Raw genomic sequence first — 72,089 nt, 5'->3', positions numbered from 1 at the left:
ACACAGAACTGTGTCTAGTGGTAGGGGCCAGTATTCTGCCTATTGTTCAACCACCTTATTTTCTCTCTTCTCTCTATTGCTGGTTTCACTCTATTGATCTGTGTGACATGATTACAGTATTGTTGATGCACTTTTCATGAGATCTAATACAAAGGGTGGTACCACTTTAGAAATGTATATATTTGCCATTGTTGATTTTCCTAAGTACAAAGTGAGTTATTATGATAAGTGTACATAACCTTGAATATTGATTATATAAAGACTGTGTTCTAACCAATACAGTGTGTGGACATTCCTTTGTGGGGGCTTGGGGACTACACTGTACTTAAGAACCAGCCTGCATCACCTCCTGAGAAGCTAGGCCTTGATTGCTCGTCCATTGCTACCGTAATAGAGAATCTTGGCTGGGGTCTTCTGTGCCTCTCCTCTACCATATAGAGAGCAGAAGTACAGACACCCCCTACCAGTCTTTACAGCTGGTGGCAGCGGTGGGATGCTTATGGTTTTAAGAATCAGTGTATAACCGTGCCACTTACAAAGAATATCTGCACTTTATTAAATTAAGGTTTAGTTGTGTACAAGATAACTGCATTACAAACAATGGAGTCTATTGCAAATGGCAAATTGACTTGGATGAGCTTGGAGGCTCTCCAGAGTGCTTGTGAAGCTAGGGAGTTAGACTTTGTGGATAAGTCTAGGGCTGAGCTGATAGCTGCCCTGGTGGACTACCAGACGGATAGTGAAACTCTTGATGAGGGGGGGAATGCAACCAATGAGGACTCTGCCCCTGGGGTTTCTACTGAATCTGTTTCTGGGAATGCCACCATTCCTGCTGCCTCTGTTCCAAACCCCAGCAATTCCTTGGAGCTTGAGTTATTAAGGATGAAATTGGCCATTGAATACCGCAAGTTGGAAATAGATGCTGAGCTTAAGAAAGAGGAGTTGGCGCAACAAGTGGAGCTCAAGAATAGGGATCTTGAACTCAAGAGCCAGGACACTGAATGTCAGAGAATCCAGCTAGAAAAAGCTAGAGTGGAGACTTCAGCTAAAACCAGTGAGAGTGTCAGGTCCCCAGCCACCAAGTTTATGAAAGATTTGGTTGGTGTATTTGTGGAGGGTTCAGATATCCTCCAATGGATTGAAGCGTTTGAAATGGCTTGTGCGATTCATGATGTTGATAAAAGAGATTGGGCTAAGTGTTTGTTAAGCAGAGTGCCTCAAACTGGATATGACTGTATTCTGAAGCTGAGTGTGGAAGAAAGGGGTCAGTATGAGTGTATGAAGTCTTCTTTGATTGCCAAGTTTGGCAAGACACCTACCCAATACCTTAGAAGGTTCAGGGATTTTAAGAAAAGAGAGAATGTGTCTTGGGTTGACTGGGTGAGTGCTGCGCACATGAACATGATGGGGTGGATCGATGGGTACAAGGTTAAGACTTTTGTTGAATTGTCCCACCTCTTGTTTTTTGAGCAATTTTCTGAAGCCTGTTCACCAGAGCTGCGTCAGTATGTGGCTGACCAGAACATTTTGAACCCCTTTAAGCTGGCTAGGTTGGCTGACAAGTGGGTCTCCCACCGGGTGTCCCCTAAGGACTCCAGTGGGAAGGACAAGGACAAAGAAAAGGGGGCCTCTCAGAAGGCTGAGGAGTCCCAGAAGCATTCACAGTCGGGTAAACCAAAACCTTCCTCTCCTAAGACCCATAAATCTAGTGGGGATAAGTCCTCTGTGGGTGGGAATAAGAGTAGTGGTCCACCTGTTGCAAAGCAGGCTCCCAGTGGTTCCAGTACCGTACCCCGCACTCCTGGCGCTTGTTGGGACTGTGGGGCTCTGGATCACAAAAGGGGTGACTCCAAGTGTAAAGGTAAGGCACTTGGAGTACAGGCTGTCAGCCTGACCTACCCTTACCCCGTGTCTGAGGTGGAGGCCACTGTCCTCCCCTCCTCTACTGGGATCACATTTGGTGCTCCGGTAGAGATTTCCTTAGTGTCCCTTGGGGCCTGGGACCAGTATGCAGAAGTACTGGCGACTATCCCACAGAACACCCGTAGGTTTTTGAGAAGTGTCCTCTTGAATGGCCAGCCTTCTACTGGTTTGAGAGACACTGGGGCAAGCATGACAGTGGTGGACAGGACCCTGCTCAAGCCAGAGGACTATGTAGGTGCTCCTCTGAGAACCACCAGGTTATCTGGTGGGCCTCCCAAATTATCGCCTGTAGCCTTAGTCACACTCATGATTGGAGACAAGACAGCAAAGCTTCCTGTCCTGGTTCAGGACAATGTCCCTGCTAACATTCTGTTAGGAAATGATCTAGTAGAGTTAGGGTTGATCTCGGATGGTCTTCCCATGACTGCTGCTGCAGTCACTAGGTCACAGGTGACACCGGGTCTGGCTGTGGGTCAGGTACCCGAGCCAAAGGCGAGGCCTAAGGCAAGAAGAAGGAAGACCAAGAAGGCTACCTCTGTGGAGGGAACACCTTCTCTTCCTGCTGTTCCGACAGCACCCATCGGGATCCATGCTCCGGACGGGCTGGGTCCAGTGGAAAACCCAAACTCAACTCCTGTGGGAGAAGAGACAGAAGACTCTCCTGTGGGAGAGGTTCTCAACCCGGAGGATCATCCCGACCTTCAATGCTTGTTAGCTGAAGGGGGACCCTCCCGGGCAGACTTCTGTAAGGGACAGAGAGAGTGCCACTCTCTCGAGGGACTGAGGAAACAGGCCCTGTCCCAGGCACAAGGAGAAGTGCCTAGGACATTCCGGATTTATTGGGAGGGTGAGCTCCTTGTTAGTGAGCCCACTAAGCCTGAACCTGGTGCCCTCAAGAGGTTGGTGGTACCCCAGGTTTACAGGCCCTTCCTACTGCAGTTGGCGCATGAGGTGCCCTTGGCTGGTCATCTTGGGACCAAGAAGACTAAGCAGAGGCTCTCTGCCCATTTCTACTGGCCACGGTTGGGAGTAGAGGTGGAGTCCCACTGCAGGACCTGCCCAACTTGTCAGTTGTCTGGCAAGACTGGAGGCAAGGTCATTGCCCCACTGCAGCCATTGCCAGTGGTTGGCACACCATTTGAGAGGGTGGGCATCGACATCGTCGGTCCCCTTGACCCTCCCACTTCAGGTGGACATCGGTTCATCCTGGTCTTGGTAGATCATGCCACCAGGTACCCTGAGGCAATACCCCTTCGGACTGTTACTGCCAAGGTGGTTGCCAGGGCTCTCCTGGGCATTTTCACCCGTGTTGGATTCCCCAAGGAGGTTGTCTCTGACAGAGGATCCAACTTCATGTCTAGTTACATGAAAACCATGTGGAAAGAGTGCGGGGTAACCTACAAGTTCTCCACCTCTTACCACCCCCAGACCAATGGTCTGGTTAAGAGATTTAATAAAACTCTCAAGGACATGCTAGGGGCTTTGGAAGAACCCCTAAGGAGGAAATGGGATCTCCTCCTGCCATGCCTGCTGTTTGCTTACAGTGAGGTACCTCAAGAGGGTGTCGGTTTCAGCCCCTTTGAGTTACTCTTTGGACATCCCGTGAGGGGGCCCCTCGCCTTGATCCGAGAAGGCTTGGAAGCCACCCCTCCCGGTCCCGCCAAGCAAGTGGGGGACTATGTGTTAGGCCTCAGACGGAGGATGACACAGATGATGGGTCAGGCGACAGCAAATCTCAAGGCCAGCCAGGAATTGAATAAGTACTGGCATGACCTTAAAGCCTCGCAAGTGGATTGGACTCCGGGACAGGAAATCCTTGTGATGGAGCCTACCAAGCCTAGAGCTTTGGCAGACAAATGGACTGGACCCTTCAGGATCATCTCCAAGATGGGCGAAGTCAATTATCTGGTTGACATGGGAGCCTCTGGGGTAGCCCCTCAGGTATTCCATGTCAACAGGCTCAAGCCTTTCCACCGGCGAGCAGAAGTCTCATGTCTCTTGCTAGCTTCAGGGCAAGAAGAGGATGAGAGTGAGCCCCTTTCTGATTTGCTGCACAGCGACCCTCAGGATGGCTCAGTGGAGGGAGTACATCTCTCTCCGGATTTGACAACAGAGCAACAGAGGGCCTGCAGGGCTTTGCTCCAACAGTATGCCTCTCTGTTTTCACTGACGCCAGGCCTTACACCGTGGTGTAGGCATGAAATTGACACTGGTGACAGTGTGCCTGTCAAAAGCAGGTGCTACCGTATGTCAGATACCGTCAAGAACCACATCAAGGCTGAGGTCGCCAAGATGTTGGATCTGGGTGTTATTGAACCCTCAACCAGTCCCTGGTCCAGTCCAGTGGTCCTTGTCCCCAAGGCAAGTTCCCAGGCGGGTACCAAGGATTGGAGGTTCTGTGTGGACTACCGAGGAGTCAATGCCGTCACCAAAACTGACGCGCACCCATTGCCCAGGGCTGATGAGCTCGTGGACACCATAGGTGCTGCCAAATTTGTGAGCACCTTTGACTTTACCTCAGGCTATTGGCAAATAGCTCTGACGGACCATGCCAAGGAAAAGACGGCCTTCTCAACACCCGAGGGACTCTACCAGTTTAGGGTCATGCCTTTTGGGTTGAAGAATGCCCCTGCCACCTTCCAGAGATTGGTCAACCATGCGCTCAGTGGGCTGGAAGCCTTTTGTGTGGCTTACTTAGACGACATTGCCGTCTACAGTTCCACCTGGGAAGAGCATTTGACACATCTGGATAAGGTGTTGCAGGCCTTGAAAAGGGCTAACCTCACTATCAAGGCCACCAAGTGCCAGATAGCTCAGGGGAAAGTTACCTATCTTGGTCATGAGGTAGGAGGGGGTCAAATCCAACCTCTCTCCAGTAAAGTACAGGATGTACAGAACTGGGAGACTCCCACTACTCAAACCCAGGTGAGAGCCTTTTTGGGCCTCACTGGGTACTATCGCAATTTCATGGCAGACTATGGAACCATAGCTGCACCCCTGACAGCTCTAACTTCACCCAAACAGCCTAGGAAGGTTAATTGGACCGAAGACTGTCAGAGGGCCTTTGATGGCTTGAAAGAAAGTCTGTGTAGGGCACCTGTGTTGTGTGCGCCTGACTACAGCCGACCCTTTATCGTCCAGACGGATGCCTGCGACACCGGAATTGGAGCTGTCTTGTCCCAGTTAGATGACAAAGGGAGAGAACATCCTATCATATTCATCAGTAGACAACTCAAGGGTAGAGAACTCAGGTGGGCTACTGTTGAAAAGGAGTGTTTTAGTATAGTTTGGAGCCTTAGGCGTTTTAGGCCCTACCTTACGGGGTCTACCTTCAAGGTCCAAACAGATCATAAGCCCCTGAAGTGGCTTATGCAGATGAAGGGGGAGAATCCGAAATTGCTCAGGTGGTCCATTAGCCTGCAAGGGCTAGACTTCACCATAGAGCACAGACCAGGGAAGAGTCACGATAATGCAGATGGCCTTTCCAGAAGGTATGTTGACCGTCTGGATGAGGGTGTCTATCCCGTGGGAGATTAGCCACCCTCCACCTCAGTCTGGGGGGGGCGACTGTGATGCTGGAAATGCATCAGAGGGACAGGGCCTCTGAATCCTTGTCCCTTACTGCTTTTTATCGTGTGTTCTGTCATGTTTTCTGCCCAGGAGTCCATGTGGGACTCCTGGCAGTGCAGCTCTCTCTTTTGGTTTGGTGAACAGACCCATGGGATACCCTTACGGCACCCATGGGTAGGGGTACAACCTTGTGCCCCTAGTGTATGTTTTTGGGCACCTGTGGGTGGCCCACAGAGCAGGGTATGGGCTGGTGGCAGCTCCATGCTGAATTTGACAGGTGCTCTGGGTGTCCTCCATTTTGGGATACCCAGGCCCTGCCATTGGAATCAGTTGATTCCTGATAGGAAACAAGATGGCCCCTGTGGCCTCTTGCTTTCTATTGCCTGTTACCTTGTTTTCCCAAAGTCCTGGGAAGCCCTGACTCTGTCCCTTCCCCCTGACTGGCTGTTGGGTGGAAGTTCCATATATGGTGTTGTTGTGAAGGCCCAGCTAGACTGACTGGAGCCTTCCCAGTGACTGTATGTTGTGGGTACCTCCTGTGGGTGGGACCTGGGTGAATGGAGTGTGTGACCAATATACACTCCTTGTTGTGGTTGTCTGGTTTCTAGCATGAGAGACAAAGACTGAGACAGCCCTGCCCGGAACTGGCCTGAATGCAGTGTGTAGTGTTGAATGGCTGGGTACTTGTCCCAATCCACATTCCTTGTTGTGAGTGTCTGAAAGGGAGGAGTGTGGCCTGAATGCACTGTGTGCCTGATTGGCTGACTGACTGCATGAATGCATGAATGCCCCTCTGTATGATTGGCTGCTGAGTGTATGCCAGCAGTGTGGATGAGAGACAGAATAGTATATCTGGGGACCTCTCACCACTGGTAATTGTTCAGGAAGGTTCAGGAACGTTCAGGAACGTTCAGGAACGTTCAGGAACGTTCAGAAGCGTTCAGAAGCTCCACTCAAGAGTAACTGGAATTGGTGATTCTCGACGTCCAGCTGGAAGAAGAAGACTTGCTGTTGCATTTGCTTCGACAGATCTGAAGGTTGCCGAATTCGTCGAGGACTGACCCGAGAGAGGACCTGGTAAGGCGCCCTCTTCCCGTGCTCCGAGGGACCATCGAGCACCGCTCCATCTTCGCCGAAGCGCCCTGGAAGACAGACCCTCGAAAGGCTGCCGACCCGAGACAGGACCGCCGAGGAGATCGAAGTGAAGCACCCGGACATCGACGCCGTCGAAGTCCATTGCCGTCGACCAGGGTTCGCAGGTTTGTGTAACCGCTGGAGGCCCGTCGAAGTTGTGTTGCCCGGCCGTGGGAACCACTTGACGCCGTGCCGCCGACGACCGGAGCCGTCCGCTCCTTGCCTAAGAACATTTGAATCGAAGGACTCCCTCGTCCGCACCGTCGACCGCTTTATCCTGCCGGAGAAAGTCGAGGACGACCAACGCGCCGAGGAGAAACCTGCCGGTGGGTTTCCCGCCACCCGAAGACCCCAAAGACTCGAACGACTCGACGCCCTTGCTGGGCCTCCGTCTCCACAATCTTTGCGGTCCAGAACTATTGTCACCGAGGTGCCCTGCACGCCTCTGCCTTGCAGGACGCCGACGCTCCGACGCCGCCGAGCACCGCTCGGAGGAAGCTGCCGCCTCATCGACGCCGTTCTACCCTGTTTGTCGACGGACGTTCGACGCCCTGTGTCTCCCGCTTGAAAGGGAAGGCATTCAAGAAGGGCTGTCGATTCCCCGCCGCCGAACGCCGAGTTCCTAGACGCCTCTCGACGATCCGTGACTCCCGCTTGAAAGGGGGTCGCTCAAGAAGGATCTGTCGACGCCTCTTCGAAGAACTCGACTCCACCAGGTACATTGGGGGGGTAAAAACATTATAGGAGGGAATAAGACTTGCAGAACAATATATGGACTGGGCTTGTGCTATATCTTTATTTTACAGGTTGCCCAGGTGGGGGGATCTCCACACAGAACTGTGTCTAGTGGTAGGGGCCAGTATTCTGCCTATTGTTCAACCACCTTATTTTCTCTCTTCTCTCTATTGCTGGTTTCACTATATTGATCTGTGTGACATGATTACAGTATTGTTGATGCACTTTTCATGAGATCTAATACAAAGGGTGGTACCACTTTAGAACTGTATATATTTGCCATTGTTGATTTTCCTAAGTACAAAGTGAGTTATTATGATAAGTGTACATAACCTTGAATATTGATTATATAAAGACTGTGTTCTAACCAATACAGTGTGTGGACATTCCTTTGTGGGGGCTTGGGGACTACACTGTACTTAGGAACCAGCCTGCATCACCTCCTGAGAAGCTAGGCCTTGATTGCTCGTCCATTGCTACCGTAATAGAGAATCTTGGCTGGGGTCTTCTGTGCCTCTCCTCTACCATATAGAGAGCAGAAGTACAGACACCCCCCTACCAGTCTTTACAGCAATGAAGTTAGGAGAGGGGAGGGAGTTGCTGATTTTTCTGCTGTGTGCTGTATCCTGAGAAGAATTAAAGAGATGTTTTTGAAATTCAGCTTGAGTCTCTTGATACCTACCTTTTTGGTCCCAGCATGCCTTCCCTGATCCAGGGTTGCCAGAAGCCCAGAGAGGGTGTTGGGACCCTCTACTCACCATCTTTCTCTTGCAGGTGGACCCGACATCATCTCCTCTGTGTACAGCACTACAAACCAGGGCTTGCCTCTTGACTAGGCCCTTGCAGTTGACATCTATCCAACTCTCCCATCGGAGCACCACATGGGGCAGTGTGTTGTCACCCTTTTTGCTCTCCTGGGCAGTTGGTTCACAGCACAATCTCTGCATCCATCTTTCTCTTGCAGGTAGACCTGGGCATTGTCTCTTCTACGACCAACACTGCAGACCCGGGCTGACCACTAGAATAGGGCCATGCAGTTTGCATCTATCCATTCCGCCCATCAGAGCGCTTGACAGGGCTGTAAATTTCCCTCTGTGTGCTCCCGTTGGCAGCTGGTTGACAGCAAAATCTCTGCATCTGTTTTTCTCTTGCAGGTGGACACGGGCATCATCCTCTCTGCATTCAACACCACAGACCATTGGTCACCACTAGACTAGGCCTCAACTGTTTGGAAATAAATGCATTTCTAAATATTTCAGTCAAGTACTGGTTGCCCCCAATAATCTTAGTTTGATTTTCAGCCTCTATGTTTCCATTTTTAATTTGTCAAAATAGTTTGGTGTTGGGGAGTGAGGGAAGTGGGAAGGCATGGGTGAGGTGGGAGCATATGCGTGTTGGGAATTACGGGAAGTGGCGGTATAGGTGTGGGGATTGATCGATGTGTGAGGGCTAATTACTCTGTTTCTCACTTGTTTTACCATGCCCAGTGACTAGAACAACATATGCAGGCACCCACTAGATTGCCAATGTGCTGTGGTTAAGGTTCAAAAAAGGATTGTGCACATTTTCCACCTCCATTTGGAGAGTATGGTGGAAAGAGGGGGGTGGTCTTCTGTAGAGAGTGTGTGTTGTTATTTCATATAAGCTAGGGTAATTGGGTATGGTGTGTAGATCACGTTTGCGATCACCAAGCACTCAATAGACCACTATGAATTTGTGTGCAACATTTTGTGCACCTTAGAATGTTGTTTATGTGTAGTGTAAAAATGATGCCTCTTTTCAAAGCTGAATTTAGCCCTTGTCCAAGTTGACCCAAATTTCAGTTGGTAATGTGGTGGGTCAGAAGAAGGACAGAGACTGATATCTACCATTATCAAGTATTTTATTGATTAAATGAAAAAGGTGCAAACTCCTAACTTTCCCAAAACGATGGTTTTTCCATGCCTTACACAAAACTAACTATGTTGCTTGTCAGTCGTCGGTCAGTCCAAAAGGAAGATCTGTCCTCCATCCACAACTATCCTCTGTCCCCCTAATTTATTCTGTACCACTATCACCGGCCCTACATTCAGGATGGGAAGCATTTCTGCATCATCAGGTTGGCTTCAGGCTTCTCTTTCTCTCACTTTGTGTCCGCTCTGTTATGCAAGCAGGTCTGTGGTCTTGGCATTTTTTCCTGGACTTAACAGTCCACCAACGCTCTGTCACACTACCGCCTAAGGTTTGGTATCTTCATTGGAGTTCCCTTCCTGCAGCTTCTCCTGCTTCCCCCTTCACTTGTCTGACATTCACATGCCAGCTTTCTTCCCGGTTTGAACGCTGCATGTCCCGGTCTCTCTGAGCTCTCCCTGCACAGCTACTTGAAAACTCCTGGGCTTCTCTCTCCAATGGGACACTTTCTGTTTTTATGATGTGTTGCTGGGTTTTACCCAGCGAAGCCTCATATTCCTTACTATCTGTTTCCTGAGCATTCTCAATTAACCAGGGACTCTTCTTCTCAGTATTAAAAGAAAACATCTCCTTATGGTGAAACAATAGTTTTATACCACAGAAACAAACAGTAACTTGTTCTTCTTGTCTTTTTTGGATTGTAGGTGTAAATGGTGGGTTTTAGGGGGAGTCTCTCCCGTTGAGGTCCCACTTGCCTCCACCCTTGGAGAAAACCTATTGTAAGGGATGTGCGAAAGACCATTTTTTTTAATAGACAAAATTCCGGCTGTTTTCCTATATGTCTTAAATAAGACATTAATGCTAAATGGATAGTCATGCATTTTACTGGCTCTACCATTTTCATGAAATAGCCATTGGCAAATACAAGAGGTTAAAGTGAATGTTCAAAGAGCAAAGCATTCTGAAAGCATTAAGGCTGCTTCTCCGATCCACCATTGCACTCCCATGCTCCTCTGTCCTCTGGTCATTGTTTACTCCCCTCCACACCCTCTTACCCGACTCAGCTTATTCTTTTAACTGCAGCACAAGTGCTGCTGCCACTCCATCCTCCATCGTTGGCCACCGTGGAAATGGAAGAGGGACTCAGCATGAAACCCCACCTTCCGTCTCCGCGACCACCATTTTAAGTCAATATTTTGTTTGAATTAACTGTGTCCTGTTTATTCCACAAACATAATTGCTATTAGCACACCTGTTTTCCAGATTAGAAACCTGAGACGTTACTTCTAATAACACCAGATCCGGCAGGCAAGATCTGGTGTTTATTGCGCTCGGGCCCATCATTAAGGCCCTTGATGTGCTTGGGCCTATAACTTAGGCTCAGGGCCATTGCCACACAATCCAGCACGTGGGATTGGTTGTTATTGACAAATTACAGTGACGCCTCTGCAATGTATGTCTTGTCCGTGGCTTTTAAACAAAACAAGGAAAGCACTTTCGGTGAGGGATTTTCAGGTCAAAGGACAAATGGCAAAGCATCTCAACATAGCTGTACCCTTAGTAGGAAAGTATGTACCATGGCTTTGAGATGACACCACACTCTAAGGTCAAAGGTCAACAATAATTGCAACTTGATTTAGATATCCAATTCCTGAGATAGTACATACCAATCCATTACTCATGGCTTCACAGATTTTATAAATCTGTTCAAGAGTTGGGCAAATATAACAACAAATCATATTTTGAATCTCTATTCTGAGATCAAATGTCAAATGAAATTGCCACTATGGCTATCTACAACATTTATGAGGTAGCACATACCATATTCTTTACAGTGATATCCCACTCATCTAAATCAAATCAATGGTTGCTGATAAATTACAAAAAACTTTGTGTATGCTAATTTTAAGGTCAAAGGACACATTTCCTAACCACTATACCCTACTTGATGGATAGAAGACAAAGTACATGACATGACCAGTCCAACGACACCTCTCTTGTGTAAATGTTCTACATGGTAGCAGAACAGAACCAAAAACACGTTTAGGTGAATGATTTAGAGGTCAAAGGTCAAATCCCAAAGCACCTCAACCTACCTCTACCTTTTAATACAAAAGAATGTACCATGTGTTTGAGATGACACCACATTTGTCTACACCAAACCCACAGTTACAAAGCAATTGCAAAACACACATAGAGAATGATTGTTCTGAAGGTCAAAGGTCAATGATAATTTCCACTTGACTTATATATCCAATTAATGTGATAATACATACCAATACATTAGTGATTTTTGACCTGTTTTCCAGATTAGAAACCTGAGACGTTACTTCTAATAACACCAGATCCGGCAGGCAAAATCAAGTGGTAATTGCGCCTGGGCCCATCATTAAGGCCCTTGATGTGCTTGGGCCTATAACTTAGGCTCAGGGCTGTTGCCACACAATCCAGCACGCGGGATGGGTAGTTATTGCCAAATTACAGTGACGTCTCTGTAATGTATGTCTGGTCTGTGGCTTTTAAACAAAACAAAGAAAGCACTTCCGGTGAGTGATTTTCAGGTCAAAGGTCAAATGGCAAAGCATCTCAACATAGCTATACCCTTATTAGGAAAGTATGCTCCATGGCTTTGAGATGACACCACACTCTACCAAACCCACAGTTACAAAGCAATTGCAAAACTCACATAGTGAATGATTGTTCTTAAGGTCAAAGGTCAATGATAATTTCCACTTGATTTATATATCCAATTAATTTGATAATACATACCAATACATTAGTGATGGTTTCACAATTTCTAAAACTGTTCAAGTTGCCATAATATAACAAAAATCATATTTACGATCCCTTTTCTGAGGTCAAAGATCAAAGGAAAAGGCCACTTTGACTATCTTCCCCATTGATGAGTAGCACATACCATGGCCATTATGTTGGTAAACCACACATCTATGGGACTCCATGGGAATCAGAATTTAGCGTCCCAACGCCGCCTGTAATTTCCCAGAATTACTGGGATATCGGGTGGCAGAAACGATAAGCCGAGGTTGCCGGTAGGCAGCTGGTACTACCGGAAACCTCGTAACGAGGCCCATAAAGTTGCTAGTTTGTTTTCAAACAGGAGGCGGAACATGTATTCAACATTTCTTCTGAATCTTGGGTCTTCAGAATACATTTGTAAAGAGTAATATTCTGATGCACTAATTTGTGTGGATCTTTCATCATATCTTCCTCCTTTTCGTTTATGAAAGTAGAGGGAAACAACGTGCTTCTACACTTTTCTCCCATATGCTCATTGGGAATCCTTTGGCATGATGCATTTGATATGCTTCTAATGCATCTTATATGGTGTCTTTGGAATGTAGTGGGTGAATTGTATACTGCTCTAAAAGGTTGGCTGCAGTAACAGGATCCACATGTTTAAATTGGCCAGTTTGTGGTGAAGCTTCATTTATTTGGGTGGTTTCTCTTAGGTTTTCCTCTATGTGTATATCTCTGTAGTATTCATTTATTTCTTTAAGATATTATAAGGGTTGTCTAACTTTCTTTAAGTCGACTAGATGTTGCCAAATGGCTTTGTCTTTTGTTGGTACAACATTAACTAGGACAATCAAAACGGGTTCTATTGGCCGTCGTACTCGTAGAGTTGCTACATGTTCTTTAAGATCTAATGGCAAATATACTACTTTGCCACAAATGCCCTTTATTAACTTGGATAGAGGCAATTTGGAAGTTTTGTGTTGAAGAGGTATCATGGCTTGAAATGGGTGTACTGTTTGGATTATAGTGCTCACATACAAGTTAGGTTTTTAGAGAGCTTTTGGAAGTGAGAAGATGTATAACTTATTAGTGTAGCCCACAATGGCATTTAGTTATTTCCAAGCTTTGCATTGCAGTACATGCAAACTATTGAGGGGTCAGTTATTTTGTATTTATTTTCTCATGTTAGAAATAAAGCTAATTGGAACCATTAGGAACCATCATTGTCCTCTTTTTTGTAAGCCATATCTACTATTTTTGTAGTATTTTTATTTAAAAAAAAACAGTGTGATAACAGACCCATATTTTTACTGGTATTTCAGCAGATGTGTTTTGAAACTTTACTATTTCGTTTTCATATGTATTTGTAAGGAGGTTGGTGTTCGTGAGGTTTTTGATAATGTTTTCTAAAGTTAATGAACTTTCGAAGTCAACTTCAGTTCCAAAATATTTACTTTGGACATGTTCCATTTCTCAAAGAAGTTCTTTTGCTGTTCCATATTGACAGTGTGCATGTTTAGAAGTACTTTTTGTAATCTATTGATTAATTTAGTTAATGGTTTTATTTTGTTTAGAATTAATATAAACAACTTTTTCTTTAGTAGAAATGCACTGTCAATTAGAGCTTTGAGGATTAGTTTTCTGCAGTCGTTTTTAACCGTAGAATGTGCCTTTTTACATTTTTCTATGAGATTGTTAAGAACTCTACAGTGGATTTCTTTTGTAAAATTGATTTTCTGGAATGTTTAACTGTGGCTATGTTAACATTGGTACATATAGTGTCAGGTTCATTTTTACGTCTTCTTTCATTTCTACATCTTTTTTTTATTTTAATTTTTTGCAAGTGGGGGCTTACTTTTTTTAGTGCTGGCTGGTTTACTTTCCTTGAGTGCAGGTATTTGATGTTCTGTTTTAATGTTTTCGATAAATTGTTTTAGAGGCGGATGACCACATGGTTTGTTCTTATTATTAATTGCTCTATATTTTCTTTGTTTTCTATGGAGTTGGTTTTTAGAAGCATTCTGTTCTGTCTGCTAGGAAAAAAGAAAGTGTGTGTTTCAAAGTTGTGAAGGGTTTATGCATGTATTATACATGGGTTTGTGGGTGTTATTGTATAGATGAATAGAGTGATGTACGATTGTGTATTGGGATGAGAGGTGTGGTTGGGAAGGTTGTAAGAGTAGGAAGCTGTATAAGTGTGATGTGCTTTGGTACATATGACATTGACATTGGGTGGTATTGTATAAAATAAGTATATTCGCGTGATGGGGAATGGGTACTAATGTATTGATAGTAGAATGTGTTAAGCAGTACTGGTGTTAGTGAGTATGGGAGTGGTGGTTTCATTTAATACCTAGGAATATCTCCAGTTAATTTCGTTATTTTTTCTCTTATTTTCCAAAGCAACGTCTCGAACTAACGGCACTGCTCTAGAGGGCTCTACAGCACTAGCTTGTTCACTGTCATGAACTACTTTGTTACAGGCATGGTTAAACAGAAAGATATCATATCCAAACCTTTGTAGATATTCTGTTTCACTCACTAGTAAATCATATACCAATCTAGAGGGTATCACCAATCTCACATAATCATATTGTGTGTTATGTATAAAGTCCACAAGCATGATGTCTTTAGATGAAATAAACCTTAGTCCAAGAATCTCATTAAATAGGCTCAATATTCTATAATGATTAAGAGACAGAGTACCACCCCCTTCAAACATATAGGTCAGAATTAGGCTATAATCCTCCACAAAGAATGGTTCTCTCAGGTTCATAATTTCACTCCCGTATGCCCTTGATGAAGTTGGTCGTGGACTTTGCCCTGTGTCATCTCTTCTGGGCTCTGGGAATAAATTGTCATGTCAATTGGCTTTTATATCATTCGCTCCACTTCCCCCCCCCATGTTAGGGCAATTGACATTTCTTGTTATGCCGCAAAATATTTTTCTGGGGCTCATATCCTTTTCCTTAATCCTAAGTGAGTCCTTTTTGTTCTAATGGACCCTCAACACTTACCCCAACCTTGGAACGTGACTCCCGTGGATCCTGCACCAGTCCCAGTCCCCCACCCTGGGTTTGCTCCATATCGGTCTCAATAGTTTTACTCACTCTACTACCTTCCCCTGCCATCAAGGTGCCCTGGTATTCATGGTTTATGATATGTCTGACTAAGTCATTAATTTCCCTTTTAGACATATTTTCTGAGGGGTTATGCTCCACCTTTATTTCAAAGTTCATTTATGGAAAACATCCTTTATGAGAGGTGGGAATACTGGCTATCTCTACATTATAGATCGCCTTGCATGTATTTGTGTTCAATTTCATAATAGAGTTACTCTTAGTACCAAACTCTTTCTTGCTAGATTTAGCCTTAAATATGTTATATGTGGTGTTTTCGCTGACTTGTGAATTTTGCCATTAGGGATGTTATTAGGATCTCTATGACGTCGGTTTTGTTTTAGGGAGTCCTTCAAAGAAATATTTGATTCTCCATTTATTTCTTCATTACACAGATCATCATCAATCACACAAACGTCTAGGTTCCCCCTCGCCCTCCCTGTTTCTGTCAAATCCACCTCTTGTGGTTCGGTCAAATCCTGTTCATGTAATGCAGTCATATTCGGCCCAACGATTTTTATCTAGATCTCTCCCTGCCAGTCTGAAAATCATCCATGTCGTGTCATGCCAAAGTTCACAAATATTTGCTGGAAGATTATTTTGGGGATTTTTTTTGAAAACCGCAACTCAGCCAGGGGGTCCTGAGCAAGTTGTGTTTGATTATCAATTTTTTTTTTCCTGTTTCTATTTTTTGTTGTTTTTAATTCCGAGTTTCCGCTGCCCTTCCTACACCATCTAATACGGTCATGTCACTTTCAAATGTGCTCTGCTCTCTTATCAACGGGGAGCCTGTCCCCCCATTTCCCACAGGCATCTCCGGTGGTAACTTGCAGGGAGAAGTCTGAAGCAGATTCTCTTTTATCCTATCTGTGACCATTAGGATCAATACATGCTCCTTAAATTGTGAAGTTTGTATTTTTAATCCATTGTAAATAGAATCCTGAAGATTATTAATTGCCCTGATGAGGGCTTGGAGAATAACTTCAGGAATCACAATAGAGGATGATCCAAGTCTGGGGATTTTTTATTACTTTCCACCGCATAGGAGTGTTCAGACAAGGCCAGTAGAGAGATCTCACCCATATTTAATACTGGGGGTGTGTCGAGCATAGATTTGTCACCTTATCATCTTATTGGATGCCAACCCGCTATGTTCGCCTAGTATACTTTTGAAGGCTTCCAGGGCCTGCAAATCCACTTCCTCCAGAAACATAGACTGAGATTAGTCTATCTGTATCTGAGCATTACTTATGCCCTACTCACATTCATCCCCCAATACTCCCTCTAGTTGTTCATCTGAGGACTCTTTAGGTGGAGAGTCCCGCATGGGCAGGGCTAGTGAATGCAGGAAACTATCCAGTCTTCTTGTACAAACAAATGGACCAAGCAGAGGAGGGAGAGAATCCTTCTGGAGTGGCATAGTTCTTTCCTTCCCCTTCATATAGTAGGCTTACTTTCCACTGCAGACAAATGTTTAATTAAATCACCTTTACCAGAATCTAGCACTAAAAGTAAGTTGATATTCGCCTACTTTCTACGCCCTTCTGTTACTGACAGCTTTTCGAATGGAAAAACTAGAATAGCCCCAAGCCATGAGCCAGCGAGTCAGTGGACAGCTGACAGCAGATACCAGGGCACTCTCGAATGCACACGCGCGGATGCGTGTGCCACCGCAGTTATATTGATGTTCACGGGGATAGTGGGAGGAGCCTCAGTGCAAACACAGTAATCTATATTATAAACAAAATACAAAGTAAGTGATCATTGTGATCATAATCCAAAGAGTCTTTTCAGATGTGGAGCAGTCTCTTGTCAAGTCAATTACAGGAACACATACACCTTCCAGTAAAATAGAACAAGGCATGTAAATCCAACGGCGTCTCCACGCCGACACAGCTGACAGCATTCACAAGGGAACACCCAAATGCGCGTGCACGGATGCATGCGCCCCCACTTATATATAGATATTCACATGGATAGTGGGCGGAGCCTCACTGCAAATGCTGTAATTTTCCAGTATAATAGAAAACGGCACAAAAATCCGATGGCGTCTCCAAGCCGACACAGCTGACAGCCCTCACGTGGACACTCCCGAATGTGCACCTTCCCAAATCCAAGGTAAGATCTCTCCCAGGTATTCTTTTAACACAAAGCTAATCATGGTAGCTCTCTAGTCCTTATTGAGACTCTTCGGTTTTCCCTTCACACTTACTTCCTAACTCAAAATGCCAAACAAAATACCCAAAACAAACAAAAGTATAATAATTAAAAATATTAAAAAAGACTTTCCATCCTCCAGGACACAACACAGATTCTGGGATAAGGGATACAGTGTTCCTTTTCCATCCCAATGCATTCTTGGAGGTGTAGGTCTCATATGTCTCCAACACACTTTCAAACTCATGTCTTATTCATTTCTTGGTTTTTCATTTTTTTACAGAGACTTTGAAAAGTTCCCTGCAAAATATAGAAAACAAGGTGCTGGCCATCAAACGGAAGTATAATATAAAGTGGAAAAGAAAATGGAATAGACCCAGTTAAACAGGAAAGAGAGGGATAGGTGATACTCAACTTTCCAACATTCCCCTTAAGCTCACTTAACAGATATGGGGGTAATTCATAGATTTTAGCGCACAAGTGGTGCACGCAGCTGGCGCACAGAGTGCGCATGCGGCAGTCTGCGCCAGCTGTGTGCGTCAAAACCCATTTTAGCGCACCGCGTATTCATGGATACTTACATCCATAACCAGCCGTGGCGCAGAGTGGCGCAGTGACCCTGCAGCAGCGCCAGTTATGCCTCCAACCCCGCCCCGTGCTCAAAAACATTGCCCAAATCCAGTACATGGCACAAAGGACAGTGGACCAGCATACAGTCCCCCAACCATGAAAATGCGTGGAAAACTCCCCGCGCACCCCTCAGAATACACGTTCCCAAATCGCGGTAGCAAAATCTCTGTAAAACTCCCCGTGCACCCCTCCGAATACGAGTACCCCGCTCGCGCTAGTGAAATCGCATCTAAAACTCCCCGCGCACCCCTCGGAATGCGTGTACTCTGCTCACGCCAGCGAAATCGCATGTAAAACTCCCCGCGCACCTCTCTAAATATTCGTACCCCACTTGCGCTAGCAAAATCGTGTGTAAAACTCCCTGCACACCCCTCGGAATACGTGTACCCTGCTTGCGCCAGCGAAATTGCGTGTAAAACTCCCCATGCACCCCTCCGAATACCTGTACCCCGTTGCGTCAGGTAAAATACGTGGAAAAAATCCCCCCTGTGGTGTGGGCTGACTGTGGGGCATGTACTGGGGTGATGGGCTGCCTGTGGGGCATGCCCAGGGGTGATGGGCTTCCTGCAGCCATGGACTGGGGTGATGGGCTGTCTGCGGGGCATGCCCAGGGGAGATGGGCTGCCTGTGGGCCAATGACTGGGGTGATGGGCTGCCTGCGGGGCATGGTATGGGGTGATGGGCTGCCTGCGAGCCATGGACTGGGGTGATGGGCTGCCTGCGAGCCATGGACTGGGGTGATGGGTACACCCTTGAATGAAGAATAAAGACATGAGGCCTGATTACGAGTTTGGAGGTAAGTTACTGCCCTTACCGGCATGGAGCAAATACTGTGTCCGTGTTGCCACAAGGCCGCTATTAGAGGCCGATTACGAGTACGCGGGCACAAGCTTTGGGCCATGCCGGTAACGACCTTACTGCCCTGCCGTTAAAGGGCAAAACATCGCCCTTACCGGCATTGCGTGGAGCGCAGATAGCTCCACCGCCATCCAAGCCATCGGCATTAGCGGTGACCGCTATTAGTGGTCACCGCTAATAAGCGGAACCGGAAGTAGCGTCATCGCACAGGAACGGGAAAGAGCATGGCGGCCATCCATAAAAACACAATCCATTGCCATCCTCTGTAACCAGGAGCCATATCACCACCACACCTCTACCACACCTCTACGTCTACCTGCAGCATATCACAATGCCCAAGGTACTCAAAAAAAGTGCAGAGCGCTTGCGCAAGGAGTGCTTCTCACCAGAGGAGTTGAACATGCTGGCCGAGATGCTGGCAGAAAATGGGGATGTCGTCTTCTCCACCAACATGTCTCGACCTGCAGTGCAGCAGAAGAAGGAGATATTGGCAGAGGTGGCATGGAAAGTGAGCGCCGTTTGCACCACCCCGCGCACACCGAAAGGTGTCTGGAAGCGCTGGGACGACCTGCGCTTACGCGTCTGCAACATCCTCACGGCCAACCGTAACCAGGGGATGACATCAGGTGGTGGTGCGGACTCCCCCATAAAGATGCAACCCTGGGAGGAGATCTGTGGAAGCACCATTAGGATGGAGGCTATCGAGGGAGTGGGGGACATGGAGCGAGGAGCCCTGTCATCGGCTGATGCAGGTAGGTGTCCCAAATGAAACACTGTAAAGAACAACACGATGATGTCCCCCTGAACTGACAGTGCAATGATGAAAAGCAGGGTCAACCAGACACATTTTTACAAGACTGCCTGCAGGCAGTGCACAGCTCCATCTTGTCAACATGCATGATGCACCCCATATATGTTTCATCCCAGACGCATCCCTGCATCACCCATCCAAAAGCCAAGCAACCCGAATGTCACTACCCCAATGCCAATCACCTGCCATTCCAGAGAAATGCACTCTACCCCAATGCATACCAGATGCATGTAGACCCAGCACTAATGCTCTCCCTCTCTTGGTCCCCCACAGGCACGCAATCAGACAGTGATGACCAGGACCCCAGGGAGGATGCTGCGACACCACACAAGAAGCCCAGGGGCATGGAGGGATCAAACTGGCCCTCAACATCAGGGGAAGAGGGCAACCTGTACTACCACGCAAGGGCAAGACAGCCCGAGAACCTACAGTACCAATGTGCACTACGGCCACCGCCACAGCACCCACACCAGCCACCAACACACAGGAGCCAGTGGCTGAAGGCATTGTATCGGCTGCCAGCAGGAGACAGCTTCCACAGCAGCCGTGTCCGATGACGAGGCAGATAGTCTGGCACATGCCACAACTACCGCTACAGGCCCCCCGCAGTCACCACACCTCTTCCCTTCCAGCATACACAACAGCAACAGCCATGAGCTGTCTCCTGGGGAGTCATGGCCCTGTAGTTTGAGCCCCACGCCAAGCATGCATGAGGAAACAACCATGTCGGTAGCACCTCATACATCCATCAGTATCTGGAACAGCCAAGAGGGGATCAGGGCAATCCAACAGCGGCAGGCGGAACTGACGGGGCTGTTGACACAGCACATCAACGAATGTGGCCGGGCAAGGGATGAAATAAGGAATGCACTTCATCCCTCAAATCTGCAATTGAGACCACCTCAAAAAACATATGTGGTGAATTAGCAGCTGTGAGGCAGGTCCTCACCCAAATGGTGGCAGCATTAGAGGCCATGCGTCCGGCACAGGTGGTAGAACAACCTGGGACATCCTCAAATGCCAGCTCCACTAAGTCCAGCCCCCTGCGTAGGTCTGGGCGGAACCTGCGCAGGTCGGACAGGGGTCCACCTGATGCCGGAAGAGGAGAAGGGTTGTAGGTTCAGCCAGGCATTCTGATCTCATGTAGACTCATGGTGCATACCAGTGCACACCATGTGTGGGAGAGTTGAGGGGGGAGGGGGGAGAGGGTGTGTGGGGGAATTGAGGGGGGAGTGGGAGGGGGAGAGGGTGTGTGGGGGAGTTGAGGGGGGAGGGCGAGGGGGGAGAGAGTGTGTGGGGGAGTTGAGGGGGAAGGGGGAGGGGGTACAGGGTGTGTGGGGTGTGGGGTGGAGGGCTTGTGCACTTGATATGTTATATTTCTTGAATACACCTGTTGTGAAATCAGAATTCACATGTGCGGACATTGCTTTTTGTGTACGTGTGCTTTATTGGTGAACAGTCTACAGTGTCCATGTCCCTGACACACCCAGTGCCCTGAGTCCCACCTCTATGTCACACTCCCCATCCTTGTGTGCTAGAAACATTGGTTAATCCAAGTCTGACGCATGGCACGCCCCTCCTGTGCATCGCTGCCTCCCTGAAGTGCAGCCCCATCTCCACCCTCCTCATCCTCATCGTCAGGTGGTTGCAGTTCAGCGTCAGGGGGCAGAGGCACATTCCGTCTGATGCACATATTGTGTAGCATGACACATGCCATGACGATCTTGCCCACCTTGTCATGGCCGTACAGGAGTGCCCTACCAGACTGCTAAGACAGCAAAACCGTGCCTTCAAGAGGCCAAATTTCTGCTCAATCACCACACAGGTACGTGCATGTGCAAGATTGTAGTCCTCCTCGTGCCTGTTCTGTGGGTCCCGGACTGGGGTAAGGAACCACCTCTTCAAGGGATAGCCTGCATCACCTGCATGTGGGCAACAATGATTATGTGTAAGTCATCACATCATATGGGACCTGTATCAATGACACCATAGCATGCATTTATTTCCTGTTCTCAACCACATATCCATGCATGAATAGAGACACATGATGTGACTGCTATGTGTGTATTCCTCTTATCGACAGGTGTGTGTGCCATCGTCTAGTGGGCGCAGGGGGTTCCTATTCCTTGTGAGTGCTCATGCACTGTGGTAGTCCACGCTGGTTGTTCCCATGATCGGGGTGATGTGCATTCATTTGTATGCTTTCATCCTGTCACCGTTGATGGCAGCCTCATGATGATCTCACTATGCACGACAAATGTTGACATGCTGTTTTGGTGGACCTCTGTGTTAGTGTAGTGGTGTGTCAATGTATTTTGCCCTCATGTGACTCCTTTGTACGCAGTAAGGGAGGACTGTCCTTTTAGTTGATGGTATTTGGTGCTGTGCATTGGCCATACTAATTGCTTGTAGCGGCATTGTGTTGTGTAGCGGGGGCTATGGTCTTATTATGTACAGTGCACATGTTGATGGCTATGGAATGGTTGTAGCACTGCATCATTTTCATGGTAGGGCAGCTTATGTCTTGCATTTTGGGGTCAGGTGTCAGGTCCGGTGTGGCCTGCTTTGGGGTATGAGCATGGTCCGTTCTCTCAGGTACTCTCAGCCAGTTGAAGTATGCATCTCCCCCCCCATCTCAGCCAGTTGAAGTATGCATCTCCCCCCATCTCAGCCAGTTGAAGTATGCATCTCCCCCCCCCATCTCAGCCAGGTGAAGTATGCATCTCCCCCACCGCCAATCTCAGCCAGGTGAAGTATGCATCTCCCCTCCCCCCCGCATCTCAGCCAGTTGAAGTATGCATCTCTCCCCCCCATCTCAGCCAGGTGAAGTATGCATGTCCCCCCCGATCTCAGCCAGGTGAAGTATGCATCTCTCCCCCCAATCACCTACCCACATCACGATGCCAGGATTTGTGCCCTGCGTGTCGCTCCATGTAGCGTGGTATCGTGGAGTTCCGCAAGACCATTGAATCATGTGTTGATCCGGGAAATCGGGCATAACAATGTGAGATGATGTTGTTTGAGTCACATACCATTTGCACATTGATGGAGTGTTATAACTTACGGTTGCGGTACACTACCTCCATGGCATGTGGGACCACCAATTCAACATGGGTACAGTTGATGGCACCAGTGCAACCAGGGATACCGGCCAGTGAATGAAACCAACTTTGGTGTTGGAGATCTCCTGGGCTGTCTGTGGTAGGAATATGTGGTCGCCTGTGTGCTTCAGGAGGGCATCGAGCATTTGGTTCAGCGTACATGAGAATAATGGTTGTGATATGCCATACATGTGCCCCACTGTGTGCTGGCAGGTGCCTGTGGCCAGGAAGTGGAGCACAGACACTACCTTCAGTAGAGGTGGGATGGCGGTGCATATTTCAATCAGGCTGACAATGTCGTCATGTATCATGTCCACAATGGTGGTGATGGTGTCCCGGTCCAGACGGTACAAGGTGTGGATCTGCTCAGGGGTTAGGTTGAATGGACTGGCTCTGATGCGAGGGATTGGGGGCTGCCTGCGTGGTACCACGGGCTGCACTGGTGAGGCATGCTGGGCCTGCCTCACCCTCCTTCTCCTCCTGCGTCTCCTCTGTGCTGCCTGTTGTTGTTGTTGTTGTTGTTGCTGGAGTTCCACTGCAATCATGTCCTCCAGCCCCAACATTGCTAGTGGTATTGGAATCATTTTGGTGTGTGACTGGATGTGGGAAGAGGTGGGGTATGCTCCTTTTGTGCTGGCCCAGTCTATATTGCCTCCACCTGTTCTGATTGTGTGCACCTGTGGCAGTTGGGAACACTGCACATGGCTGTTTACGGGTGGTCCGCGATGCCGGTATTTACTCCATGCCGGTAAGGTACTTTTCGGACTTCAGTAGGCCGTTATTTGCATGTCCGCCTGACTTGTGATGTCCTGCTGTTTACGCCATGCCAGTATTGCCGGCATGTAGGGTCATGTGCCCGCACCCATGCCGCTAATAGCAGGTTGGCGGGTTGGAATAATCCAGAGCGGTAAGCGATGCCGGTAATCCTTTACCGGTATCGTTTTTCCCTTACCTCCAACCTCGTAATGACCCCCATGGAGTCTGATGCAAGTAATGCCCAAACAGCAGCATCATGCAAAGGAGGATCACTAGTGAGTGCAGTGAGCTAAAACGTGGTTGTAGACCCTCCTGAGAGGAAGAAATTCCATAGAACATGGTACTTGACCCATGTTCATTCTCAATAGAGGGGCTCACGCACTTCGTTGTAATTTTGTAAAACATTGGGCTTTACCCTAAGTAGCACAGGGTAATCCAGACATGGGCACCTTGAACACTGTGCTTAGGGAGGCACAGCTTCACCTCACTGATGAGGCCCGACTAGGCCGAAACATGTTTCTGGCGTTGCTGATGGTACTGTTGTTCAGAGGAGAATTGCCTAGAATTTTGGAGCTGGACTTCCCTTGTGGGTGGGAAAAAGACTGATATGCAAATTGATATTTCTCCTCTGTGAGGGGTGCAGTGAGCTAAAACGTGGTTGTAGACCCTCCTGAGAGGAAGAAATTCCATATAACATGGTACTTGACCCATATTCGTTCTCGGTAGAGGCACTGCCACACTCCTTTGTAATTTTGTAAAACTTGGGGCTTTACCCTAAGTAACCCAGGGCTATCCAGATGTGGACTCCTTGCTCACTGTGCTTAGAGAGGCACTGCTTCCCCTCACTGATGAGGCCCGACTAGGCTGAAACACTTGTCTGGAGTTGCTGATGGTACTCTTGTTCAGAGGATAATTTCCCAGCATGTTGGTGCTGGACTACTCTTGTGGGTGGGACAAACACTGATATGTAAATGGATGTTTCTCCTCTGTGAAGGGTGCAGTGAGCTAAAACGTGGGTGTAGACCCTTCTGAGTGGAAGAAATTCCATAGAACAGGGTATTTGACCCATGTTCGGTCTCGGTAGAGGGCGTCCCACATTCCTTTGTAACAAAGGTGGATCACCTTTATGGTACTGATTAACATCTCCTCATTGCCACCATGGTACTAGAGAAGCAGGTTGCATGGGTTGAGATATAAACAAAAGTACACGATTGGCAGAGTTACTATACAGGAGTCAATAGAAAGGGTATATATACATATATATTATATGGCCTGCGGTAATGGCCATGTAGTTATGGTTAAGTTGAGACCCATAGGAAGAACACTTTTTGGGCGGCTTATAACTTTGGTACCCGTGGACCAAACTTTGCTAAAAGCGTATATGGTCTACTCTGAATTTATTTGCAAAGTTTGGTGAGGTTTGGTCCACAGGTGGCAAAGTTATATGGGGTGTCCCATGTCTTTTTTTCCCCATAGTCTGAAAGGAGAAAACATTTCTGTCACGCCTACAGCCCAAACCGCTGGACAGATTTTCATCAAATTGGCGGCAGGAGTGGCGACTTGGTCCCGAAAGCGTGCTTTAATAAATGTTGTGAAAATCCATCCAGTCGTTTAAAAAATTTGTGATATCTATGTCCGCTGTGTGGACACACTTACATGTTCGCTCCGCGGATAGGACACCGATTAGATAATCAGCTTGTGTCATGTCCACAGACACGCAACTTGTTCTCTGATTGGCTGGGAAGAGGCGTAAGGTGCGTCAAATTGTTTTGATGCGCCGGCCATATTGAATGCGCGGCCATGCGCTGGAAGTGAACATAAATCCAATTTTGGGGTGTGTTTTGGTGTATATGAGTACTTGGACAGGGTGGGGGAGTAAGAGATGGGTCAAATGCTGTATTTGTTGAGATGGGAGAAGGCTGTGATGTGTTTGCGATGTCTGCAGTCACCGCAGTTGTCCGTGGACATACTAGACACTGGGCGCACTACTGGCTATTTTAGTTTAGTATGATGTTGGTTTCGGGTCGTTAGAAGAGCATTGGGTGAAGAGGTTATGTATTGAAGAGTTTGTACGTTGGTTGTAATTATTTTTAGAATGTTAATTGAAGTGCACAGTTTTGAGGCAGATGTAGTATGTTTTTGGGTTGTGGTCATTTGGTAATGTTTCATTCTATGGGTGTGTTATGCTGCGGTGGTTGTGGCCAGGGCCTAGAGACTTGGGTGCATGGCCGAAGGCCGTAGGCCCTGCACCCAAGACTCTAGGCCCTGGCCACAACCACCGCAGCATAACTCTACAATGCCACCAAACATTTTGATTGTGGTATGTGGGATACTTAGGGGATATGTCTTAAAAAATGTGAGTACTGATTGGTAGTAGTGTAATAGTGTGTATAGGATAGTGAGATGATGGGCCTCATTCTGATTAGGTCGCAAGGGGATACTGGCCACGTTAAGGACATTGGTGCCGGTAATCACGTTGCGCCCTACTATGAGGTCCTTTTGCGGGTCCCGCTAAGGCCGCCTGGTTTAACCAGGCGGCCTTAGCAGGAACCCCAAAGGGTCCAGGGAGCAAATAACGGTACCGCAAATTGCGGTACCATTATTTGCACCTTCCCCATTCCCATTGAGCCCTATGGGGGCTCAAATGGTAATGGGTAATGGTATTTTCAATGGGGACTTACAGGTCCCGCAAAGGTCTGACTAGACCGGTAAGTCCCCATTGAATGAGGGCGGACCCGGTACCATTATTGGAGGCAGCCATGGCGCTGTTAGTGCCATGGCTACCTCCAATCTCGGAATGAGGCCCGATGTGTGTTAGTTTGTTTGTTGGATTGTGTGGGCGCACTACTGGCTATTTTAGTTTAGTATGATGTTGGTTTTGGGTCGTAGAAGAGCATCGTGTGAAGAGGGTATGTTGAAGAGTTTGTACGTTGGTTGTAATTATTTTTTAGAATGTTAATTGAAGTGCATAGTTTTGAGGTGGATGTATTATGTTTTTGGGTTGTGGTAATTTGGTAGGTGTTTGTTTCTATTGGTTTGTTATGCTGCACTGGTTGTGGGCAGGGCCTAGAGTTTTGGGTGCATGGCCGAAGGCCGTAAATAACTCTACAATGCTACCAAACATTTTGATTGTGTATGTGGGCTGCTTAGGGGATATGTTTTCAAAAATGTGAGTACTGATTGGTAGTAGTGTAATAATGTTTATAGGATAGTGAGATGATGTGTGTTTGTTTGTTTGTTGGATTGTGTTCAGATTGTTGGTATTGAAGACTCTAGGCATTTTGGGTTGTATTTATTGGTGAGGTGTTTGTTTGCATGGCTGTGTTATGTTGCGGTGTTTGTGAGTTTAATTATTATATACTTACTGTTTCCTTTGTTGAGGCTGTATGAAGAGTTTTGGCCAGGCCATGCAGTCAAGATTGTAGTGTTTGGCAACAAGCGCTGCAGCATAAGATACCCACGGAAGCAAACATTTTGGATTGTGGTTTATGGTCAGGTGTTTGCTTTAATGGTTGTGTTATGCTGTGGTGTTTGTGAGTCCAATCCGTATATACTTACTGTTTGACTTTTTGTGGTTGCATGCAGTTTTTTCATGACATGGGTAGTTCGAGCACATATTTTGTTTTTCAATCACTGTGATAAAAGAAAAATCATGTTAGTGTAGGTAGTTTATAATGAGTATTGCATTGCATAGTAGACATTTCTGTATTTTGTCGACCCTCATAGTTAGTACTTTAGAAGTACTATAGTTCAAACTAGTGTACTGTGCAGTTTGCTCAGTTCCTGTGTTTGTTGATTAAATCATTGGGTCTGTGGGAAAATAATCCATGCTGGATTAAAAAAAACCTTTCTATGTTTTGGTACAATACATTTCTTTCATTGATTTCAATAGGAGGAATTGAATAAGTGTATGTTTTATTCATTTGGAAGTGATGGTAGTATGGTTGCAATTAGATAGCAGTTGGTGTATTCTATTTGTTTATTTCTTTTTCCATTTTAGTGGTATTAATCTATCTGTTGGCCTGTTGCAGATTTTTGGGACAGTTAGATACCTGTTGGCATATTCTAACTGTTTATTTCTTGTTTAATTTTAGTGGTATTCATGTATCTGTTTCTTTGTTGCAGATTCTTGGGGCAGTTAGATACCTGTTGGCATATTCTAACTGGTCATAGTTTTGTTTATGTTCATACACAGATTAGTTATAACATTTTGGTTTTAAGAAGATTAAGTAAGCATTTACAAGATTTGCTGGTAATCTCTGCTTTAGAGTAATGGTGCTATCATTACATTCGAACCATCCACAGTTCTTTTTTATATATGCAGTGTAGTGGCCTGCATTGGTTGTGGCTCCTGCGTTGTAGATTGTTGTGAAGGTTTTCTTACCAAGTGATACTTGACCATGTGTGAATCCAGTCAGCTTGCAGTTGTTTTTGGTATCATGTGCATTATAAAGTAAAAGCATTACTATTAGGTATGTACTATGTGTCAGTATTTGTAAGGTGGAACCATTGTCGGAATTGAAGGTAGTACATAATCTGCCATGGTTTGCATTTTGTACAAGTTGCTGAAATGGAATGGATTCACAGTAAGGTATGGATACATACACGAAGCGTTCATTAGAAACTTCTTTTTGTACTACATGCCTGCAAAGAATGCATGTTTGTTTCCACATGTATGAAATCTTGAAGATTTCATGTATAGGTATGCTTTTGTTTTGTAGTACTTGTAGCAAGTACATTAGACGTTCTTGTGGATCTTCTTGTGCGTTTATAGTGAATTTGACCATTCCAGCACAGTAGACCAATTCCTGCCTTATTCCAGAAACACTGTAAGTGTTGTCAGGATTGTTGGTTGCATTTCCAGGAAGGACTAAAAGTTGCAAACACAATTGGTCGGTACCGTGTAAGTAAATGTTGTCAATAATTGGTGGCAATTGGAATAGAATATTTATTGCTACATATGCGTAGCAATTCACACCAGTTGTATTTGAAATTTTGAATGGACCTGACAGTTCTGTGTCCTACTCATTTGTTGGGGAGTGTGCGTTGCTTCTTTGAAGAGGTAGTTGAGTTACTTTTGCAGAGGATTCTTCTTTGGTTGTAGTCCTTGATGAAGTATTTCCTTCTTTTACTTTCTTTGGAGGAATTGCTGTGAGCTCCTGCAAAGATTGAGTCTGAAGTAGTTTTCTTTTACAACGTTTTGCTTTTTGCGGAACAGGATAGGCATTTATATGGGGGTGTAGAGTGAACACAGTCTATTGTATTCTAGAATGCAAGAAATATTTACTTTACTTGCATCAAAGTTGATTAGAAATAGTCCATCAAGTGTACGTAAGCGTGATAGTGCTACATAGCTGATGCCTTCTTTAAAGACTGTGCTACCAATAGCTATCAATGCTTTATCTAGGGTAAGACCTTTTGATTTGTGAATGGTGACTGCGTATGCTAGAGTTAGAGAAAATTGTTCTCTGCATACATACATGTGTTTGAAAAGAAGGAAGCGGGCAGTTGAGTATCCTATACTTTTAACTTCGGATAGTTTGTCAAAGAGAATATTGACAAATTGAATATTGTTGTCACGTGGGTATGTTTGAAAGCCAACAACTGTACCAAGTGCTCCATTAACTAGTCCATGGTCCACGTCAAGGTTACGTTTAAGCATTACTCTACAGTTTAAAGATAATTTTAATATTTTCTCCAAACCAGTTGTGTTAGAGATAGAGTTTTCCAAGGTGTTGAGCCTTGTTGTGGCTTGTTGACGCATGGGTAGTGTCATACCATGTACGTCTAGTTTGTCTGTGGATGCAATTTGAACTATTGGTTGCATTTCTTTTTTGACATTGTTTCATTAAATTCTGAACAGCTTGCAAGAGTTGGCATCAAAGACATACAATTGAAATTTTTGTGCGCCAATTCTACCATGACATCAGTAGGACATGCGTTATGGCAATAGAGTGCATGGATTTGCCTGGTTTTTAATATAGTTTGTGCTTCTGGAGATAGTACACCAACTCTAATACATTTTAAAATGTTGGCGTATGTGAGTTCTGCAGACTGCCGCATATTTTCAGTTAATTCTCTGTATTGGAAATGTTGCCAAAGGTTGAGATTGTCTATGCTGCCAAGAGTTTTATGGCACAGTTTGTGCCCTAAGGTTTTAAAAATAGGTTCAGCTTTCACTGGTGTTAATTGAAGAAGATTTCTGAAAACAATAATGTGTTTTCCTCCAAAGAACTCTTTGTAGTCTTTTTTAAGGACCTCTTTTAGTCTGCGGTGAATTAAAGCCACAATAGGTTGAAGACCATGCTCACCTAATCTATTAGCAGCATTTTCATTTGTTTGAAAACTCTGCGTAGTTCCATTGCAGCTTCTGTAGAAAGTTTGGAATAGTCTAATTTGTTTGGTGTTCTATTGGAAGGAGTAGTAATCGGTGTAAAGTGACACAGCCTATGTTGTAGGCAGCTTAACCTGTGGGGGCAGTTACAACATCTGACAGTTTGTTGTTTGTCAATTGGTGAAGGAACTTGCTGATGATTTTGATTATGAATGTTTTGCCTGAACCAGCTTGACCACTCAGGTATAGCAGTATAGGTTTGTAATCTTGGCAGGTACAGTTTTTATTTTCATGTTGCACTGCTCAGTGTTTAGTTGTGATTTGAGTACAGCAAAGTCTTCTGTAGATTGCTCATACTGACACATAGGGCCTCATTACAACTTTTGCGTAATGGGTTAACGGGCTCCGCTAATGGAGGCGGACCCGTTAAACCCATTACGTAAAATTATGAGGTACCATCGTGGGACCCGGTAAGGACGCCTGGTAAAACCAGGCATCGTTACCGGGTCCAGTGAGGGGACCAGGGAGCTAACAAGGGGGCGGTCGTAATCGGCCCGTTGTGAGCTCCCTCTCCCATTCCCATTGAGCCCTATGGGGGCTCAGATTGGAATGGGGAAGGTCCACACCCGGGTTCCCAGAGGGAGGAATTACCAGGCCCTCCAAACTCGGAATGGCCCAGTAATTCCCCATTCTGGGAACCCGGACCCGGATTTGGTGGCAGCCATGCCGCCAATAGCGGCATGGCTACCGCTAAAGCCGTAATGAGGCCACTGGTGTTTTCTACTTATGTCATGGCTAATTCTGCCTCATTTGCTATTTGTGGCTGTCCATGGGGTTCTTTGCTTCCTGTTACAGAAGGTTGACTACTGTCAGGAGTGTCCACATCTAGTTGGGCCTGGAGTTCTTCCTGTTGCTGTTCATTGTGCAACATTGTTTGGTACTGTGTAAAGTTTACATTTGTTATAGTGCTTTCATTTGCTTTAAAAGCATCTTCATAGTAGTCATTTGTATCCAGTAACTCTTCTTCTTTTCTCCATGGTTTTAAAAGTTGTAGCAGGGACATGTAATACAGTTTTTTATGTTGAGGAGTTTTTAATAACAATTTGATATGATTAATTAAGCTGCGTTTGGTAAGATTCACTAAGCTGCCTTCACAATTTGCTACTCTGTATCTAACTTTCTTTTCATCTGGTTTAATATTATTTTTGGATGTGAAGCTTTGGGCTACATGGTAGAGACACATGGTTTCCAAAGTGGTACTCCTGTTTGGGTAGTACATGTCTAGTAAATTGTTTTTCAAAATGTCTTGGCAGTTTAGATCATTTTTGGCTATTGTTTCTATGTCCTCACATTATTTGAGAACTCTTTTTCTAGATTTAGCAGGACCAAGACTTAGCCATACTATATTGTCAGATTTTCCATACAAGGCAGTATTGGTTAAACGGTCTGTAGCTTCATAGCAGCCACATTCTCTATGAGAGTGCATTTTTATGCCTAAGCTGCACAATTTCTGTGAAGTGTTTTGTCAGATGATATGTCATCCCAGAAGTCCTGAAGCTCTGTTTTCTCTGCTTTGGTTAAGTAGGCTATGACATATCGTGCAACTGCAGTGGAATTGTCAGGACTGGGGCTGGTAAAGAATCTGGAAGGGTGGTAGGTGCCCTTATATTGTGCAGGACTCTTCCCACACGGTACTCCAGGCATGTTCTTCATCCCTTTTATAGATTCTTGGCTCAGGGACGAAGAAAAGCCCGAGTACTACAATTCCCAGCAGGCCGTGCGCTGCACAGGCCTGCTGGGGTGAAGCCAGCCATGCCGCGCTAACGCGCATGCGCGAACCGCACCCAAAGACCCACGCTTGCAATTCCGGCCAGCAGAGAGGAAGGACGTGCAGACCCAGAGCTCCTGTCGACAAGCCTACGCGGGGCATGCCCGCCGCCTGCAAGACTCACCCCATGCCCCGCGTGACTATTAAGATAAGTGCCTCTCCATAGTACGCGCTCCGGCTGTTCTTCGTAACGGAAGGTGTTACTTAAACAAAGTCGCGTTTTGGACTTCAATGCTTAAAGGAACCGCGACCGAAGCGCTTTGGAAATGCATGGCGCTCCACCCAATAACCCAGCATGAGACACATTCATTAACACACAATTGTTTTCCTAGATGAAGCGTGTAACCCGCATGTATTCTAAACTGTGAATCTGATGAGTGGAATAATCAACCAGATTAACCCTAGACAGTGACTCCGCATGTGTATGCGCTCCAGTACTGACTTTATCTTGCTTCTTGCAGCGCTAATGAGGTTGTGAAAGCCGCAGTGGTCAAAACAACACAAAAAGACCAGAAGACTTGTCCAGTAGCACCGAAGCTAAGTGCAATTATTATTATTTGTAAAGGGCATGTACTCATAAGGGGAAAAGTGCAAAGCTTATTCTTTTCTGCATGAGGCAATGAAGGCGTTGTTTTCCTCCATAAGGTAATGTGGGGACAGTGTTTTACATGACTGAATGTAAAGGAGTACACAAGACTGGTTTAGGGCTCCAGTACAAAGGCCCCATCTATTCTGGCATATAATGTGAAGTGAGTACAAGAGTGTGAAGGCGGAGAACTCCGGATTTGGAGCCGGAGCTGAGGAGCATGTTAACCTGTTCTTCCCCATTCCTATCCACAACTTCTCCCACTCCCTCTTCCCCGTCTTCCTAATCACCCTCTACTCATCCAACCAACAGACCCTAACCCTCTTTCCCCGAAGGGTCAAGGTGGCCTGTGTTAACCACTCCCAGGTGCCAAGACCTAACGGGGAGGGAGGTGTTTGTGCTGCGTTTGTGCTGCCTCCGCGCCAGAGAGAAACAAGCCGTGACAGGAATTGTCTGCAATGTATTGCACATCTATGTTTGCATTCTATAGGAGGCCAATGATTGCATTGTAATCATTGATGTATTTTGATTCTTCTATTCCTTTTATTTAATATGTGTTCTTAGGTGATTTACCTTTGACACTATAGTCTAACTGAAGACATGAAGTTGTTTACTTGACCTGTTGTTGAAACTGGTCTAGGGAAACCAAAACGGCATTTCGTGTAGTATTTCCCTTTGTTTTTATATTTCCGACATGTGTGTCTTTAAATTGTAAAATTTGTGCATGAAGGTCAGTATTGCCCTCATTACAACTCTGGCAGTAGCCGTGCCATTAAAAATGGCATGGCTGCCGCTGCAGTTGCATTTTTTCTGCCACCCGTGAATGGGCAAGAACCGGGACATGCCGAGTTAGGCAGACCCAGTAATTGGCCATTTTTGGCTGCCGGAATCAAGGCCCCCCCCATCCCCATTCTGCCTCATAGGGCTCAATGGGGATGGGGACGTCAGATGCACCGGCACATTGAGAGTTGTTCCGGTAAATCCGGCGTGCGCTCCTCGCGGGTGCCATTACAACCACCAGGAAAAACCTGGCGGGTGAAACAGTTCCCACAAGCAGAGCCCATAGTATGGCGGTCTGGGAAGTACGGTACTGGCATGCTTACCGGTACCGTACTTCCCAGACCACCATGCTCATAATGAGGGCCTATGTGTTGTTTGTGAAGGGATTTCACAAGTGACATATTTTTGGATGAAGTGCAAAACAGTGGCCTCACTATCCTGACCAGATTTAGGAGCATCTTTAATCCACAAAAGCATGTGGATGTGTGGTGCTCCTCTGGCTTGGTATTCTTTTCTCCAAAAGAAGTGTTGCACTTCTCTGAGGGGAGAAGCAGTTTTATTACAAATAAAGTGTAGCATAGCAATGGAGCGATGATGGAAATATCTTGATACATTCACAGGATCTAGAGAGCAGAGTTCTCCTGGTGTTCTTATATCTATGTTTGTTTTGTTTTTGTTTGCTATGTGTAGGAAATTGTGTAAATCTTCCCATGCATATTCTGTACAACTTAATGTCACAAACCAATTGGGCGGGCCAAGGTTTCTTATCATGCAGCGTACATTTCTGTGACGTCGGAACTAGTATCCTTTTGTACCACGCCTGTTTGCTAAAAGATTTGTAATGCTTTTCTGTAAAATCTCATCTTATTCTTGCACTTTTTGTAGTAATTCCATAGCTGACATATTTTGAAAATGGGTACCTGATTTCAATGTGTGTGCAACTCCGTAGCATAGAGTTGCTATTTCACTTTCAAAGAGATGGTGGAATATGTATTACACATATTGTCGGAATCTGGGGTCTTCAGAATACATTCGTAAAGAGTGGTATTCTGATGCTGTTATTTGTGTGGGTCTATCATCGTACCTTCCTTCTTTTTCAGTAGGAAAGTGTAGAGGAAAGGCACGTGCTTCTATACTTTTTTCCAATATGCTGATTGGAGATCCTTTGCTTGTCGCATTTGGTACGTTTCCAGTGCATCATCTATGGTGTCTTTAGAGTGTAATGGGTGAATTATATAATGGCATAATGTATTAGATTCTGTAGCTGGATCTAGAAGTTCAAATTGACCAGTTTCTGATGACTCTTGAATTATTTCAGTGGTTACCCTCGGGTTTTCTTCAATATTAATTTCTCTGTAGTATTCATTGTTGTCTTTTAGATATTGCAGGGCTTGTCTAACTGTATGTAAGTCCATGAATTGTTGCCAATCTTTTTTGTCTTTTGTAGGTACGCCATTTACTAAGATAATTAAAGATTGATCTATTGAACGTTGCACTCCCAGAGTGTATACATTTTCTTTGAGATCTAAAGGCAAATAAACTACTTTGCCACAAATGCCTTTCACTAATTCAGAGCGCTGTTTTTGGTTGAAGGCGTATTAGTGCTTGAAAAGGGTGCACAGTTTGAATTATGATGCTCTCATATAAGTTGAGTTATTTGTGATAGCACGTGAAGGTGTTTGGTTGTTGCCAAGTTTTGCAGTGCAGTAACTACAAAGTATTAAGGGGTCAGCCATTTCATATTTGTTTTCTGCTATAAGATATAGATAGAGAGCTAACTGAACCATCTGGAACCTTCATTGTCTTCTATTTTGTACGTTATGTCTACAGTTTTTGTGCTATTTTTTATAAAAAAAGTTTTGTGGCAACATACACACAAATGGTTGGGTACTTCAGCAGATGTACTTTTAAACATTAGTATTTCTTTTTTGTATGTGTGTAGTAGAAGGCTGCCATCAGTACAGTTGTTGGTAGTCTGTTGTAAATGTATTGCATTTTGTAAGTGGCTTTCAATTCCAAAATATTTTCTCTGGATATGCTCTATTTCTTTGAGTAGTTGTTTGTCTGTACCATGCAGAAGATTGTTATTTAAGTTGGCTAGTGCTAAAGCAGGACTTTTGGCATAGTACAGTTTATGGGCCAGATTTCTTATAGTTGAATGATGTGTTGATATCATTTTGATATGATGGAAAGTGCTTTTGCAAATAGGTCCAGAAATGCAGGCTAATGAATGTCCTTGTAGTCCTGTGTATTTGCGCACTGGACAGGAGTCCATATTTTGTAGTAGTTTAATTCTGAATTTGTCTTTGCCTTTCACATACTGATTGAGGAACTGGCGTAAAGATTTGAAAGATTTTTTGGAAATGTTACACATTGATGTGCATGGCCATTTGTAGACTGGACGTATTGGTTCCGTGGAATGGACAGGTGATACAGTGTTTTCTGGGGATATTTTTCTGAGCAGTTTTTCTTGTGTCATAATGCTATTATTAAGTTTTTTATACCCCTGTCCACTGCTATGTATGGCAATTGGGTTTATTTGCTTTTGTTTGTATGCTTCTTCATTGAAATATGGTTCTGTGCTTGTGGTGTGACTCCATTCACCTCCACAGATGTTTGTGAAGTTATCTTTGTTGATGTTCTGCTTATTGAAAAGTCTTGTTTGTAGTTTAGTACTTAGTTTTGTTACTGGTTTCATTCTGTTTAAAACTAAAATAAATAATTTCCTTTTGAGAAGGATTGCACTGTCTATAAGAGCTTCTAGGATTAATTTTCTACGGTAGGTATTAAGGATTGTGCGTGATTTCTCTCCTGTTCTTATAAGGTTCTGAAGGACTCTGTGGCAGAACATTTTTTGTAAAAGAATTTTTTTGGTATGCTTACTTGCCGCTACATCAATATTTATAGGTGCAGTGATCGCACTAGTGGTAGCTGCATTCTTGTTAATCACTTTCTGTTTCGTTGTACATTTTGAAAGAGGAGGCAAAGTTTCTATACTGGAAACTTGTTTTGTTTCGCTTAATGACTGTATTAGCTGTTTTGTTTGAACTTTGTGTACAAATTCTGCTACAGGTGGATGCTTATTTTGGAGAGTTTTAGTTTGATTTCGTATACTTTTGTGTTGCTTTCTTTTTGGTAGGCATTCTTTGGGGTCTGTTGGAGAAAAAAGAAAAAGTGGGTTGGGATTTTGAGCAGTGTATTTGTGCGTTATGCAGGAGTATCTGAGTATAATGATGATGAGGATGTATGTAGAGATGTGTGATTGTGCAATGGGCTGCTACATCAGGTTGGGAAGGCTATTCTTGTATTTGTGTGTTACTATACTGGTGTTCAGATTGCAATAGAAAGTATGGAGCTGGTGAGGGGAAGCACTAATTCTGAATCTAATGTTGCATGGTTCATACAATTGTTTGTTCTAGAATACTAGAATTCTACGGTGTTTGAGTAACAGTTAGAAGATTATGGCAGTATTGCACTTACTTTTTGATGGAAAGAGTAGGTTTCTTCTGAGTTCTCGTTTGTACTTCAGACGCTGCTGCTTTTCAGGAGAGTGGTCTTCACTGCAATTGTGAATGAAAGAATTTAGGACATATGTGTGTTAATAGCACTGCTGTTAATGTAGACCTGGATTTCTTTGTTTTTGCAGTAGTAGTGCTTTCTGATAACTGTGCCTAGCATGTACATGCACTTTTCTTTGCCTATGTGCATTCTGTATATTTTATTTAGAATCTGTTAGTTGAATGTGCTTTAGAAATGAGTACAATAGTAAGCGCACAGAGCACACTTGGCTTTGTAAGGCGGTGTTATTGGATGTTAGGCGATAGAAGAAATAATCGTATATTTTGTTTGCTATTTTTACAGGGTAAATGGCAGGACATGTATGGAAAATTATGCAATGTATGTATTTGTGAAGGTGTGGGAAATAAATCAGAAGAATTTGGAATTTGATGGGGTCAGCAACTTATTACTCAGTAGGTGATTACTAAAGTACTGGGTGATTCTGTGGTGCTTGCAGATGGGAGAGTGTGAAATAAAGTAAGGGTTGCAAGGAAGGACCTGGTGCTTGTGTTGCAGACTGAAGGGAAGGGGGAGATGTTGTATGTCTTGCTTTACAACACTGTACATAGTTGTAGATGATGGGATAGATATCACTGCACCTGTGCATAGTTGAATGCTGTTGTGAAATCTATAACGGAATGGGCAACCAGCTGGAATAAGAGAGTTGTTTAGATTGGAAGACCAGTTGTAGAGGCAGTGGTGTTGTTTCAGCTGGGAGCCTTTCAAATGATATTGGCTATCTTTGTGCATAAATAAAGATTCATGTACCCGTCCTGGCTGCGTGTAATTATATAACACACTAGAAACCCTTTTTACATAATTATACTGTTATTTCGTCCATCTTTTAACACAAAATGGCACTTTGTTTGATAGCTGTGTGTGTTGTGTCTGATCACTAATATAGTCATTTGTAAAGGAAGTTGAAATGATACAATGCATGTGAAATATGCAGAATGTATAGAAAGCAAATTGTATGTACCTCTTTATGCACTATAATGCATTAAATCTTATCATGGTTGAAATGTGGTTAAATACATGGCAGTGCTTACAAAATTATCGAATGAATGAAGAAAATAACAGTTTGCACATTGCTGTTAATAATATAAGTAAATAAAAATTTGGAGAGCAGACAACTTTGCAAGTGACACTTGATCATAGCAGATGGGAGAAATGGCAGTACGCTTGTTATACAAGAGATGTACATGTACCATACATGCCAATCCTCCCAAATTCACAGGGAGACTCCTCATTTTCCCATGAAAAATATTGTTATTTTTCATATTCTCCCACCGAAAATACATCTTCTTATGACACAAATGTTGTCTCCCGATTTTTCGAAGGAAATGTCCCTCCCAGGTGGGTCAGAATGTTGGCATGATTGATGTACTGTGCAAAAAATATTTATACCTGTACTTTCTGTTTATGCATGTGGATGTGCATGAATCTGCAAGTAGAAATGTTGGAGAGTTTACTAGTAGTTGCTGTAGGTGCTTTGTAGTCACAGCGCAATTGTACTCGAAGTGATCAACAGTACATCTAAAGTGGTAAATTGTGATGAGGGAGTTAGATGTAGAGGTCTTGCATGCAATTGGTGAATGGGTGTGTGACTGCTTAACAATAGCTAATGAGGGAATGGTCCAGAGAGTGAAGTGGAAAGGGTAGAAGGGCTGCCCCAGTGTTACTTACGCGCTGCGCGGACAGCGTGGCTGTTCGCAGACAGGACATGCCACATCTGGGGCTTCCGATCATGAAATGGGAGTGTATTTTGAGGATTAGCCAATCAGGTGTTGAGGTTCTGCTTCGTATTGAGAGAAGCTGTGTGTAGTGAAGAGGGCGGAGGTGGAGAAAGTCAGGGTGGTGGTGCTTAGATATATGTTTGTGAATGGTTTGGAGCAGTATGCAAAATGTAGGAATGGTGGAAAGAATGTTGATATAAAAGGAGTGGAGGTGGTTTGGAGCATTGTGCCTGGTTTCAATTTGCTGGCAATGGTAGAAGTTTACCCAGATATGGCTACGGTTAACAGTCCACATGTGGTTGTCCTGCATTGTGGTGCTTTGCATTTACGGTTATGTCAGTGGCGTTACTTTGTTAAAAGATCTAGAAAACTTTGTTCAGGCAGCAATGAAACTACTTCAAAATGCCAAGGTCATTTTTTTTGGTTTGGTACCGAGGGCAATATGGGAAAATAGTTCTGTTTTTTGTCCTCAGCAAAATATTGCTAGGTGTTTAATCAACCAAGGCATATTTGCTTTTATGCTTAGAGTTGGCATGTTCTTTTGCAACAGTGACACCATTGACTCTGGTAATGTTGATTACTTTAAAGAAGAATGCATGTCTTTATCTTTTGGGGGAAATGCCATGCTGTTTTGGAACATAAGGGTTGGTTTGGATTTTTGGAGGAAAATAAGGAAAAAGAAACAAACAAAATACAAAATAAAAGGTGTTTCTGAAGCATCTGAAAAAAAGGCTCTTTTCAGAGGCAACCTCAAAGGCGAAATGGGGCACACTATTTAAATTTTAGTTCCCCACGCTCAGATTTTACAATTTGTCTGTGGACACCGTGGTTGCCTGCAGACAGCGCCTATTACATACCGGATTTTTTTTACATTGAGTTGGTTGCAAATGAGATGTAGCACAGCAAGGGATTGGTCAATACGGTTTACTAGGTGTGATTTTGTGAGAGTTTGTCAGAAAGTCTTTTTCCTGACAGGAGAGGAGATAGCTATGGCTGTGTGTTTCAGAAAGCAGATTGTCTGGATTTTGGGAGATTCATGGATACATTTGTTGGAGGTGCATGCAGATCACTACGGAGTGGCTGTACATCTTGGATTCCCTCATGTGGAAGTGCACTGGCATGGAGTGCGTGGAATGAAGTGGCTGGATTTGGTACCTCTTTGTGTTACTTTGGTGACACAGTGTCATCCAGACAGTATTATTATTCATTGTGGAGGGAACAGTTTAGGACATGTGTCTGGAATGTCTTTGCAATTTGCAATGAAAAAACTTGGGAAAGTCATGGACATGTATCCAAACTCCAGAGTAATTTTTTCCCGTATTGCGCAGAGACAAATGTGGCTGCGTTCTTCATTATTTGGTCCACAAATGGAGAATGCAAGGCGCAATGTTAACAAGGTTGTCTGTGCCTTTTTGAGAGATGTTGGTATGTCCTCTTTTCACAATGAAAACATTATGTTTCGTAGTAGACACATTTTTTGCAGAGATGGAGTACATCTTACTTATGCTAGCAATCAGATTTTTCTGTGAAATATACAAAATGCTTTGCAACCTTTTTTGGAATTACAGCAATCCATTTCGCAATAGGCGTTGACCATTTGAAGTTTTCGAAACACAAAAAAACACCATGACAAGGCTCTTTTCAGAGCCACCACTTCCTCCCAGAGAAAAGTGCAATTGTTGTGACAGGGCAGCACTGCACAGATTTGAGATGTCCGCGGACATCTAAAAATACAAAGGGCCCTGCAGATTTAATTGGCACTTCTCTCTTTTTGAACTGTGTAAGGCGGCTCTGGAAAGATTCTTTTTTATTTTTGGTTTTTGTTGTTTTATATTTTGTTTTTTTTTTAAATACAACACACAAGTAAAGGAAGGGAAAGGAGGGCAAGGAAGGGACACCAACCACTGGGATAAGAAAGGGCAGGTGGAGAGATGAAGATGTAGGGTGGGCCTTATTCAGGTAGGTAGAACTTCTTCTCATGCTCCTTGACCACAGTCTCGAAAGCACTTCAATGTTTCTCCCCCATGCAGAGTACTGTGTCGCAGAACATGCACACTAATGTGACAATCGAAAGGTAAGGATCAATAGCATCATGTATGGCCTGCCAGGCAGCTGGAGGGATGCACTGCCCCACAGGAGTTATTCTTGTGGTGGCAGGAGGGGAAATGGAGGATGCTGCAGGGGAACTCAACCTACTATGTTTATCGCAAGGTACAACCTTATGAATAGCCCCACCATGGAACGATTTTAGGTGTCGCTTCATTGAGGTAGTACCATAGCTGTACAAACCCGGTTTCCCACGGCCCAGCACCATCTTGCACTGATTGCAGGTCACCTTGTGTGCACATGCTTTTGGTACTCCATCAACAGTGGTAAATAACCTCCACACCCAAGATTCACGGTGAGAACTAATAGTAGGGACTTCCACTACCTCATCCTCTTCATCACTCTCCTCTGTATCCTGATACGCCTGTTCCCCTCTGCAGGCCCTCAGGGAGGTGTTGATGGTGGAGGGGGTGGGGATGCTGCTGAGACAGCAGTAGGACCAGCAACTGCCATGGAGGCCATCAGGACAGCTGTTTCAAAGAGCAAGAGAAATCCAATGCAACAAGGAGCAGTCTCTGTCCTGGAAGTCCAAAAACAGAATAAGGAGCAGCTCCGGGTTGTGGCCTTTTATAGGGGTTCTGGAGCATGCTTCGCTGACACCTGTGCTGTCCTCGAACATTTCAAACACCAAGAAAGGGCTCAAGAAATTCCAAGTATGCAGATCATCAGGGACATAGTGTGGGACATGTGCAAGGGTGAACTTTCCCAGGAAAATACCTTGGATTGAGGGAAAAAAACACTTTTTAGGTGTCCGGGGGCCTGGACAGTGTTTGTTACGCTTAGCGCGGGTGCAGTCACATGATGACGTCGAGGACACATTGGCAAATGGGACGGCTGTCCGTAGGACACCAAATGCGCGGGGTCGGGTCTACGCATGTGTGCAGGTGTTCTACGGACAGTGTTGGAGTCCCCGAACTAATTAAAAGTGTGACACACAAGCAGTGGTCAGTTGTGGACAGGCACAATGTTCATAGGGGCAAGGGTGTGTTACGCATGCGCACAGGTGTTTTACGGACAGTGTTCAGGTCCCCGAACAAATCAAATGTGCGTCACAACTTCACGGACAGTCTGACGGGCTATGTGTTCTATGGACATATTCATTCTGGTTACGGACAATGCCAACAGGGGGAATGTTCTTAGGACACTTTATTTCGCATAGCTACGAAGATGCGGACGTCTTTAGTGTTCTGCGGACACCCCTATTTTGACTACGGCAATTCAAACAGGTATAGTGTCCTTACGACATCCCCATTTTGGTTAATTGAGGACATCCCGGACAGCCGCGCTGTCCGCGGACACCCTAACTGCCTTTTAAAAAAATAAGACACAGAGGAATATGCTAACAACATACTTAATACTTTATTATTGTATAAAAGTATACACATTATGAAAAGAGAGGGGGAAGCAGAAACTGAAACAAATACAGGGGAATTAGGAGTTTGGACATGATGGATGGTAGGGGAGGAAGGGATTGAAGTCTCACGAAAACGGTTTTCTTGCTGGGGAGGTTTTGGGGATAGTTGGCTGGGACATGGAGAAGAGGAACAGGAACATGTGGGACAGTGATATTTATTTGTTTCTTTTATATGGTCCTCCACAAAGTTTTTTTAAAAGAATTACATTTTTTTATGAACAGATCAATTTTTAGCTCCATTCGCTGCAGAGGATTTTCTAACTCTAACGTCTCTCTTGGTATATTGTTTTTAATGTCTGTATGGTCTGTAACAAAAAGTGTTAACTACACATAAAGTAATGGTTATTAATTGGCTTATATAGAGAAGTGTAGTGTCTACCATTAGTATCACTGTCTTCACTCATTTCATCCTGAGGAACATTTTCTTCCAGCCATTCAAAAGTACTGGACATTTCTGTGTAAAAAGTAAATATTATTTTTAGTGTACCTAATACAGAACGTTTATAAATGTATGCAATAAATGTAGTGTACTCACTAGTTTCTTACTAAGTTTTGCTGTTACTGCTGCGTAGGTGTCCTGTTGATTTTTGCTGTGCAATAATTCTGTCGGAGACATATTTATTGTGTATTGGTATATTCCTCTATGTAGCAAATGCTATGTAATTGGACTGATAGTGTCTTACATACACAGTTTCACTTCTTATTTATTATTGAATGTAATTTATTTATGTGCTGCTTTTTGAACATGTTTAATGTTTTTATTTTGGATGATATAACAATGTAAGATACCTCATGAGTTTTTGGATAGTGTTGATGTTGTCCGAGTCCAGCCGTGAACAGCCGCATTGTCCGCGGATATCAGATCCACTAGTGTAGCTAGGGGATTCAGTATGTTCCATGTTATATGTATATAAACTAAGGGCATCCTAGTAAACATTTATCAAATTTACATTATCTATATATGTGAATTCAGTGAAAAAAAGTTGTTACAGGAACGTTATGGTTAAATTTTGCTACTAAAAACCTATGAAATTCAGTAAAAAAACTTGGTCTAAGGGACTATATTGTTAAGTTGTGCTACTAAAAACCTATGAAATTCAGTGAAAACAACTTTGTTAATGGGACATTATGGTTCCAAGTAAAACTGAAAAACTCCTGAAATTCGCCAGTTATGGTAAGCTAAGCTACCATAACTCGCGCCACCACTGTGCACTGCTACGGCCAACACCCAGGACATCAAAGATGACATCACCAATGTCATTGATGACATCACTGATGACATCAAATGTCTGGCTCCCTCTTTTTTCCATTACTGACATATCTAGGCCAGTAACAGTCAGGAACAAAAAAATTTAAAAGTACTATATTTGTAGACTTATACTTCAAATATGTTCTTACAGTAATTCACTTGGGGTTCACTCACAGCATATGAAACATATACATAGGGGAAAACACAGATTTGGACAGCAATGCTTTGTATGTGTGAAGATGATCAGTAAGGTTATCATCACTTTTTTTATAGTTCTGCTGTTTTACTTGGAACTATATCGTCCCTTTAACAAGGTTTTTTTCACTGAATTTCATAGTTTCTTAGTAGCGCAACTTAACCATAATGTCCCTTTTACAAAGTGTTTTTACTGAATATATTTAGTTATATATAAATAGTATATAAGTTCAACATGTCCGCCTTGAGTCTATGCCATGGTGGGTGTTTTTCTAATGGAGTCCCTCATCTGTTTCAGCAGTAATGGGCGCCGCTCGCTCTGTACGTTTGTTTTAAAACTCTTTGGTTTGCTGCGGATGCATTGTTGTGAACAAGCGGCACGGAAAAGCCGCGAAACGCGTCAACGTTCCCTATGCGCACATTTTTTGCACATTGGGAGAGCCAAACTTGGATGGCTTTTTAACTTGATTGTGCTGTTTGCAAGGCACTAATAAAAATTACTATTTTATTTTGAATTTTGTGTCCGGATTCTTACATTGGAGAAGTGAAGATGCTACTTAACCTGCCTGATTCTATCAGTGCCAAAAAAAAGCTTTACACGCTGCTACGTGACAGCGCGGAGTTTAGCACCCGTGGGATTTTGCCTGGGATTGAGCGCACGGCTACAATACGTCTGGAAGACTTTATTGTCCCGTTGCTGCTCAGGTCGTACATACAGAGACAAACTTGAAGAGCAGAAGCAGCACGGCATCTACGAAAACCCGAAGCAGAGTGAAGCTACATGTCGGAGGACGGATAGCAGAACTAAGCAGGGTGAGTACTGGTGCCGGGCAGTAACTGCATTTCACTGTCAGAGAGGTATCGGATATAACCGCTACAATACCTAATCACGACCTTCCTACCAGCCCACGACTTACACAGATACATAAAGACTGTGTTCATCAGTTTCACATCTAAAGCAGTGCGCTGCTTAAGTGGATTTATTTTCCCCAGCAGTCACACTGAAAGTGCCGGAACATAGACAAACAATCTGTCTACAAACCTTGCAACATGGCCAACTCCCAAAGCAATAGAGAGGCAATCAGAAAGGCACAAGCCGCAACACTGTTTAATGAGACATTAAAAATCAGTAACACCAACATACCCACTGCAACAGCACCTAAAAGTGATAGCGAGCTGGGTCTACTGAAAGAATTGGAAAAACTACAACGCAGGGAATTGAGTAAGTGGTGGGAGGAGCATTCACTCCAGAACTACATTGAAGTAGGCAGAATCCCACGAGGTCTGAGAATTCTGACCATCCCTTCTTTCGAAGAACTAGATCCAGTAATGTTACATGAATGGAGCGTTACAACGAATGGATGCTCAAAAACTTTTTTGAAGTTGTTGGTAAAGTATGCTGGTGCGGACCGCATTAAGACATTGGACAAGATTACTGAAATAGGAAAACAATTAAAAAAGACAACTGAAACCGAAGAGGCTAAGAGGTTGAGGAGCAACATTGAGAAGAGCTTGGTCGAATATGAGGAGGAGATAAAGCAAAGGAAACAGAGAAAATTCCTAAGAGATAAGGAAGATTATGAGAAAGGAAGAGTCTACACGTTTGCCAAGAGATTTGATCAGATGAGACAGGCATCTCTGTCCAGGCCAGCCAGATCAACTGAAGAAAATGAAGAACATCCGAGTGATAATGCATCAACCTCAGAATCAGACTCAACAAGCAGTGAGACCGATGAACCCAGTGTCCGCATGAATTTTTTAGACGAAATGCGTTTACTACGCCAAGATGGCAGAAAAAACAAACCTCAAAAAGGTGGCAATCAAAGTCAGGGGAGAGGAAGAGGCGGTCGAAAACCACGAGGTGGGGGAAGAGGGGCAGGCAATACAACGTGCAGTACCCCGGCCAGATCGCTGCGCTCTGGAAAGTAGCAGAGCAAGAAGTTGGTGATGATATGAAATTGAGAATAATCAACCTATCAGACCATGTCCTCACCCCTAATCAGACAAATGTACTTAATCTAGGCTTAAATTTCTGCCCTAAAGCAAAAAATGATAACGTACAGACAAGAATTGACTTTGACCACTATATACGCAAATTTCGTTTAAAGAAATTCTTTGCCCCAAACCCGTATAAAAGGCACCCAACGGACAAGGAGACGGGTCACACCGAGGTTCAAATTAAGGAGTTAACTGTTTTAACCGATCTGGTGGACCTGGAAAAAGGCATATCTGCAGGAGATCGAGGTGAACCCATAGAACTGCAAGAGATGGACATTAGAACAGACTCGACCACCAAAAGTCAATTGAAACCGAAGTCAATATTCAATCCTGTGGCTAATCTTGGCAACAACATAGAGGCATTCCAGAGTTTGGTGATTGAAGATTTAAAAAAACGGAGAAGAAAGGAACAAAAAAGCATCTGGAACGACAATCTATGATTCACAGACAGACAGGCACTGCAAGAGCTACATGAACTCAAAGATTGTATCATCAAACCCTCGGATAAAGGGCGGAATATAGTCCTTCAGAACAGAAAGGACTATATAAAAGAAGCCTACAAACAGCTAAATGATACCAAATGCTATATGAAAATTGCTTCTAATCCAATTAAAGAACTTGAAAGTAAAATCAGGACGCTACTTACAGAGTGGGAAGCAAGAGGCCTTCTGTCTGAGGAGAGTCGCAAGTTCCTAACGATCACCAACTCCGTTACACCGACTATTTACTTCCTTCCCAAGGTACATAAAAACACAAAGAAGCCCCCAGGAAGACCGATTGTCTGTCTGATAGGTTCCGCACTGGAAAATATGTCTAAATATATAGACGAAGTTCTGTTTCCATTTGTCTCAGTACTTCCATCATATCTAAGAGACACTACGGATTTCCTGTCGAGAATCAAGGACATTCCCTGGGAGAAGGAATACTTATTAGCCAGTATGGATGTGGTTTCATTATATACGTCCATCGGTCACGAATATGGAAAGCAGGCATGTCAACATTTCTTACAGACTCGATCTCTCAACTATCTAGAACATACGCAAATGGTATTGTCTATGATAGATTTATGTTTAACTAACAATATCTTCCTGTTCAACACCAAATACTTCAAACAGCTACAAGGAACTGCCATGGGCACTACTTTTGCGCCGTCCTACGCCAATCTCACAATGGGCGCCTGGGAAGAACAGGAGGTGTGGACGGACAGGAATCAGAAATACACAGATAACATCATTCTCTGGCTGAGATATATCGATGACCTCTTCATTGTGTGGAAAGGAACCGATCAGGGAGGGATGGAGTTTGTCAACTGCCTCAACATCAATGACAACAATCTCCAGTTCACCGAGACTCACAGCCACACTTTGATTACTTTTCTGGACGTGAATGTTAGAATAGTGAATAACAAGCTAACCAGTGAACTTAATAGAAAAATCACGGGGACTAACTCACCACTTCAAGCAAACAGCGGACATCCAAAAGATTTGATATGGAGTGTGCCATATGGAGTATTTATCAGGCTAAGAAGAAACAACAGCTCCTTGAAATCTTATGATATGGAGAACAGAATCACGGCTCAGGGGTCGCCAAACAACAATACCCAAGGAGAGTAGTGGAGAGAGCATACTTGAAGGCCAGAGCTAAGGAACGCTCTAAGCTCATAGCAGGAACCGAACATAATGAGAGGACGAATATGGAGAACGACAGTACAAGTTGAATTTTAACTTTTCACACTCAAGCACCTAAAATTAGGCGCATTTTAATCAATCACTGGAGAATCCTCATGGCGGATCAGGATCTCAGTAGAAACCTCAGAAACAACCCACAGATAACCTTCAGAAGGAACAAATCCATAAGGGACGTCTTGGTTCAAAGTTATATGACTCAAGAAGAGGACAGTAGCAAGACGAGTTGGTTATCCAAAAACAAAAAAGTGGGCTTCTTCAAATGTACTCGTTGCAACATATGTAAATATGCCAAAACCCAAGGATCTTTCAAACCTCTGATTACTGGCCAAACTGTGCCCATATCAAGAAAAATCACCGGTGAAACGGAATACGTTGTCTATGTGTTGACCTGTGCATGTAACAAATGGTATATAGGCTGTACAAAATGCAAACTGAAGACACGTATTCAACAACACGTACGGGCAATTGTGAACAAAGATGTTAACTATCCGATGGCCAAACATTTTGCGAATTTTCACGAAAAAAATATGGGCAGTTTTGGGTTCTTTGGCATACACAAAATCGAGACAGGACCAAGAGGAGGTGATAAGGAAAAAATCCTTCGAAAGACAGAGACTAGCTGCATATTGGACTTCAAAAGTAAATTTCCGAATGGACACAATATAGATGAGGAATTGTACACATTTTTAGGACAGTGATTTCTATTTGAACATATTAATTTTTGCTTCTCCTTTCTACCTTTACTGGATCATACATATATATTCCTTCCTTTGGGTTTTTCCACTGTCTCTTCTGTTGGTATTGGTTCTTTTCCTTTTTGTTTTCTCGGTTTCTTTTCTATTTGCAAGTTTCAGACTAAACAAGATAGACAAAGGCTAGTTGGAGTCTTGGAACTGTTTGTAAGGAGATTATGTCACGATCTCTCCTCCTTTTAACTTTGTCTGGATGTATGTCAATATGGTTTTAATCTTTTTGTATAGTATTTTATCTAATTGGTGATTGTTTGTTTATTCACATGCTCACATATTTATGACAAATGATTGTTGTTTTTAAACCAGAGTTTGATTTTAAGAAGTGGTACAGAGCATTTAAAAACAGATGCGAGTTAGGTAATTGGGGAGTCAAAAGGGAAGGCATCTGGTCTAATATGAGCAAAGTCCCAGATTACGGTTTCATGCACTATGCACTTTATAGGAATGTTTACATCTCAGCACCATGCACTTTAGAAGGAAAGTTCACATCTCAGCGGTATAAATCCCGATGACACTATGCACTTTAATGACAGTTGCACTTTAGCAAGATGGACGCATGGTATTATACTACTTGTACAATCTATTCGGAAAAAAGTGCTGCACAGAAGCACGATGCTCCTGTGCATTGAATATGGGGAAGTGATTATTGCACTTTATTGACTGATTGTGTGCCCCAAAGCGGTTAATGCATTGGCACTATCCCAGTAGACAGTGATACGCACCACTGAGGGCAGCACACAGTATGCACAGCAGACCATCCAATGTAACCGATGATGTGATCCGGGACGGAAATGATATGCTAATGTGAAACTGTATTCCATCTTTTGACCACCATTGGATTACACTTTGGAGTTGGTTAAACATCTATGCGCTCAAATGGGGGTGATTAGGTTTCGCTCACTTTGATGACCTGTGAGCGATATGTACGTTCACTTTAGGTCACAGGTGCCAGCCATTTGATCCCAATAGGACTCGTAAAAAACAGATACAAGGCATTTAAGCATATCCTTGGCACTATGGGGCTCCATTGACAGACGCCCATTAGTGGCGATAGATCAAGGCGAACACAAAGTGCAATAAATACATTCTACTTTGTATCTCTCTCTATCCCCCCATAGAAGACCTGATTAATAGTTAACTGTCGGGGATTTCAGAGTCACACTAATAGATACTGTTATACAAATGAAACCGGGGCATTACAGTAATATTTACAAGTTCAACATGTCCGCCTTGAGTCTATGCCATGGTGGGTGTTTTGCTAATGGAGTCCCTCATCTGTTTCAGCGGTAATGGGCGCCGCTCACTCCGTACGTTTGTTTTAAAACTCTTTGGTTTGCTGGGGACGCATTGTTGTGAACAAGCGGCACGGAAAAGCCGCAAAATGCGTTAACGTTCCCTACGCGCACATATTTTGCACATTGGGAGAGCTAAACTTGTATGGCTTTTTAACTTGATTGTGCTGTTTGCAAGGCACTAATAAAAATTACTATTTGATTTCGAATTTTGTGTCCGGATTCTTACATTGGAGAAGTGAAGAGTGCTACTTACCCTGCCTGATTCTATCAGTGCCAAAAAAACAAAAAAAAATTATCTCTCTATATATATATATATATATATATATTCAGTGAAAAAAATGGGTTAAAGGGACGTTATGGTTAAGTTGCGATACTAAAAAGCTATGAAATTCAGTGAAAAAATGTTGTCAAAGGGACGTTATGGTACCAAGTAAAACCGAAAAACCCTTGAAATACGCCAGTTATGGTAAGCTAAGCAACCATAACTCGCGCCACCACCGTGCACTGCTAAGACTAACACCCAGGACATCAAAGATGACATCACAAATGTCAAGCATTGATCAAGCACTGGCATGATCAAAAGGCTAACATGGTTGAGTTCGCTCAAGACCAGCTACTTCTCGTTATGATCCCAACAAGGCAGAGGGCCTTACAAGACAAATGGATGGGACCCTTCAGAGTTGTGGGTAAACTCAGAGAGGTCAACTATCTGGTGGACTTGGGCAATCCCAAGGAGGCTCCGACACTCTTCCACAACAGACTCAAAGTGTATGTCTCGAGACCTGATGTAGGAGCGTTGCTTCTAGCATCATCAGAGGAAGAAGAAGAGAGTGAAGCTCTTCCGGATTTCCTCAGAGGCTTACCTTTGGACGAAAAAATTGAAGGAGTAAATCTCTCTTCAAATCTGACACCTGAGCAACAAGAAGAGTGCAAATCTATGTTGAATCAGTTTGTCTCTCCGTTCTCACTTTCATCAGGCTTGACCCCTTGGGGCCAGCATGACATACTCACTGGTGACTGTCTGCCAGTCAAAAGCAGAGGATACAGAATGTCAGAAAATGTACGAACCCACATCAAAGGTGAGGTCAGCAAGATGCTTGATCTCGGGGTAATAGAGCCCTCTACTAGTCCATGGTCTAGCCCAGTTGTGTTAGTACCAAAGGCAGGATCTAAAGAACTTAGATTCTGCGTGGATTATAGAGCTCTTAATGCACTCACCAAGACTGATGCCCACCCTTTGCCAAGAACAGATGAGTTCGTGGATTGACTTGGTTCAGCCAAGTTCCTCAGCACATTTGACTTGATGTCAGGCTATTGGCAAATAGCCCTGACAGACCATGCCAAGGAGAAAACTGCATTTTCTACTCCAGTTGGCTTATACCAGTTTAAGGTAATGACCTTTGGATTGAAAAATGCACCTGCTACATTTCAACGGATGGTAAACCAGGTTCTGAATGGGATGGAGGACTTCGGCATGGCATACTTGGATGACATAGCAGTTTTCAGAAATTCCTGGAAAGAACATGTAACCCACCTAAGATATGTTTTGCAGGCTCTTGGATGAGCCAATCTGACCATAAAGGCGAGTAAATGCCAAATTGGACAGAGTAAGGTAGTCTATCTTGGACATGAGGTAGGAGGTGGAGAAATAAGGCCTTTTCTCAGTAAGATTCAAGCTGTGCAAAATTGGACAACACCTACTACTCAGACCCAGGTGAGAGCCTTCTTAGGTCTCACCGGGTATTACAGGAATTTCATTGAGAACTATGGGACCATTGCTTCTCCTCTGAATGTCATCTCCTCTCCAAAATTTCCTAAGAAGGTTAGATGGAACGAGGAGTGCAATCAGGCCTTTGAAAACCTGAAAAAGGCTCTGTGCCAAGCCACAGCACTCAGAGCTCCTGCTTACCACCGAACTTTCATCGTGCAGACAGATCCTTCAAATGTAGGAATAGGTGCAGTACTCAGTCAACTGGATGGGAAAGGTAGGGAGCACCCCGTTTGCTTCATCAGCCGCAAGCTGAAGGATCCTGAAACAAGGTGGGCAACAATCGAAAGAGAGTGCTTTGCTATCGTGTGGGCTCTGAAGAAGTTTAGGCCATACTTGTATGGTTCTACTTTTGTCATTCAGACTGACCACCAACCCTTGAGATGGTTAATGCAAATGAAAGGGGAAAACCCAAAACTACTGAGATGGTCAATCTGCCTGCAAGGGTTTGATTTCACCATTGAGCACAGGTCAGGGTGTCACCACCAAAATGCTGATGGTCTCTCTAGGATGTATGTCATTGACTAGAAGTATGAGATTCATCCAGGAGTGGATTAAATCCTCCTGTCCCTTAGTCTGGGGGGGGCGAGTGTTAGGGAGATTTCTCTGTTTATGCTGAATTTCCTAACCTAGTGAGTCCCCCAGCAGCTTTGCTGGATTTCTGGAGTTTGTTTTGTTCATCCTGCCAAGAGTGAGACTCTTTTTCTCCCACTCTTGGACATGAATGTGGTTGATTCCTTTGAATGTCAATGTGTTCTATGGGCTATGGGGTCTTTTACTCCATAGGGCCTCATGTGTTTTGCTATGTGTGTTACACCACACCCTCCGTGCCGTAACACTGGGGTGTCCTAGAGGATCCCCACCATAGACTCATACCCTGGGACTGACAACTGTCGCCCAGGACATGTAAAGTCACCATTGGCTTTACTAGACCTAAATTTACTAACAGAACTAGTACAAACCATCCTATTATGGACGTACTGGTAGGGGTAATTCGATTACCCATGGGTATGTTGTTTGAGGTGGCACTGTCCCGTCCCCCCTCGTCGAGTTTTGGCTGGTGGCAGTGGAAACTACTTTTTATATTCGACCCCGAATATATTCCTATGGGATTCTTCCCATTGTTGGAGGCTAATACTTTTTCACGTTAGTCTCTAACGTACTGCCGGTTTATTTGTCTTAAATAAATCTACCGGTTGGTATTTTCTGCCAGAACTCGGTTTTTAAAATGGCGTATGTGTTCGCCTCTGTAACTCCGAACCAAAGGTTGAGCCCTTTGTTCCACTTTTGGCAGGCTTCTGCACAGAAGCCCTCCAAAGTGGTGCCATTCTGTCTGGGTACGACAGGGGGTGCGAGAGGGGGTTTAGGCACCCTGGACTGAGTTGCCTTGCCAACTCAAGTCGCACTCTGGTGTGATTGGCCCAAGTGGTGAGCCGCCCCGCTCACAACTTAGCGTGTTTTGATTGACAGCTAGGCTGAATGAATGGGGGTTTTCTGCATAAAAGCAGGGCTTTTGGGACTGGATCTTCAGAAGTCGCCACAGGACCTAAGAATCCGACGAGGGTAAAGCTGAGCCGAACTGCAACGACGAAACCTCCGGTGGAGCCCTGCTGAACTGACTCACCACTTCCCAACGACAGAGGAGATCTTCCTGCTGGAGAGTCTTCTTCCCCTGACTGGTGGGAACAACCAGTCCCTTGCTTTTTCTTCACTTCCAGGGCGTAGTGGTCGAATTGCCCGTGCTGAGCACCCCGGCAGCCGGATAGTCACTAACCTGTACCGCAACCAAAAGGTGGTGCCTTGTGACGGAGCATTCCGCGGCTGGTCTCTTCCCTGGTGGTGCAACGATCTGCAACTTTTCCTCGACGACGAGATCATCTCATCTTCTGGCAAAGCCCCGACTTGCATCCACCACCAGGAACAACTGCCCCCGCCGGAGCTGTCTCTTCACTCTCAGGGTACTGTGTCCGCCTGGCTTCCCTTGTGACGGTTAGCGTGAGGTGTCTTAAATCCTTACCTTTCCATTGGGTCGCCTCCAGACCTTCTTAACTTTTTGTTCTAAAACTGGTCCAACCTTTTGGTACAAAGACTCGAAGTGCATTTCCACTGTGATACTTTTGAGACATACCGCCTTGCCTCTCTCCGAATGGGCCTGGCCTCTGAACTTTGTGATTTACCGTAGACCCTGCCTTGCTCGCCCTGCATTTGTTTCGTTAAAGTGTTCGTACTGAGTTGGTTTCATACCCTGCCTTTTTCTCCCCCTTTCTAACAAATACTAGAGTGCAATCTAGGTTAAAGCATTCACCTCTGTCTGCAAATAAGTGGTGCCGTTGAACCTAGACTTGTCGAAATATTGTAATGGGATTGTTATATACTTATAGTAACTGTGATTGAAGTTGTTTGCCATATTAGTGTCAGTGTGTTTTCCATAGATGTGTTCTTAAATAAATAATTATATATCTTTACACCTAAGCTCTGATCAGTGTCTGCTTGTTCTACTGTGTAAATTGCCCTATCCTGTATACTCCAAATACGGCCTAACTCTTCTTGAGGGAAGTCTGACTGCTCAGCCACAGCTACCAAGTGAATCTGTGTGGTACAGACTGCTACCAAGTGGGTTTACTGCCAAACACCTGTAGTCCTAAATCTTTTGCAGTGGTCCCAGAGGGAACTGCACAGGTTTTCTGCCTAACAAAGACATAAGATGTTAGTGGTCTTCATCTATTGAAAAGGATATTATGGTGACATTGTACAAATAAAAACCTTTAAAATTTAGTTTAAAAAAAATGTTACAGGGACGTTATGGTTAAGTTGCGCTACTAAAAACCTATGAAATTCAGTGAAAAAACTTGGTTAACGGGACGTTATGGTTAAGTTGCGCTACTAAAAACCTATGAAACTCAGTGAAAAAACGTTGTCAAAGGGACGTTATGGTTCCAAGTAAAACCGAAAAACCCTTGAAGAACCACTTCCGTTTAAGTGGTTCTTCTAAAGCACCTATCATACTCGTCATGGTTCGGTTGAACCTTTCTACCAACCCATTGGTTTGTGGGTGATAAGCTGTTGAGAACTTGTAAGTAACTTCACAGGTTTTCCACGTGGCTTTCATGTAGTGGGACATAAAGTTTGACCCCCTGTCAGAGATTACTTCCTTAGGAAACCCGACCCTGGTAAAAATAAAATTAGCCACAGCCGGAGCTGTAACAGTCCTCATAGGAATTGCTTCAGGATACCTAGTAGCATGGTCTTCTACAACAAGTATAAACCTGTTGCCTGAGGAGGTTGGAGGATCAAGGGGACCAACAATGTCAATCCCACCGCTGCCTCCAGTGTTAGGCAGAAACCTGTGCAGTTCCCTCTGGGACCACTGCAAAAGATTTAGGACTACATGTGTTTGGCAGTAAACCCACTTGGTAGCAGTCTGTACCACACAGATTCACTTGGTAGCTGTGGCTGAGCAGTCAGACTTCCCTCAAGAAGAGTTAGGCCGTATTTGGAGTATACAGGATAGGGCAATTTACACAGTAGAACAAGCAGACACTGATCAGAGCTTGGGTGTAAAGATATATAATTATTTATTTAAGAACACATCTATGGAAAACACACTGGCACTAATATGGCAAACAACTTCAATCACAGTTACTATAAGTATATATCAATCCCATAACAATATTTCGACAAGTCTAGGTTCAACAGTGCCACTTATTTGCAGACAGAGGTGAATGCTTTAACCTAGATTGCACTCTAGTATTCGTTAGAAAGGGAGAGAAAAAGGCAGGGTCTGAAACCAACTCAGTACCAACACTTTTACGAAACAAATGCAAGGAGAGCAAGGCAGGGTCTACTGTAAATCACAAAGTTCAGAGGCCAGGCCCACTCGGAGAGAGGCAAGGCGGTATGTCTCAAAAGTATCACAGTGGAAATGCACTTCGAGTCTTTGTAGCAAAATGTCACAGAAAGGTTGGACCAGTTTTAGAACAAAAAGTTAAGAAGGTCAGGAGGCGACCCAATGGAAAGGTAAGGATTTAAGACACCTCACGCTAACCGTCACAAGGGAAGCCAGGCGGACACAGTACCTTGAGAGTGAAGAGAAAGCTCCGGCGGGGGCAGTTGTTCCTGGTGGTGGATGCAAGTCGGGGCTTTGCCAGAAGATGAGATGATCTCGTCGTCGAGGAAAAGTTGCAGATCGTTGCACCACCAGGGAAGAGACCAGCCGCGGAATGCTCCGTCACAAGGCACCACCTTTTGGTTGCGGTACAGGTTAGTGACTATCCGGCTGCCGGGGTGCTCAGCACGGGCAATTCGACCACTACGCCCTGGAAGTGAAGAAAAAGCAAGGGACTGGTTGTTCCCACCAGTCAGGGGAAGAAGACTCTCCAGCAGGGAGATCTCCTCTGTCATTGGGAAGTGGTGAGTCAGTTCAGCAGGGCTCCACCGGAGCGGGGCGGCTCACCACTTGGGCCAATCACACCAGAGTGCGACTTGAGTTGGCAAGGCAAATCAGTCCAGGGTGCCTAAAACGCTCCCACACCCTCTGTGGTACCCAGACAGAATGGCACCACTTTGGAGGGCTTCTGTGCAGAAGCCCGCCAAAAGTGGAACAAAGGGCTCAACCTTTGGTTCGGAGTTACAGAGGCGAACACATACGACATTTTAAAAACTGAGTTCTGGCAGAAAATACCAACCGGAAGATTTATTTAAGACAAATAAACCGGCAGTACGTTAGAGACTAACGTGAAAAAGTATTAGCCTCCAACAATGGGAAGAATCCCATAGGAATATATTCGGGGTCGAATATAAAAAGTAGTTTCCACTGCTACCAGCCAAAACTCGATGAGGGGGGATGGGACAGTGCCCCCTCAAACAACAGACCCAGGGGTAATCGAATTACCCCTACCAGTACGTCCATAATAGGATGGTTTGTACTAGTTCTGTTAGTAAATTTAGGTCTAGTAAAGCCAATGGTGACTTTACATGCCCTGGGCGACAGTAGTCAGTCCCAGGGTATGGAGTCTATGGTGGGGATCCTCTAGGACACCCCAGTGTTACGGCACGGAGGGTGCGGTGTAACACACATAGCAAAACACATGAGGCCCTATGGAGTAAAAGTGGAGTAAAAGACCCCATAGCCCATAGAACACATTGACATTCAAAGGAATCAACCACATTCATGTCCAAGAATGGGAGAAAAAGAGTCTCACTCTTGGCAGGATGAAAAAAACAAACTCCAGAAATCCAGCAAAGCTGCTGGGGGACTCACTAGGTTAGGAAATTCAGCCAAAACAGAGAATTCTCCCTAACAGTCCTCAAAGTGGGAAAGCCGGGTGGTAAAAAAAACTAAAAGATTTTCCTTCCTACACCGGGACGCCACAGGCTTCCCGGTGTAGGAAGGAAAATCTTTTACCAAGATGGCCACCATGGAAAGGGAAGGCGGAGTGTTTAAAGAACACAACAGGGCATGAGCGTGGGGCGGGGAGGAACAGGGGAGACACATGGGCATGAGCGGGGGTGAGAGGGAACAGGGTACAAATGGGGCATGAGCAGGGGGGGAAAGGAAGAAAACACAGGGCATGAGCGGTGGTGGGGGGAACACGAGAGAGACACGGGGATTGAGCAGCGGGTGGGAAGGAACATGAGGGAGACACGGGGTATGAGCGGGGGGTGGGGAGGAACACGAGGGAGACACGGGGCATGAGCGGGGGGGTACAGGGCACACACGGGACATGAGCGGGGGTGGGGGAGAAAGGAGAGAGACAAGGGGCATGAGCGGGGGGTGGGTGGATCACGAGGGAGACACGGGGCATGAGCCGTGGGGGGTGGGGGCTAACACGAGGGAAACACGGGTCATGAGCGGGGGGTGGGGGGAACACGAGGGAGACACAGGGCATGAGCGGGGGTGGGGGGCAACAGGAAACAGAAACGGGGCATGAGCAGGGGGTGGGGCCAACAGGAGAGAGACACAGGGCATGAGCAGGGGGTGGGGAGAACAGGAGACAGACACGGGGCATGAGCGGGGGGTGGGGAGAACAGGAGACAGACACGGGGCATGAGCGGGGAATGGGGGAACAGGAGACAGATACGGGGCATGAGCGGGGGTGGGGAGAACAGGAGACAGACACGGGGCATGAGTGGGGGGGTGGGAGGCAACAGGAGACAGACATGGGCATGAGTGGGGGTTGGGGGGGCAACAGGAGAGAGACACGGGGCATGAGCGCGGAGTGGGGGGTACAGGAGACAGACACGGGGCATGGGTGGGGGCAACAGGAGACAGACACGGGGCATGAGCCGGGGGTGGGGGGAACAGGAGACAGACATGGGGCATGAGCGGGGGTGGGGGGAACAGAAGACAGACACGGGGAATGAGCGGGGGAGTGGGGGGCAACAGGAGAGAGAGCGGGGGAGTAGGGGGCAACGGGCGAGAGACACGGGGCATGAGCGGGGGTGGGGGGGTATAGGAGACAGACACAGGGCATGAGCAGGGGGTGGGAGGAAACAGGAGAGAGACACGGGGCATGAGCGGGGGGGTGGGGGCTACAGGAGACAGACACGGGGCATGAGCGGGGGGTGGGGGGAACAGGAGACAGACATGGGGCATGAGCGGGGGGGCAACATGAGACAGACACGGGGCATGAGCGGGTGGGGGGAACAGGAAACAGACATGGGGCATGAGCAGGGGGGTGGGGGGCAACAGGAGATAGACACGGGGCATGAGCGGGGGGTGGGGGGAACAGGACACAGACACGGGGCATGAGCAGGGGGTGGGGAGAACAGGAGACAGACGCGGGGCATGAGCGGGGGGCATGGGGGGCAACAGGAGACAAACACGGCACATGAGGGGAACAGGAGACAGATACGGGGCATGAGCGGGGGGTGGGGAGAACAGGAGACAGACACGGGGCATGAGCGGGGGGAACAGAAGACAGACACGGGTCATGAGCGGGTGGTGGGGGGAAGGGGAGAGAGGCACACGGGGCATGAGCGGGGGGTGGGCGGTCGGGAGAGAGACACACGGGGCATGAGCGGGGTTTGGGGGGGAGGGAGAGAGACACATGGGGCATGAGTGGGGGGTAGAGGGGAGGGAGAGAGACACACGGGGCATGAGGGGGAGAGACACACGGGGCATGAGCAGGGAATGGGGGGGACAGGAGACAGATACGGGGCATGAGCTGGAGTGGGGAGAACAGGAGACAGACACGGGGCATGGGCGGGGGGGAGGGAGGCAACAGGAGACAGATACGGGGCATGAGCGGGGGGTGGGGAGAACAGGAGACAGACACGGGGCATGAGCGGGGGGAACAGAAGACAGACACGGGTCATGAGCGGGGGGTGGGGGGAAGGGGAGAGAGGCACACGGGGCATGAGCGGGGGGTGGGCGGTCGGGAGAGAGACACACGGGGCATGAGCGGGGTTTGGGGGGGAGGGAGAGAGACACATGGGGCATGAGTGGGGGGTAGAGGGGAGGGAGAGAGACACACGGGCCATGAGGGGATGAGACACACGGGGCATGAGCAGGGGATGGGGGGTACAGGAGACAGATACGGGGCATGAGCTGGGGTGGGGAGAACAGGAGACAGACACGGGGCATGGGCGGGGGGGAGGCAACAGGAGACAGACACGGGGCATGAGTGGGGGGTGGGGGTGAAACAGGAGAGAGACACGGGGCATGAGCGCAGAGTGGGGGGTACAGGAGACAGACACGGGGCATGGGTGGGGGCAACAGGAGACAGACACGGGGCATGAGCCGGGGGTGGGGGGAACAGGAGACAGACACGGGGCATGAGTGGGGGTGGGGGGTACAGAAGACAGACATGGGGCATGAGCAGGGGAGTGGGGGGCAACAGGAGAGTGAGCGGGGGAGTGGGGGGCAACAGGAGAGAGACACGGGGCATGAGCGGGGGGTGGGGGGTACAGGAGACAGACACAGGGCATGAGCAGGGGGTAGGGGGCAAAAGGAGAGAGACACGGGGCATGAGCGGGGGTGGGGGGAACAGGAGACAGACACGAGGCATAAGCGGGGGGGCAACAGGAGACAGACACGGGGCATGAGCGGGTAGGGGAACAGGAGACAGACACGGGGCATGAGCGGGGGGGTGAGGGGCAACAGGAAATAGACACGGGGCATGAGCGGGGGGTGGGGGGAACAGGACACAGACACGGGGCATGAGCGGGGGGTGGGGAGAACAGGAGACAGACACGGGGCATGAGCGGGGGGTGTGGGGGGCAACAGGAGACAGACACGGCACATGAGGGGAACAGGAGACAGATACGGGGCATGAGCAGGGAGTGGGGAGAACAGGAGACAGACACAGGGCATGAGTGGGGGGAACAGAAGACAGACACGGGGCATGAGCGGGGGGTGGGGGGAAGGGGAGAGAGACACACGGGGCTTGAGCGGGGGGTGGGCGGGAGGGAGAGAGAAACACGGGGCATGAGCGGAGGGTAGGGGGGAAGGAGAGAGACACATGGGGCATGAGCGGGGGTAGAGGGGAGGGAGAGAGACACACGGGGCATGAGCGGGAGGGGGAGAGACACACGGGACATGAGCGGGGGTGGGCAGGAGGGGGAGAGACACACAGGGCATGAGCGGGGGTGGGCGGGAGGTAGAAAGACACAGGGCAAGAGCGGGGGTGGGTGGGAGGGGGAAAGACACGGGGCAATAGCGAGGGTGGGCGGGAGGGGGCAAGAGACACGGGGCAAGAGCTGGGGGTGGGCAGGAGGGGGAAAGACACACGGGGCAAGAGCGGGGGTGGGGGGAAGGGAGACAGACACACGGGGCAAGAGCGGGGGTCGGGGGTAGGGAGAGAGACACACGAGGCATGAGCGGGGAGTTGGGGGAAGGGGAGAGAGACACAGGGCATGAGCGGGGGTGGAGGGGAGAGAGAGAGACACACGGGGCATGAGCGGGGGTGGTGGTGAGGGAGAGAGACACACGGGGCATGGGCGGGAGGGGGAGAGACACACGGAGCATGAGCGGGGGGTGGGCGGGAGGGGGAAAGAGACATGGGGCAAGAGCGGGGGTGGGCAGGAGGGGGAAAGACACACGGGGCAACAGCGGGGGGTGGGGGGGAGGGAGACAGACACACGGGGCAAGAGCAGGGGTGGGGGGTAGGGAGAGAGACACACGTGGAATGAGCGGGGGGTAGGGGGAAGGGGAGAGAGACACACGAGGCATGAGCTGGGGGTGGGCGGGATTAGGAGAGACACACGGGGCATGAGCGGGGGTGGGGGGAGGGAGAGAGACACACGGGACATGAGCGGGGGGTGGGGGGGTACAAGACACAGACACGGGGCATGAGCGGGGGGTGGGGAGAACAGGAGACAGACGCGGGGCATGAGCGGGGGGGTGGGGGGCAACAGGAGACAAACACGGCACATGAGGGGAACAGGAGACAGATACGGGGCATGAGCGGGGGGTGGGGAGAACAGGAGACAGACACGGGGCATGAGCGGGGGGTGGGGAGAACAGGAGACAGACGCGGGGCATGAGCGGGGGGTGTGGGGGGCAACAGGAGACAAACACGGCACATGAGGGGAACAGGAGACAGATACGGGGCATGAGCGGGTAGTGGGGAGAACAGGAGACAGACACGGCACATGAGGGGAGCAGGAGACAGATACGGGGCATGAGCGGGGGGTGGGGAGAACAGGAGACAGACACAGGGCATGAGCGGGCGGAACAGAAGACAGACACGGCTCATGAGCGGGGGGTGTGGGGAAGGGGAGAGAGGCACACGGGGCATGAGCGGGGGGTGGGCGGTCGGGAGAGAGACACACGGGGCATGAGCGGGGGTTGGGGGGAGGGAGACACATGGGGCATGAGCGGGGGTAGAGGGTAGGGAGAGAGACACACGGGGCATGAGCGGGAGGGGGAGAGACACACGGGGCATGAGCAGGGGATGGGGGGAACAGGAGACAGATACGGGGCATGAGCGGGGGTGGAGAGAACAGGAGACAGACACGGGGCATGGGCGGGGGTGGGGGGGCAACAGGAGAGAGACACGGGGCATGAGCGCAGAGTGGGTGGGTACAGGAGACAGACACGGGGCATGGGTGGGGGCAACAGAAGGGGGCAACAGGAGACGGACACGGGGCATGAGCCGGGGGTGGGGGGAACAGGAGACAGACACGGGGCATGAGTGGGGGTGGGGGGAACAGAAGACAGACATGGGGCATGAGCGGGGGAGTGGGGGGCAACAGGAGAGAGAGCGGGGGAGTGGGGGGCAACAGGAGAGAGACACGGGCATGAGCGTGGGGTGGGGGGGTACAGGAGACAGACACAGGGCATGAGCAGGGGGTGGGGGGCAAAAGGAGAGAGACACGGGGCATGAGCGGGGGGGTGGGGGTGTACAGGAGACAGACACGGGGCATGAACGGGGGGTGGGGGGAACAGGAGACAGACACGGGGCATGAGCGGGGGGGCAACAGGAGACAGACACGGGGCATGAGCGGGTGGGGGAACAGGATACAGACACGGGGCATGAGCGGGGGGCTGAGGGGCAACAGTAGATAGACACGGGGCATGAGCGGGGGGTGGGGGGAACAGGACACAGACACGGGGCATGAGCGGGGGGTGGGGAGAACAGGAGACAGACACGGGGCATGAGCGGAGGGCGTGGGGGGCAACAGGAGACAGACACGGCACATGAGGGGAACAGGAGACAGATACGGGGCATGAGCGGGGGGTGGGGAGAACAGGAGACAGACACGGGGCATGAGTGGGGGGAACAGAAGACAGACACGGGGCAGGGGGTGGGGGGAAGGGGAGAGAGACACACGGGGCTTGAGTGGGGGGTGGGCGGGAGGGAGAGAGAAACACGGGGCATGAGCGGGGGTAGAGGAGAGAGACACACGGGGCATGAGCGGGAGGGGGAGAGACAAACGGGACATGAGCGGGGGGTGGGCAGGAGGGGGAGAGACACACGGGGCATGAGCGGGGGTGGGCGGGAGGTGGAAAGACACAGGGCAAGAGCGGGGACGGGTGGGAGGGGGAAAGACACGGGGCAATAGCGAGGGTGGGCGGGAGGGGGCAAGAGACACGGGGCAAGAGCGGGGGTGGGCGGGAGGGGGAAAGAGACACGGGGCAAGAGCTGGGGGTGGGCAGGAGTGGGAAAGACACACGGGGCAAGAGCGGGGGTGGGGGGAAGGGGAGACAGACACACGGGGCAAGAGCGGGGGTCGGGGGTAGGGAGAGAGACACACGAGGCATGAGCGGGGGGTTGGGGGAAGGGGAGAGAGAAACGGGGCAGGAGCGGGGGTGGAGGGGAGAGAGAGAGACACACGGGGCATGAGCGGGGGTGGTGGGGAGGGAGAGAGACACACGGGGCATGGGCGGGAGGGGGAGAGACACATGGAGCATGAGCGGGGGTGTGCGGGAGGGGGAAAGAGACACGGGGCAAGAGCGGGGGTGGGCAGGAGGGGAAAGACACACAGGGCAACAGCGGGGGGTGGGGGGGGAGACAGACACACGGGGCAAGAGCAGGGGTGGGGGGTAGGGAGAGAGACACACGAGGCATGAGCGAGGGGTGGGGGGAAGGGGAGAGAGACACGGGGCATGAGCAGGGGTGGTGGGGAGGTAGAGAGACACATGGGGCATGGGCGGGAGGGGGAGAGACACACGGGGCATGAGCGGGGGTGGGGGGAGGGAGAGAGACACACGGGGAATGAGCGGGGGGTAGGGGGAAGGGGAGAGAGACACACGAGGCATGAGCTGGGGGTGGGCGGGAGGTGGAGAGACACACAGGGCATGAGCGGGGGGTGAGGGAGGGAGAGAGACACACGGGACATGAGCGGGGGGTGGGGGGGTACAGGAGACAGACACGGAGCATGGGTGGGGGCAACAGGAGACAGACACGGGGCATGAGCCGGGGGTGGGGCGAACAGGAGACAGACACGGGGCATGAGCGGGGGTGGGGGGAACAGAAGACAGACACGGGGCATGAGCGGGGGAGTGGGGGGCAGCAGGAGAGAGAGCGGGGGAGTGGGGGACAACAGGAGAGAGACACGGGGCATGAGCGGGGGTGGGTGGGGTACAGGAGACAATCACAGGGCATGAGCAGGGGGTGGGGGGCAACAGGAGAGAGACACGGGGCATGAGTGGGGGGTGGGGGGTACAGGAGACAGACACGGGGCATGAGCGGGGGGTGGGGGGAACAGGAGACAGACACGGGGCATGAGCAGGTGGGGGGAACAGGAGACAGACACGGGGGCATGAGCGGGGGGGGTGGGGGGGCAACAGGAGATAGACACGGGGCATGAGCGGGAGGTAGGGGGAACAGGACACAGACACGGGGCATGAGCGGGGGTGGGGAGAACAGGAGACAAACACGGGGCATGAGCGGGGGGTGTGGGGGGCAACAGGAGACAGACACGGCACATGAGGGGAACAGGAGACAGATACGGGGCATGAGCGGGGGGTGGGGGAACAGGAGACAGACACGGGGCATGAGCAGGGGGAACAGAAGACAGACACAGGGCATGAGCGGGGGGTGGGGGGAAGGGGAGAGAGACACATGGGGCATGAGCGGGGGGTGGGCGGGAGGGAGAGAGACACAGGGCATGAGCGGGGGATGGGGGAGGGAGAGAGACACATGGGGCATGAGCGGGGGGTACAGGGGAGGGAGAGAGACACACGGGGCATGAGCGGGAGGGGGAGAGACACACGGGACATGAGCGGGGGGTGGGCGGGAGGGGGAGAGATACATGGGGCATGAGCGGGGGTGGGCGGGAGGGGGAAAGACACGGGGCAAGAGCGGGGGTGGGCGGGTTGGGGAAAGACACAGGGCAATAGCGGGGGTGGGCGGGAGGGGGCAAGAGACACGGGGCAAGAGCGGGGGTGGGAGGGAGGGGTAAGAGACACGGGGCAAGAGCGGGGGTGGGCAGGAGGGGGAAAGACACACGGGGCAAGAGCGGGGGTGGGGGGAAGGGGAGAGAGACACGGGGCATGAGCGGGGGTGGAGGGGAGAGAGAGAGACACACGGGGCATGAGCGGGGGTGGTGGGGAGGGAGAGAGACATGCGGGGCATGGGCGGGAGGGGGAGAGACACACGGGGGTGGGCGGGAGGGGGAAGAGACATGGGGTAAGAGCGGGGGTGGGCAGGAGGGGGAAAGACACACGGGGCAAGAGCAGGGGGTGGGGGGAGGGAGACAGACACACGAGGCAAGAGCAGGGGTGGGGGGTAGGGAGAGAGACACACGAGGCATGAGCGAGGGGTCGAGGGGTGGGGGGAAGGGGAGAGAGACACGGGGCATGAGCAGGGGTGGTGGGGAGGTAGAGAGACACACGGGGCATGGGCGGGAGGGGGAGAGACACACGGGGCATGAGCGGGGGTGGGGGGGAGGGAGAGAGACACACAGGGAATGAGCGGGGGTTAGGGGGAAGGGGAGAGAGACACACGAGGCATGAGCTGGGGGTGGGCGGGAGGTGGTGAGACACACAGGACATGAGCGGGGTTGGGAGGAGGGGGAGAGACACACGGGACATGAGCGGGGGGTGGGGGGGTACAGGAGACAGACACGGGGCATGGGTGGGGGCAACAGGAGACAGACACAGGGCATGAGCCGGGGGTGGGGGGAACAGGAGACAGACACGGGGCATGAGGGGGGGTGGGGGGAACAGAAGACAGACACGGGGCATGAGCGGGGGAGTGGGGGGCAACAGGAGAGAGAGCGGGGGAGTGGGGGACAACAGGAGAGAGACACGGGGCATGAGCGGGGGGTGGGTGGGGTACAGGAGACAATCACAGGGCATGAGCAGGGGGTGGGGGGCAACAGGAGAGAGACACAGGGCATGAGTGGGGGTGGGAGGAGGGAGAGAGACACACGGGACATGAGCGGGGGGTGGGGGGGTACAGGAGACAGACACGGGGCATGAGCGGGGGTGGGGGGAACAGAAGACAGACACGGGGCATGAGCGGGGGAGTGGGGGGCAGCAGGAGAGAGAGCGGGGGAGTGGGGGACAACAGGAGAGTTACACGGGGCATGAGCGGGGGTGGGTGGGGTACAGGAGACAATCACAGGGCATGAGCAGGGGGTGGGGGGCAACAGGAGAGAGACATGGGGCATGAGTGGGGGGGTGGGGGGTACAGGAGACAGACACGGGGCATGAGCGGGGGGTGGGGGGAACAGGAGACAGACACGGGGCATGAGCGGGGGTGGGGGGAACAGAAGACAGACACGGGCATGAGCGGGGGAGTGGGGGGCAGCAGGAGAGAGAGCGGGGGAGTGGGGGACAACAGGAGAGAGACACGGGGCATGAGCGGGGGTGGGTGGGGTACAGGAGACAATCACAGGGCATGAGCAGGGGGTGGGGGGCAACAGGAGAGAGACACGGGGCATGAGTGGGGGGGTGGGGGGTACAGGAGACAGACACGGGGCATGAGCGGGGGGTGGGGGGAACAGGAGACAGACACGGGGCATGAGCAGGTGGGGGGAACAGGAGACAGACACGGGGGCATGAGCAGGGGGGTGGGGGGGCAACAGGAGATAGACACGGGGCATGAGCGGGAGGTAGGGGGAACAGGACACAGACACGGGGCATGAGCGGGGGTGGGGAGAACAGGAGACAAACGCGGGGCATGAGCGGGGGGTGTTGGGGGCAACAGGAGACAGACACGGCACATGAGGGGAACAGGAGACAGATACGGGGCATGAGCGGGGGGTGGGGGAACAGGAGACAGACACGGGGCATGAGCGGGGGGAACAGAAGACAGACACGGGGCATGAGCGGGGGGTGGGGGAAGGGGAGAGAGACACATGGGGCATGAGCGGGGGGTGGGCGGGAGGGAGAGAGACACAGGGCATGAGCGGGGGATGGGGGGAGGGAGAGAGACACATGGGGCATGAGCGGGGGGTACAGGGGAGGGAGAGAGACACACGGGGCATGAGCGGGAGGTGGAGAGACACACGGGACATGAGCGGGGGGTGGGCGGGAGGGGGAGAGATACATGGGGCATGAGCGGGGGTGGGCGGGAGGGGGAAAGACACGGGGCAAGAGCGGGGGTGGGCGGGTTGGGGAAAGACACAGGGCAATAGCGGGGGTGGGCGGGAGGGGGCAAGAGACACGGGGCAAGAGCGGGGGTGGAAGGGAGGGGTAAGAGACACGGGGCAAGAGCGGGGGTGGGCAGGAGGGGGAAAGACACACGGGGCAAGAGCGGGGGTGGGGGGAAGGGGAGAGAGACACGGGGCATGAGCGGGGGTGGAGGGGAGAGAGAGAGACACACGGGGCATGAGCGGAGGTGGTGGGGAGGGAGAGAGACATGCGGGGCATGGGTGGGAGGGGGAGAGACACACGGGGGTGGGCGGGAGGGGGAAAGAGACATGGGGCAAGAGCGGGGGTGGGCAGGAGGGGGAAAGACACACGGGGCAAGAGCAGGGGGTGGGGGGAGGGAGACAGACACACGAGGCAAGAGCAGGGGTGGGGGGTAGGGAGAGAGACACACGAGGCATGAGCGAGGGGTGGGGGGAAGGGGAGAGAGACACGGGGCATGAGCAGGGGTGGTGGGGAGGTAGAGAGACACACGGGGCATGGGCGGGAGGGGGAGAGACACACGGGGCATGAGCGGGGGTGGGGGGGAGGGAGAGAGACACACAGGGAATGAGCGGGGGTTAGGGGGAAGGGGAGAGAGACACACGAGGCATGAGCTGGGGGTGGGCGGGAGGTGGAGAGACACACAGGACATGAGCGGGGGTGGGAGGAGGGAGAGAGACACACGGGACATGAGCGGGGGGTGGGGGGGTACAGGAGACAGACACGGGGCATGGGTGGGGGCAACAGGAGACAGACACGGGGCATGAGCCGGGGGTGGGGGGAACAGGAGACAGACACGGGGCATGAGCGGGGGTGGGGGGAACAGAAGACAGACACGGGGCATGAGCGGGGGAGTGGGGGGCAACAGGAGAGAGAGCGGGGGAGTGGGGGACAACAGGAGAGAGACACGGGGCATGAGCGGGGGGTGGGTGGGGTACAGGAGACAATCACAGGGCATGAGCAGGGGGTGGGGGGCAACAGGAGAGAGACACGGGGCATGAGTGGGGGTGGGAGGAGGGAGACAGACACACGGGACATGAGCGGGGGGTGGGGGGGTACAGGAGACAGACACGGGGCATGAGCGGGGGTGGGGGGAACAGAAGACAGACACGGGGCATGAGCAGGGGAGTGGGGGGCAGCAGGAGAGAGAGCGGGGGAGTGGGGGACAACAGGAGAGAGACACGGGGCATGAGCGGGGGTGGGTGGGGTACAGGAGACAATCACAGGGCATGAGCAGGGGGTGGGGGGCAACAGGAGAGAGACACGGGGCATGAGTGGGGGGGTGGGGGGTACAGGAGACAGACACGGGGCATGAGCGGGGGTGGGGGGAACAGGAGACAGACACGGGGCATGAGCGGGTGGGGGGAACAGGAGACAGACACGGGGGCATGAGCGGGGGGGTGGGGGGGCGACAGGAGATAGACACGGGGCATGAGCGGGGGGTAGGGGGAACAGGACACAGACACGGGGCATGAGCGGGGGTGGGGAGAACAGGAGACAAACGCGGGGCATGAGCGGGGGTGTGGGGGGCAACAGGAGACAGACACGGCACATGAGGGGAACAGGAGACAGATACGGGGCATGAGCGGGGGGTGGGGGGAACAGGAGACAGACAGGGGGCATGAGCGGGGGGAACAGAAGACAGACACGGGGCATGAGCGGGGGGTGGGGGGAAGGGGAGAGAGACACATGGGGCATGAGCGGGGGGTGGGCGGGAGGGAGACAGACACAGGGCATGAGCGGGGGATGGGGGAGGGAGAGAGACACATGGGGCATAAGCCGGGGGTACAGGGGAGGGAGAGAGACACACGGGGCATGAGCGGGAGGGGGAGAGACACACGGGACATGAGCGGGGGGTGGGCGGGAGGGGGAGAGATACATGGGGCATGAGCGGGGGTGGGCGGGAGGGGGAAAGACACGGGGCAAGAGCGGGGGTGGGCGGGAGGGGGAAAGACACAGGGCAATAGCGGGGGTGGGTGGGAGGGGGCAAGAGACACGGGGCAAGAGCGGGGGTGGGGGGAGGGCTAAGAGACACGGGGCAAGAGCGGGGGTGGGCAGGAGGGGGAAAGACACACGGGGCAAGAGCGGGGGTGGGGGGAAGGGGAGAGAGACACGGGGCATGAGCGGGGGTGGAGGGGAGAGAGAGAGACACACGGGGTATGAGCGGGGGTGGTGGGGAGGGAGAGAGACATGCGGGGCATGGGCGGGAGGGGGAGAGACACCCGGGGGGTGGGCGGGAGGGGGAAAGAGACATGGGGCAAGAGCGGGGGTGGGCAGGAGGGGGAAAGACACACGGGGCAAGAGCAGGGGGTGGGGGTAGGGAGACAGACACACGAGGCAAGAGCAGGGGTGGGGGGTAGGGAGAGAGACACACGAGGCATGAGCGAGGGGTGGGGGGAAGGGGAGAGAGACACGGGGCATGAGCAGGGGTGGTGGGGAGGTAGAGAGACACACGGGGCATGGGCGGGAGGGGGAGAGACACACGGGGCATGAGCGGGGGTGGGGGGGAGGGAGAGAGACACACGGGGAATGAGCGGGGGTTAGGGGGAAGGGGAGAGAGACACACGAGGCATGAGCTGGGGGTGGGCGGGAGGTGGAGAGACACACAGGGCATGAGCGGGGGTGGGAGGAGGGAGAGAGACACACGGGACATGAGCGGGGGTGGGGGGGTACAGGAGACAGACACGGGGCATGGGTGGGGGCAACAGGAGACAGACACGGGGCATGAGCCGGGGGTGGGGGGGAACAGGAGACAGACACGGGGCATGAGCGGGGGTGGGGGGAACAGAAGACAGACACGGGGCATGAGCGGGGGAGTGGGGGGCAACAGGAGAGAGAGCGGGGGAGTGGGGGACAACAGGAGAGAGACACGGGGCATGAGCGGGGGGTGGGTGGGGTACAGGAGACAATCACAGGGCATGAGCAGGGGGTGGGGGGCAACAGGAGAGAGACACAGGGCATGAGTGGGGGTGGGAGGAGGGAGAGAGACACACGGGACATGAGCGGGGGGTGGGGGGGTACAAGAGACAGACACGGGGCATGGGTGGGGGCAACAGGAGACAGACACGGGGCATGAGCCGGGGGTGGGGGGAACAGGAGACAGACACGGGGCATGAGCGGGGGTGGGGGGAACAGAAGACAGACACGGGGCATGAGCGGGGGAGTGGGGGGCAACAGGAGAGAGAGCGGGGGAGTGGGGGACAACAGGAGAGAGACACGGGGCATGAGCGGGGGGTGGGTGGGGTACAGGAGACAATCACAGGGCATGAGCAGGGGGTGGGGGGCAACAGGAGAGAGACACGGTGCATGAGTGGCGGGGTGGGGGGGCTCATGCACGGGGCATGAGCGGGGGGTGGGGGGAACAGGAGACAGACACGGGGCATGAGCGGGTGGGGGGAACAGGAGACAGACACGGGGGCATGAGCGGGAGGGTGGGGGGGCAACAGGAGATAGACACGGGGCATGAGCAGGGGGTGGGGGGAACAGGACACAGACACGGGGCATGAGCGGGGGTGGGGAGAACAGGAGACAGACGCGGGGCATGAGCGGGGGACGTGGGGGGCAACAGGAGACAGACACGGCACATGAGGGGAACAGGAGACAGATACGGGGCATGAGCGGGGGGTGGGGGAACAAGAGACAGACACGGGGCATGAGCGGGGGAACAGAAGACAGACACGGGGCATGAGCGGGGGGTGGGGGGATGGGGAGAGAGACACATGGGGCATGAGCGGAGGGTGGGCGGGAGGGAGAGAGACACAGGGCATGAGCGGGGGATGGGGGAGGGATAGAGACACATGGGGCATGAGCGGGGGGTAGAGGGGAGGGAGAGAGACACACGGGGCATGAGCGGGAGGGGGAGAGACACACGGGACATGAGCGGGGGGTGGGCGGGAGGGGGAGAGATACATGGGGCATGAGCGGGGATGGGCGGGAGGGGGAAAGACACGGGGCAAGAGCGGGGGTGGGCGGGAAGGGGAAAGAGACGGGGCAATAGCGGGGGTGGGCGGGAGGGGGCAAGAGACACGGGGCAAGAGCGGGGGTGGGAGGGAGGGGGAAAGAGACACCGGGCAAGAGCGGGGGTGGGCAGGAGGGGGAAAGACACACGGGGCAAGAGCGGGGGTGGGGGGAAGGGAGACAGACACATGGGGCAAGAGCGGGGGGTTGGGGGAAGGGGAGACAGACACGGGGCATGAGCGGGGGTGGAGGGGAGAGAGAGAGACACACGGGGCATGAACCGGGGTGGTGGGGAGGGAGAGAGACACGCGGGGAATGGGCGGGAGGGGGAGAGACACACGGGGCATGAGCGGGGGGTGGGCGGGAGGGGGAAAGAGACATGGGGCAAGAGCGGGGGTGGGCAGGAGGGGGAAAGACACACGGGGCAAGAGCAGGGGGTGGGGGGAGGGAGACAGACACACGAGGCAAGAGCAGGGGTGGGGGGTAGGGAGAGAGACACACGAGGCATGAGCGAGGGGTGGGGGGAAGGGGAGAGAGACACGGGGCATGAGCCGGGGGTGGGGGGAAGGGGAGAGAGACACACGGGGCATGAGCCGGGGGTGGGGGGAAGGGGAGAGAGACGCACGGGGCATGAGCGGGGGATGGGCGGGAGGGGGAGAGACACACGGGGCATGAGCGGGGGTGGGGGGGAGGGAGAGAGACACACGGGGCATGAGCCGGGGGTGGGGGGAAGGGGAGAGAGACGCACGGGGCATGAGCGGGGGATGGGCGGGAGGGGGAGAGACACACAGGGCATGAGCGGAGGGTGGGCGGCGGGTGGGGAGAGACACACGGACATGAGCGGGGGGTGGGCGGCGGGTGGGGAGAGACACATGGACATGAGCAGGGAGTGGGCAGCGGGTGGGGAGAGACACACAGACATGAGCGGGGGCTGGGTGGTGGGTGGGGGGAGACACACGGACATGAGCGGGGGGTGGGAGAGACACATGGTGGGTGGGAGAGACACACGGGGCATGAGCGGGGGTGGGCGGGTAGGAGAGACGAGCGGGGCATGAGCGGGGGTGGGTGGGTGGGAGAGACGAGCGGGGCATGAGCGGGGGGTGGGCGGGAGAAAGACACACGGACATGAGCGAGGGGTGGAAGGAACAGGAGACAGACACGGGCATGAGCGGGGGTGGGGGACTTACTGTGCAGGCGGGATACAAAGCCTCTCATGCGAGGAACATGATGGCGGGCGTCTCTGAAGCCAGACGCACTGCACGCTTTCACGCATCCAATGAGAGAGCACGTCAGATGTCCGCGGACATCATGCAAGCTGCTTGCCCAATCACCGTCCTGTCCTCAGAGCGAACAGGGAAGTGTGTCCGCGAAGTGAACACAGCTATCACTAATTTTTTTCACTTACATTTTTGTCATTTTTTTAAAAACTACTGGATGGATTTACACCAAATAAAGCAAAGCACGCTTTTGGGACCAAGCCGCCGCTCCTGCCGCAAATTTGGTGTAAATCCATCAAGCGGTTTGGGCTGTAGGCGCGAGCAAAGTTTTCCTCATTCAGTCTATGGGAAAAAAATGTTTTGGGACCCCCCTATAACTTTGCCCCCCCTGGACGAATCCTCACCAAACTTTGCAAAACAATTCAGAGTGACCCAAATACTTTTTTTGCAAAGTTTGGTGAGGATTCGTCCAGGGAGAGCAAAGTTATAAGCTGCCCAAAAAGTGCTCTTCCTATGGAAACAGCAACTTAACCATAACTACATGGCCACTACCGTGGCCATGGAATATATATCTATATATTACACGGCCCACGGTAGCGGCTGACAATCTTTTTTTTTCCATAGACTGAATGGGACAAAACTTTGCGCACGGCCACAGGCCAAACGGCTGGACGGATTTTCAGCAAATTACTGGCAGGAGCGGGGGCTTGGGTGACAAAACTTGCTTTTGTGTGTTTGGTGGAAATCGGACCAGTAATTCTTTTGGAAAATACTGAAATGCACATTGACCCACAAAATTTGTGATATCTGGGTCCGCTCCGCGGACCAATTTCCCTGTTCGCTGCACGGACAGAAGTGTCATTGGCTTGCAGTACGACGTGCTGTCAGAGAAGTTTGGACACGGCCAGTAGTTGGATGGAGGGAAGCGTGCTGTGCGTCAACATTTCTTGGAAAAGCCGCCATGATGTATTGAAGGACAGTGCGGCGGCGGAAAGGTCTGGAAAATGTACTGTACGCAATGTGCTGCTGGCAATAACAGAGGGAACAGGTGGGGGAGTGGGAAGTGGTTCACATGACATATGTAGTTGAGTACTTTGTGTGGTGATTGGAGGCAGCTGTCGTAACAGCCCCATAGCTGTTACGACAGTGAGTGGTGGCAGGT

The sequence above is a fragment of the Ambystoma mexicanum genome, chromosome 6q, assembly GCF_040938575.1.
Source record: "Ambystoma mexicanum isolate Mex_15411 chromosome 6q, UKY_AmexF1_1, whole genome shotgun sequence".
Classification (NCBI taxonomy): Eukaryota; Metazoa; Chordata; class Amphibia; order Caudata; family Ambystomatidae; genus Ambystoma; species Ambystoma mexicanum.
Note: the sequence above shows the minus strand (reverse complement) of the source record.